This window comes from Pristis pectinata, chromosome 10, assembly GCF_009764475.1.
Source record: "Pristis pectinata isolate sPriPec2 chromosome 10, sPriPec2.1.pri, whole genome shotgun sequence".
NCBI lineage: Eukaryota > Metazoa > Chordata > Chondrichthyes > Rhinopristiformes > Pristidae > Pristis > Pristis pectinata.
Window position 1 is genome coordinate 34,207,786 of NC_067414.1, and position 72,089 is coordinate 34,279,874.

General features: G+C 38.3%; 1 protein-coding gene across 2 annotated transcripts; it reads right to left on the reverse strand.

Moving 5' to 3' along the window:
• Positions 1-8,948: 8,948 nt before the first annotated feature.
• On the reverse strand, positions 8,949-53,901 carry tfap2b (transcription factor AP-2 beta). 2 transcript variants are annotated; one of them, XM_052024984.1, is made up of 7 exons: positions 53,744-53,901; positions 48,772-49,221; positions 40,765-40,825; positions 23,613-23,829; positions 22,072-22,190; positions 18,510-18,651; positions 8,949-15,004 (listed from the first exon to the last, which is right to left on the reverse strand). In XM_052024984.1, the coding sequence occupies exons 1-7, from the start codon at positions 53,822-53,824 to the stop codon at positions 14,707-14,709; spliced, it is 1,368 nt and encodes a 455-aa protein (XP_051880944.1). In that variant the 5' UTR covers positions 53,825-53,901; the 3' UTR covers positions 8,949-14,706. The 2 variants fall into 2 exon arrangements, with proteins under 2 accessions (XP_051880944.1, XP_051880946.1); XM_052024986.1 differs by lacking the exon at positions 53,744-53,901 and adding an exon at positions 50,312-50,920 and having other exon boundaries at positions 8,950-15,004.
• Between the last annotated feature and the right edge of the window lie 18,188 nt (positions 53,902-72,089).

Here is a 72,089-nt window from a genome sequence, read left to right on the forward strand (position 1 = left end):
ATTTAATTCAGTAAATATCTGAATGAGAAGCTTGACCTCCTAAGAAAACAAATCTGAAAGGTGACATGATTTGAAATAAAAATTGAAAATTCTGGAAATAATCAGCAGGTCAAGCATCATCTATGGAGAAAGAAATAGAATTAACATTTCAGGCTGATATCCTTCCATCAGATGAATTGTTTCTGATTTTCAGTTACAAGAACAGTTCTGCATGGCTACAGTAATATTGAATTGTTTGATCTCCATTCTATTTGTGTCATAATTGGGGACTGAAGCAAATGAGTTTTGGAAGGGCGTTCACGAAAATAATGGCACAGTTTGAAAGATTAACTTCTATTGAAGTTAAAGTGGTGCACAGGATATTATCCCTACTGTCACCTCAACTGTATATAAAAATATGTTTTAAATCACTCCTCAACACTGCCTTCTGACTGAACCCAACATACTTTCTAAAGCTTGATATTGAAGAATGACGTTTTGGTACTGGAACTTTACTTGCATCCTCCCCTCACCTTACATTCCTCTTCTTTGAACTAACACAAAGGGTTAACTTAATTGCCCAAATTTTATGTTTTGGCATCAAAGTTCAGACTTGACATGAAGTGCCTGCACTTTGTAAAACTAATGATGGGGCAATAATTATTTTTGGACAATTGCTTCTGAACAATTATTGAGGCACTGATTGTGACTTTTCAAATGTGGAAAATCTCACATTGCTTGAGGTCTAAAAAAAACCCATGGTAAATTCTGTTTGAAGAAAAAGCAAGCTACAACAGCCAGAGGAACCTGAAACAAAAATACAAAAAATGTTCAAAACCCTCATCAACGGGGTTTACATATGTCAAGAGGACAAAGGCTGACGTATCTATGGTTCCAAATATCTAATCTTTTTCTGAATTAAGTTATCTTGATAGATTATACATGTTTTTGGCATTTTCACTTGTTTGATTTAATTATTTGTCACAATTAATTTCCAATACATTCAAATCTTAAATCCCACATTTTTATGTCAGGCTTAGAATAGTCACCAATTAAATTTAATAATGTTCTGTGATTTCAGACATTCCACCCACCAATAAGTTTTATTCATACCTTTAGGATATGAAACCATGCAGAATTAAACTTTCAAGCTGAGGCTTTTAGTCACTGTGCTTATGGGACAAAATCTATCGTGGAGAACTACTGTGCCAGAGATAGCTGATGATTACTAAATTGATCTTCAGCAATAAATTCTGAGTTTATTCTAAAAATGTAGCACACATGGAATGTTGATATACAGAACTAAAATGATGAGATACAGAATAGAATCATAATCATTTCCATGATTTAGCTAAAGAAGTAGATTTAGTTGGTGGAACCTTTCCTGATAAGGAAATGTTTAGATATCCAAATAAATCAAATACTTCAACAAGAAAAAAACACTACATACAGTAAGTTGATATTTAATCATAGATACTTAATCCATGGTGAACTAGTTGATCTTAGCTGAGAAGGCAATGGGAATAGCATAATTAGTTTCAGTAACCTAGGGATAGAGAGGGGGCAAAATGAAGGATTGTTCTGCTCCTGATAGCTATCCAATGACCTCTGTTAGGAATGTGTGTGCCTAGTGAGAACTGAATTGGCCTCAGCTGTGACCTTACTTCATTGTTGAAGAGCCTGTCTGAGTTCGCAGATGAAAAAAAATGACCACCAGTGTGGGGCCATAGGCCACTGGCGCTTTTGGAACTGCCCCAGTTAAACTGCAGTTTGCAGGGTTAAGAGGGGAGCAAAGTAGGAAACAAAACTATATGAATAAACCTTTGGAAAGTGAGTCATTAGGCCAGAATTCAGTGATATTTTATTGCTGGTAAACATTCCCACATATATTATTTTATCTTTAATGTATTCAGCAGTGCTATAATTTTCCCAATGCAGAAACCGCTAATACAATCGGCTGCTCAGATTGCACTAATGAAATATGTACTTCTACAGAGCAGAAATGAAATAGATATTGATGGAATTGGTAGCTATCAAAAAATGAAATATTTTGTGCACTCTCCAAAAGTATGTGTCTAGATTGTCTTAAATTTAGTTACTATTATTCTCACTAATTAGACAATTATACTCAAGAATAATTACTGGGAACAGCTGATGGTAAATAGGCATGTAGAGATGTAGCAATTTGCTTAAAGCATGTTGTTTAGACAAAGTGGGCTTTCCCTTCCTCTAATTCCAGATGTACAAGCGATGACCTCAGGGGTACCTCAGGGATCTGCACTGGGACCCTTACTCTTTGTGATTTTTATAAACGACCTGGATGAAGAAGTGGAGGGGTGGGTTAGTAAGTTTGTGGATGACATGAAGGTTGGGGGTGTTGTGGATAGTTTGGAGGGCTGTCAGAGGTTATAGAGGGACATAGATAGGATGCAAAGTTGGGCTGAGAAGTGGCAGATGCAGTTCAACCCAGATAAGTGTGAAGTGGTTCATTTTGGTAGGTCAAATATGTTGGCGGAATATAGTATTAATGGTAGGACTCTTGGCAGTGTGGAGGAGCAGAGGGATCTTGGGGTCTGAGTCCATAAGACGTTCAAAGCGGCTGCGCAGGTTGACTCTGTGGTTAAGAAGGCATATGGTGTATTGTCCTTCATCAATCGGGGAATTGAATTTAGGAGCCGAGAGGTATTGTTGCAGCTATATAGGTTCCTGGTCAGACCCCACTTGGAGTATTGTGCTCAGTTCTGGTCGCCTCACTACAGGAAAGATGTGGAAACCATAGAGAGGGTGCAGAGGAGATTTACAAGGATGCTGGCTGGAATGCGGAGCATGCCTTATGAAAGCAGGCTGAGGGAACTCGGCCTTTTCTCCTTGGAGAGATGGAGGATGAGGGGGGACCTGATAGAAGTGTTTAAGATGATGAGAGGTATTGATTGGGTAGATATTCAGAGGCTTTCCCCAGGGCTGAAATGGTGGCCACAAGAGGACATAGGTTTAAGGTGCTGGGGAGTAGGTATAGAGGAGATGTCAGGGGTAAGTTTTTTACTCAGAGAGTGGTGAGTGCGTGGAATGGGCTGCCGGAAACAGTGGTGGAGGTGGATACGATAGGGTCTTTCAAGAGACTGTTAGATAGGTACATGGAGCTGAATAAAATAGAGGGCTATGGGTAAGCCTAGTAATTTCTAAGATAGGGACATGTTTGGCACAGCTTTGTGGGCCAAAGGGCCTGAATTGTGCTGTAGTTTTTCTATGTTCTATGTTCTATGACAATGTCAGATGCTGAGATGAGATCAAATGCAAAAAATGAACTTCATTTACCAGGACTGTGGGATTTCACAACAATTCATATGCAATAGCTTTGAACATTTACATTGTGGTCAATAAGATGTGGCCAGATTTTAGTGACAGCCATAAATACCTCAAGGTACAACTTTAGCAACTTTGATGGCGTTGTGGGAATATGTTTCATTTGACTTAGGGTGGTAGCTGAGGGGCAGGTAGTGGGGGTGCCTCGATTAATATTTTAAAAGCAAAATGGGCAAATAGTTTTTTAAAAATTGCTATAATAACTGACATCTGGCTGCATTACAATTTTGTATTGTTCATATTTTATTCTATAAATGAATTATGAATATAACAATAATGAATAAAAGAAATTGCTGGAGCTTTTTGACAGTTTTTTCCCTTCACCATTTTATAAGGTTCCCTCCTCTTTTCCCAACACCATTGACTCCTTCCTTGGATATCATTCTCTTTGCAATGGCCATCTTCCAATGCCTCAATGTTACAGATTGCTGTGCATCGCCAAAGGAGTAGAATATGTGAAATCATAGCACTGGGAAGGAAGTTAATTTGGAAAATTATATTTAGTTTTAGGGTGTTCCACCTTAGCATATGATATATTTGTTTGAAAGGAAATCTAATTGTAACTCATTAGAATCCTTGGATGAAATGGCTGAGCTATGACAAGAAATTATACCAGCATAATGGCCCATGAAGATAATAAAGTTAAGGGTGGTCTGTTGAGATAATTGACAGGGGAGTTCTTCTAACCGGAGGATCTAGACCAATTAAAAATGTTGAGCAACATTTGATTGAGCACACCAACGGAAGGGAAAAATAGAGGGGTATTTAATGGTCAGGCGACACTTTCCATAGTTAGAGTTATCCCCATGAACTTTGAATTAGAAGTGACACTATAAAAATGAATCCAGAAACCATTCAATATAATGCCCTGTAAAACTAATGAAGCAGAATTAATCGAAGAGTTCAAAAGGGAGATAGATAGCAATTTTGTTGGTAAAGGCATGAGCAATAGGTTCCTGCTTTCCCTCTTTCATCTGTTATCTTTGCAATGAATATTACCAGGCAATTCTACTAAGCTTCATCATAGAAGTATATTTTTCATCCACAGGTGAATTTGGGTAGCTGACCATCAAGATAAACCAGATAGCTCTTCAACAGATCCAGCATAGAGTCATTTTGAATATTGAACAATTACAATCAAGCCCATAGATTCTGACTGGAAATTAGTCACCCTGGGGATAATCAACCAGCTACAAACCCTCACATTATCAGATGCCCTGCTTGGCTTTATGAGGAAGGTAGGTTGCTTGTGGGGTTAACTAGAAAATTGCTAACACCAGCAAGTTTTATGGAGATTAAAGGGATGGTCTTGTTGTTCTCAGGCTCAAAAAAATATTAAGTTACCTTTCAGAGTCAGTGACTGGAGCAATTTGTCAAAATTAGGAGAATTTTCTTTCTATATATGGAAACCAACGATTAACCAACATTCATTAAAAATAGGAACAGAACTAATCAATCAAGTATGCTCTGCCATTCAAAATGATCATTGCTAGTTCAACTTTCTTCAAGACCATTTCTAACTTCTCCCTATAACCCTTGATTCACTTGCTGATTAAAAATCTAAATATCTCAACCTTGAATGCACTCAAGGGTTCAGCCTCCACAGCTTTACAGAGCAAATTCCAAAAACCCACAACTTTTTGAGAGAAGAAATTCTTCCTCATCTCTTAAATAGGAAACCCCTTATTCTTAGCACAGCCTCTGATCCTAGGATCTCCCACTAGGTGAAACATCCTCTCACTATTTATACTGTCAAAACATCCTAAGCAACTTTTTTTAATAAGATCACCGCTCATTCTTAAACTCCTATGAGTTCAGACTAACTGTTCAACCTTCTCTACTTGGCATCATCCAAGTAAACCTTCTCTAAACTGTCTCTATTGATAATATATATTTCTTTCAAGTATGGAACCAAAACTGTTCACGGTATCCGATATATGGCTTCATTAGTGTCTTGTATGGTTGCAGTAAGAGTTCCATTTGTATCTACAGGAGGTGGTGCCTCAAGAAGGCAAAATCCATCATCAAAGATCCCCACCATCTGGGCTATGCCATCTTTTTGCATCTACCAGCAGGCAGGAGATACAGAAGCCTGAAGTCCCACACCACCAGGTTCAAGAACAGTTACTTACCTTCAACCATTCGGTTCTTGAACACCCAGCAAAGCCCTAATTACTACAGTTTAAGTGATATTGTGATCACTTTGATCACATTGCATTAAAATGGACTTTATTTATATTTGTTCTGATTGTGTTCTTTCTTGCAAAAATTGTGTATAGTTTATGCTTAATTTATGTTTTTCTTGTGAATGCTGTTTATATAATTCTATGTGCCTGTGATGCTACTGCAGATAAGTTTTTCATTGCATCTGTGCATACATGTACTTGGTACATATAACAATAAACTTGACTTTGACTTTATTACATTAGCCTTTCCAATTACTTGCTGCACTTGTGTGCTGTATTTGTGTTTCATTTACACAGACTCCCAAATCCCTTAACGTCACAGTTTTTTTCAGTCTTTCTCCATTGAAGTAATAATAATTCTTCCTTCCAAAGTAAACCATATTTTCCCATATTATACTCCATTTGCCAGCTTTTGCCCACAGATTTTACCTATCGATTTCTCTTTGTTAACTGTTTGTATCTTCCTCACAACTTCCTGCCCATCAACTTTTGTATCATTTGCAAATGTGGCTACAGTTCGTTCACTTCCTTCCTCTAAATCATTAATATATATGTAAGCAGCTACAATCAAAGCTGCCCCCACCCCTCCCCCGGTACCCTGCTGGTTACACACTGCCAACCTGAAAATGACCCTCTTATCCCGACTCATGGTCTCTTGCTGTTTTGTCAGGGCTCCATCTAGGCTAATCTATTATCGCCAATGCCATCTTGCAAAATAACTTTTGGTGTTGCACCTTGTCCAGTGCCTTTCCTATGCACGCTGACTGACACTTGCTCAAAGAACACTAATAAGTTTGTTAGACATTATTTCCCCTTCATGAAGCTGTCCTGATTCTGCTTGATTAGACTGTGATTTTCCAGGTGTACTGCTACTACTAACTTGTTAATTAATGCTGACATCTTTCCAACAATAGACAATAGTCGAAGTAGCCTATAGTTACTTATTTTTTGCCTCCTATCCTTTTTGATTAAGGGTATAACACTAACAGTTTTCCAGTCCTCCAGTATTTCTCCAGAATCAGAGGACATTTGAAAAATTACAACCCTTGCATCCACTGTCACTGTTGTCACTTCTTTTGTGATCCTAGAATACAAACCATCAGGTCCTGGGGACTTATCAGGCTTTAGCTCCATCAGTTTGCCAAATACTAAATCTCTGGTAGTAGTGGTGATATTTAATTCCTCCTCTGTTTTTTTTCCCCCCAGAATTAATGGAATGTTCATTGTATCCTCTACCATGAAGACTGATGCAAAATATCTGCTTAACTGCTCTGTTACTTCCTTGTACTGAATTTTGAATTTACCCCAATCTTTGAGCCTATCACTGACTTTTTCCCCGTTATGTTTTCTCTTTCAAATTAAGTCCCTCCTTCACTTCCTCATTTAGTCCTGGTTAGTTCATCATCCCCTTGGAAGTCCTCTTTGGAATATATTTTTGCTGGGAGTCATGAATTATTTCCTTAAATGTCTGATACTGCCTGTCTACCGTCTTATTGCTCATCTATTTGCCCAGCCCACTTTAGACAATTTTCTCTTCATTCCTTTGTAATTCCCCTTGTTTAAGTTTAACACAGTTGTTTCATACCCAAATTTTTCACTCTCAAGCTGAAAGCTAAATCCTATCATGCTGTGATCATTATTTCCTGGGGGATCTTTCAGTCTGAAATCATTTATTCTACCTGTCTTGTTACAGATTATCGGTTTCAAAATAGCCTATTCCCTGGTTTGGCTCTATAACATATTGCTCCAGGAAGCTATCACATATGCACAATGAATTCATTCTCCTTGCTACCATTTCCAAATTTATGAACCCAAGCACCCATTATTTCTTGATTTATATTCTTTCCTACAATGTGGTTACTGTTTGGGTCTATACACTACTCCTGCCATCATCTTCTCTCCCTTGCTACTTTTTACCTCCAACTAAATGGACAGTACATATGAGCATCAACCATCTCTCATGACTGTATTACTTAATCTCTTATTAGCAGGGCTACCCCACAATCATTTACTTCCCACCTGTCCTCCCTAAAGGTCAAATATCCCTGAATATTGAGCTCCCAACTTTGATTTCCTCATATCCATGTCACTGTAATAGATATTAGATCATTCCCTGTTTATCTCTTTTTGTGCTGTTCATTGGTTTTGTTTTGAATACTATTTGCTCTTTGATATAAAGATCTTCACTTAGTCTTTTCACCACCTTTCCTTGCATTAACCCTATCTGTTGAGCCTATTGTGTTGCTTTAGTCTATTTTCTTGTCAAAACCAGTAACTCTTAAGTTTCATTAACTTCCTACAATCATCCATTTTTAAAAGTAAAGCTGAGTGTTGCTTAGTCATTTCAGATCATGCTCATGCTAAACATTAGTGGTGCCTGCACCATATATCTTGGCCTTTGCTTTGTTTTTCAACAAACTACATGCATGCCATGGACTGATTTGGGACTAGGAAAAGCCGACTGATTAAAGGTCTTTTGTTTTCTCAAAAACTGAGTAGGCACACAGGAGTTGAAAATTAAAGTTAGCAGCAGTGGAAAAGAGGCAGCTGCTAAAAACTGGAAAACAAATGAAACTACAGATGCTGGAATCTGAAGCATAAACGGAAATGCTGGAAGAACTCAGCCAGTTAGGCAACATCTGTGGAAAGAGAAACCAGTTAACATTTCAGGTCAAGGCCCTGGATTTCTCTTTCCACAGATGCTGCTTATTGGTTGACTTCTGGCATATCTATTTTTGTGCCAAAAGCTGGGCTTGGTTAGTAACAAAGGGCCAATTTAGCACCACTCATTTTGCACCACTGCCAATGTTGAATTCTACCCTAACAACCTGAGAAGTTTTGATCATATTAGGATTTTTGTACTTTTTTATTTTTAAAACAAAATTAAATGTTTCTTATGTCCATTCTGTTGCACAACCATTCAAATGTTCATAATTGATGCTAATTGGTTTTATTTGTTCAGCCAGGATTTATGCCCACCATAGGTTAAATGGATAAAGTTCTTCCTTTAGTCATTGTTTAGAAGCTGGGCCCATTGCAACACAACCTCGAAGTATGAAAATGATAAGCATATTGCAAAATTGGTTACTGATCGCTAGTCTCACTCAGAGAGACCATAAATGGGTGCAGCGAAATGGAAAATTAATGGTGATCCTATTTGTTGATGGAAATGTGGTGCTACTCTTTCAAAGCTGGGCAAATGAAAATGGTATAGAATAAGTGAACAAAAGTGATCCTCTAGAATTGATAACCATGATCTCCATTTTTTAAGTATTTACCAGAAAAGATAAACTTGAAGAATCAAAGTCTCAGTATCTGAATAAAATTGATTCCATCTTTAACAACAAGTGTTTAACATTAATATGATTGCTTCTTTATTCTTAATATATAGTTATATATGCTAATATTTGGAGATATATAATATGATTCCAACTATATTTACAAGCTGGCTTTAAGAAATGTAAAATCTATTAACATAGGTAATGCTGAGAGTTTACACAATATACATGAACACCATATATTGTGGACCACAATATTTCTGCTTAAGTACAAATTTGATATTTTGGATGGTTTTCATTTCAACAGGTGGGTGAAGTACAAGGCTCTCCTATAAATTTTCTAGAGATGATGCATGCATTCAGCAATTGCATACCATACCTGTCCCTGTTGCAATTATAGTTATAGTACTTATTTCAATGGTCGACAAATAAGGAACAGAGGTGGTGATAAAAAATGACTTGACTCTTAGGAATGACTAGTTTGTTAGACAGGTTCAGGCCATAAAACAAAAGGTCAGAGCGAGCCTGAGCCCTTTAATTGAGTTAAATAGAGAAGCCATGCGTGCATTATCCTGCTCATACAGAGACCAAATAGAGACAAAGAAAAATCAGTTGGACAATAGCCAGGGAAAACTTTGGGGCCTACAGGACATAAGTTGGTACCAAAGCATTTCCCCTATCGGGAACCATGACTCAATAGACACCCATACTTTCTGATATGCGCTCCAAATGATCGAGATTCCTTGCTGAGACTACTTGCACAGCGTAATTTCAAGTATACCTTACTGAAATACCTTAAATTCTCCTGTTCTTACATTCGCTTGCTACTTTTTCAGCCAAATGTATCCGTCAATGCCCGACTTTTGATCGTAACGTTTAAAGTGTACAATACACCATCCCCAAAGTTGAAACATTTTGAACTCCACCAGGTTTGTTTTGGTAACATTTCTGAAACCTTTTCCTCATGCCATTGGAAATATCCCAGGGACAAATGCACACTAAAATATGATGGTTGCACTTTATTGCTTTACTGAAAGAGAGAGAAAAGAACAGTACATTTCGGAAGAAAGATTTATTATGTGTTCGTTTGTTTCTTGAAGACAGATTGGTTTTCATTCAAACAACCAGTAGGTGGACAGACCTAGTAACAAAATCTGTCTGAAAAGTGAAGCAGCATCACATTTAAACTGAATAAAATACAACAAAATCACAAGGTACTCAACTCTTTTTTTCTCTTAAAATGAGACCACAACTGGACAATAAACAAGTTCTACCCATCACCTTTACAATGTGTCTAGTGAACAGAGATCAGATAGTGGACTATCTAGCGTCAAGCATTTTCAACCCACTCACAGAGGTATGGAATCATAGATAAATACCCCACTACTGGCTCACCATATTTACAATCCCATTAAATTAACATTAAATAAATATATACAAACATGGACAATGATAACCCGCCCACCCCCTCCAAGCTGAATCCCAGTGGAGATCCAGAGGAACTAGTGTTCCAAGTTGTATATTTGTTTGGAAAGTGTTGTATAAAAAATCGGGTTACCTAACTACTGGAGTCAAAACGGTTTTATTTTGTAGCATGTGACAAGGATGGGAACAGATCAAAGTATACAACCTGCTCGTACGCAGTTTTGGCATATGGGGTTATGAGTTCGTGCTTATTTTTTTGACAAGGATGGATTCCTTTTCAACGGATAAGAAGATTGTGAGGATACAAGAGCGTTTGTCAATTTCAGTATTACTTTGCTATGCGGGTTTTTTTTTATTTTAAATGGATGAGATTACAATATGAATCGATTGAAAATAAAATGGGTGCACATTTCGAATTTGATATATTGATTGACACCGAAATACACAGGATTCTATATCTCGGCAATTATACTACCTATGGAAATGAAAACGTATAACAGACTTCCAGGGAAGAGTAGACAGACTTCAAATATTGATTGTATTTGTATTAGCAACACTTCCAGTAGATTGTCATTTGCTGATGGTAGATTTGCCAGTTGGTTTGCAAAACTTTATCATTAATGAAGAGCCACCATCCTTCCTGCATCAATATTTCATGACTTGCGGAAACATCGTTCTCTTCAGCCTAAAATGTTAGTCTCGGGTAATTATCAAGATCTTTTTTGGTTAATGGTTAGGTTTAGGATAGTGTCAAGTCACTGCACTGTTTACATCATGTTAAATGCTTTGTGGGAGTTCCCGGAAAAATAAAGTATTTAACATCCAGCTATGTTACTTAATGGCTCTACAGGAGCGCCCCAGCCACTCCCTCGGCTCCTGACCACTTCATATGTTTCGCCTTCAAAAATTCCTAGACACGTACGATTGCAAATTGAATTTTATAATTTGCATGGTTAAGCTGGGAGAACCGGGGAAGGAGGCTAACAAATGAGTTTTGATTTCCCTCAAAAACAAATTTACCTTTTCCATGCTGTGGACTTCCACGTTTCGTTACTTAGAGACTAGATCAAAGTTGCCATCAGGCGCATCTGGTTGAGCTACAGAAAATGTTCTTTTTGTCTAAATTGTCATCTGGTCATATCTTGGATGGGTGGGACGGGTGTGGTGGGGAGTGCAAGAAGTGTGTGTGTGTGTGTGTGTGTGTGTGTGTGTGTGTGTGTGTGTGTGTGTGTGTGTGTGTGTGTGTGTGTGTGTGTGTGTGTGTGTGGAAATTTAGATTCCACATGTTGGTTACATTTGGCTGGGTCAGCTCCAGTGCATAAAATGGGTGCAGTCATACTTAAATGTGAGCTTGATCTGGAATTTCCGTGCACTCTAAACATTGTGTCTGGTTAAGTAAAACATTTTAGATTTTCAAAATACCAAATCAGCACCGAGTTCAGAGAAACCAGAAATATATCATCAAAAGGGAATGAAACTCCAATCAAGTTACATGAAAAATCCGCAATACACAAGCATGGGTTGGAATGTTTTAACCTGTTTTTTTAAAAAAGCTTTCAATAATCAATTTCTGGCAATTTGAGACTGACCGACATTTGCCACTGTTATTCTTTTTTGTCAGTGGCAGTAGCAGCATAGTTGCCTTGAGTCAGTGAAAATAAAATAGGCAACAGGGGTACATTCTACAAATCAAACCTGTTCAACTGTTTAGTTTTAAACACGACAGAATTAAAAATAAATCAGCAGAATGCAATAACTCTTGCCTTTTTTATTCCCCCCGAGGGACCTTGATCTTATTCTACTGCTTAGAAATAAACATTCAAAACAAACAAGATCCGGGTGTATTCATCAGGACATTTTAGCATTTTTTTGTTGTAAATGAATGAGCAACTAAACGGTCAAACATTCCTTTCACACCTGTGTCCTCCCAGCATTCCAACTTTCTTGCTAATGTGTCTAATGAGTTTAGTCAGTTCTGGTGTGGGTTTGTTTTGTGTCGCCACGGGGAAAACACTCCATCCGCCACATACCACCTGTGGACTCACCGAGCAGCACAGGTTCGGCTTGTGATAACTCTTCCATTGAAAAGCATGGCCTGGGGCGAAAAAGTGGAAAACATATGAAAAGGAAGCTCTTTCTCAAAGGAGCATTGAATTCTATGTAACGTCTCAGTGATTTATTTTTTTTAAAAAAGTGGTTCATTTAAAAGGCCGTTATAAGTATATGAGAAGTAATAAGGAAATATTATGGTATGGACAACCACAGATACCCGACCGAAGAAAATGGTTTTCATGTTGAGCGCACGAGCAGTAAGAGCAACGACTCAATGGTGACAATAAGCAGTATCTGCTGTAGTTATAACCACCATATGGTCTAAATTGTTGAATCTCACAATAATGCATTCAGTTTCTAAATTGATAATTATCGCAATTGTCTATGCACAACAAACGTGCCCAGCTAGAATATCAGAACTGCAAACTGGGATCAAAGAAGGACAGCTAGGTTCCCTATAATGTGTATCAGTCGGTTGCTTCATTAACTGTGGGGAACCTGATGTCTTCACTGCAGTCGCAATCGTTCCTCCTCCTCACCAACGCACAAGCACATGCATGCATACCAGCACACCACAATAACGTTGCTCTCCTTGAATAGTTTGATTTGTTTAAAAAATCTTCGAAGGGTGGGAGAAGTGATTGTGGCGAGGTTTCAATAAATTAAAATAGATGGGAAGAAATTTGAAATGTGTTCACACGGATAAATATCTCCCAGTCGTGAGCACAGAGTTCCATATACCTTCATGGAGCACAGACAACAAACACAGTGTAAGAAACAAGATTTGATTTTAGAGAAAAAAAACGCCGCCCCTTTAGTTTGGAGAATCCCGGAAGCTCCAGACAACCCAGCTGCAAGAATTTGTATGTTATTCTCAATGCATGGCTTACAGGTCAGTGTGTCTTCCAACCTGCAAGAATCCATCTACTCCTTTAAACATGATCCTCATATATTTTGCAATGTGCAGGCTGTTAATCTGAGCGAAAATGTGAAATGGGCCATAATTTTAATGTTTGACTACAAATGCTTTACTGATGCTTCTGTGTGATCTTGAAGTTTTATATTTATTAAGAAAAAAACTATCATATATTTTCAGGGGATATATTTAAGGATTGCACATTACGAAGAGAGTATTTTCTGATTTGCAAATATTTTAATATCTGTTTTTTTTTCCTAACTGATGACAGAAAAAAGCTATTCTGGTCGCTTCGTACTCTGAATCTTCCTCGTGACCTAGACTTAGTTTACAGTATGTAGCCCTGATTGCTGTTGAAAACTCACATCTATAACTAAACGCTATCCGCCGCCCAATGGGTAACTGGGTGAAGTGATCAGTGAGTTTTGGTATGTTCATTGGCGAACCTTGTCTAAACTCAAAAGAAACAAATTGCCCAATAGTTGAGGTCAAAAGTGCCCTTGGTTTGAGTAGAGATCATGCTCACTCGCCTAAGCTTAAAGTTGCATGATCCTAGTCCTTTCAGAGATAAAGTCAGTTTGTAAAAAAGATACATCACAAGCAAGACCCAACAAAATGCCAATGGGTTTTCAAGGGCAGTTACCTGGGGATTTATTCGGCAGTTAGATAACTGCTGCCAAATGCTAAACAGTATTGAGAAGGCCAGTCAAATTTGCTGATGTTTCAGAAAGTACCAAAAATTAAAATGAAGGCGCCATATTAGGGGAACACTGTCCATTTCTATTATCTCATGTTTCCTTCTCATTGATCTCCGTTAGATTCCAAGTGGACTCTTTGAAATAAACTTGCTTTCCGGCTGACTATACTCCTTTCGCAGTGTTCCCCTTGTACTTGATCTGACAACTGCAATCCAAGGTGAATAATTATCTACATAGGGCTCCGTTTGGATTCGTGTCGTATGGAAGGTTATGGTCAGTCATGCCGCAGACTGCAAGGTTGTGTTTGGAGTTAGAATGAGCACGTACATGTCATTATTGTCACTGTATGTTGGAATCTGTGTGCAAATCATTAGATCATGAGCTCTATATTAAAGCTAATGTATCCAAATCGGGTGGGGGAGGGGTGGGATACTATTAAGCTTTCATGTTACCTGATAGTCATTTTCTTTTTGGTGGAATGTTTCCATCCTCACAACATGCAGAACTGTGCACAGAAATCAGATCTGGAATGAGCGTGGACCAAAGAATTTTGATAATAAAAAAATCAATTTGCAGTCACCCAGGTGGATCTTGAAATCACCTGCCATTCTGACATAAAATGGAAGTTAAAGTGTTGCAAAATTGGAAAAATACCAATAAAAATGCTCTTGAAGCCTTGCATCCAGGTCCATATTGGTTGCAAACAGTTGACCCAGTGTTGCTCCTTTATGTGTGCGTTGTTGTTTCCAAGTCAATAGAAGATTTTTTATATAAAGCTACAGAAAATAAAAAGTTTGGAGGAGTGTTTCTCATTTCCTGTTCTTTTCCTCCTTGTCTCCAGTTTTGGTGCCCGCCTCCCCTCCAGATGTGTGTCTATTTGGGTTGTTGTTTAAGAACATCTTGTCCAGTCCCTTTAATGCTTCCGTCAGGTAGTTCTGGACAGCTGTGAGAGCAGCACAAATGGCAGGAGAGCCAAAACCATGCGTAATGAGGCTAAAGTGAGTCAAACAGCTCTGGATGCCTGGGTCTAGTATCGGGTTGGGCCTGGTGTTCCCCAAAGGACTCCTATCCTGTGCCAGCAGATCTGTGAATTCTTTGCAAAGTTGCCTGGGGGTTAAGAAAATAAGACAATGAATGTTGCCGTCAGATAACACAAATCAGATGTATGGAATGGCACATTATCCGGTTGCTATGGAAATTGGTTTAACCCCCTCAACCCGCACATCGTGATTACCGAAAAGCTGACTGCATAGCATTGAGTTCCAATCTATCCGAATTTCTATTTAAGATTTCCTTTGCTTATAATAGAACTACAATAGTGAAATAATTCCGGATGTTTTTAATGGAATCTCATATGTTCTCAATTCCCATAATGACCCACGGATGTGAGTCTTTCTTTAATTTTCTAAAGAATGAATGAAGCAGCGCAAAACCTAAATATAGATTAATCTCATCGTGAAAGAATTCTGTTAAAAGCAGCATGGGTTCACGAAGGTGAAAGAGTTAAGGTTAGGTTACATGTTTAGTGGGCTAATTTTTCAACCAATAACACATGTGAGGGTTAGCAGAATATTTTGTTCCTTGAGAGAGAAAAAAAATCCACCTTAGAGATATGCTAAATCAGAAATAATTAAAAATTACGCGGCCATTAAAATAAAAGTAAATAGAACATATTGTAAACAGCAAATAGAAGTGAGAACATGAAATCCCTGGGGGAGTTAATACCTAAGATTTACATTCAAGAGGTATCGGCCATTACACTTAGGAACTTCATCCAAAACCCGAAAATGTTGAGGCGTTTGGTTCATTTTCAGATCATTCCTTGCAAGGAACGAGGCTACCCGCATGTTATATACTTTGTCCTTTGTTTTCTGATTTTTTTGGGGGGGTGAGGGTGGGGGATATCTTATGTATGTAACGAGGGGGTCGTGGCGCACTAGATCAACACGCTGATAGCTTACTTTCAGTGGTTTCTTTTGACTTCAGAAAGATGACAGTTTCTCCTGTAAACTTGTCAGAATTTGGTTTCCCAGATTAGAGTAAGGGTGCGGGTGAGGGGTTGGAGGATATGGTGGGGTTACCTTCAGTAGCGGGTCTACCACTCCTCCACGAAAGTTCGATAACGATTTGGGGTATTGTTTATAAACGTTGTATGGAGTTTGATTGACATTTCCACGAAGTTATAGTGAATGAATGAAAATGTCTTCTCCCTTGTCCTTCCAGACCAGCGGAAGTTCACCCCCCACCCCGCACCCCGCCTCCCCTCTAAGGAGGCACTTCCACTGTAAATTGGCTCTGAAAGTAGTGAAGCTAAAGGTTAAGGTACAAATCTCGTCCGACGAGGAGGAAAATAGCAAAAGTGTCAGCAACGGCAACAACTTGTACAACAGCAACTGGCCTTTAACACGAGCATAACTAAGAAGTTGACATAGAGCCACACATTTTGATATTATCACAAGTGGCCAAACTCTTGATCAAAGGGATGGAATTAAGGAGTGTCATTACGAAGACACGGTATTAGGGAAGTAATTCCAGAACTTAGAGGCGCAACATCAGTGGTGGGGCCTTTTTTCCCCTTCTACTTTGAGGATGACAAGAGCCCAGAACTTGTAGTTCCAGTCAAAGATTACAAATTATTTCCCGTGTGGCTGGAATCTGTAGTACAACGTTGTACTTCACCTATAGCTACTGGATAATTGCAACGTAATGGTGCTATACCTGACCTGGAAATAATTAATATTCAGACTGAGTGTCGAAGTGGAAATGTATCCCGTTTCTCAGCGGTACCCTCCATCATTTTGATAAACGCACAACTTCGCTGAAACATTTTTTCTTACAGAAAATAACCGAATTGTAAGTTCAACAATAAACAAAAACGCAAAGGTCGGAAGATCGAGAAGCCTCAGCAAAATGCCGATCAACAAACATCCAGTTGGAAGCTGGGTTAACAATTTACCGAGTCTTCTTGTTTTCGGAATGGCCGACATAGTGCCAAGGTTTTCATTTTCCACCAATTCAGTTTTCTATCTAATCGTGGTTTCATGCTAGAGTCATTAACTGTAGCATTGTAGTGACAGATCAGGCTTTCTTTGTTAAATATGAACTTAATTTTACAAGTGATCTGAGGGCAAGAGAAATGAGAGTGATTATAGATTTCTAGGGATCAACACCATCGGCATATTTTATCCATTGCCACGATGAATTCGATTTTCTCTGAAAGAATTTTCTGGGCCGAGTATAGCAATGCAGTTAAACAACCATGAAATATGTGTATCTAAATAATGCGTTTAATCAAAAATCTAATTTTAATAGTCAATAAGAGAAAGGTTTAAGGAACATAACCGAAAATATTTTTCATCATCATTATCAGAATCATTAATAGTTAGATGTCTATGGGGTTGGCCCAAGTCTTTTGTTATGCAGCCAAACAAATCACGACTTTATATTTGAGCCCCCGGTGAAGAAGGTTCTAAAATGTCGTTTTGTGCATATTCCTTTGAACTTCTTGGCAAACCCAAATGACAAGAACAAAAGGCTCACTTCTATAGAAATAGTAGCTCCTGAAAACGGAAGACTATTTAGCTGTGCGAAGTATACGGTGAACAGAATTAGAGAAACAATCAGATGCGGTAAATAGTGGCCACTTCTGCATTCAGGAATAATGAAACGTGCTTTCAAAATGCATCTTTGCTTCGTTTTTACGCAATCGCATCTATTGGAGTTGCTTTTTTCTCGCTCTATATCTATTTTCTCCGCGTGTGTGGTAGCACGCATAATAGAGACGCATAGGAAATTGCTATGGGAACATTCTAAACGCCTGTATTCATCGCCCTTGTATTTTTTTCTATGCAAAGTAGGAAACGTCCACCGTGAAGGATTAATGGCAGGGAAGTCAAGCGCTTCTTGTCTTCAAAGAAAAAGAATCGCCTGCAAGCAATTAAACTTCTGAGATTGTAATATCTTCTGACCCGGCGGAAAGAAACAATTAAATTCAAATCACGTCTAGCGAACATCTGGACAAATTTCAGCAAATGATTTTTCAGCCTTTTTTTAATCTTTGGTGGGAATTGGGAGGATTTTCTTCAATAATATTAAAGTCAGATACAGACGCATATTTTAAAGTCGGCGCTGCGTCTTCGCCAGATCTGGTTGAAAATGTTTGAGTTGATTACAAGTTTGGATACTTCCTACTTTAAATGATCATCTGAAAAAAATAAGTTCTTAAGCTTGGAATGCCTAGTTAAATCAAAATATGACTTGATTATTTAAATTAGTTTCACTCGCCTTTTTGAATACAAAGAAAGATTTTATAAAGACTTCGTGGACTCAATCAATGACAATATTTAAACGACAGCTTATGTAATGCACTCATTTATCTGTCGACTGTAACTATATGGTAATACGTTGTTTGAAAGGATCGAAAATCACAGTTTCTGAAGCCTTCAATCAGGCAAAGATCATGTTATGCTGATCCAATTTAAAACATGCCACCTAATTTCAAATATTACTTCATATTCATCTTATCATTATAAAAAATCTAAAATATTAACAGGTATTTATTTTTTTTCCCTGCCACCTTCAAGGGGCATGTAGGAGTAAGTTAATGACTCACTTTGTGGCCAGTATCATGTTCTTTCTGGAGTGCAGCTCGCTGGGGTCTGTGTGCTGCCTGTTCAGGTAGTCTGCTGCAGCCTTGGCAGGGAATTCCGTCTCACAGATATACCCAAAATCCCGGGCTAAATGCACGGCCTCGCCTGGAAGACAAGACCAAATTCTTAATTGATTGTTTGCGAGTTTGTGTGCAATTTCTAACACTATGTATATCAATATCGACATTCATATTCGCCAGAGAGATAAAGTAAAGCCAAAAATGCAGAGCGGGACTAAACCAGTATTTCAGTGGTATTTACTAGTTCTTTCTCGGTAACATTTCGAAACAATGTGTCGTCATTCTGCCTCTGGTTGTCTGTTCATAGTGGTCTGGGAGTGTCTGGTATTCAATGTACAAACCTTGCACCAGCTCCCAATATTTTCTAATGCACCCCCTTTGAGAATTCAAGAGCGATTCCATATGGGGAATCAGGCTGGATTCTAGACTTTAACGCGCTGTTCATAAGATAAACTCTGACATCCACTGCAACGCTCAAATGATGTATAAATTTTAAGTAATCCCCCTTGGCGACTATGGGAAAGAAGAAAGGCATTGTGGGGAGAAAAAAAGTTATTTGACTCATTGCATACTATGAACATTCTTCCAAATTATAAAGTTGCAGTGTTACATAGATTATTCAAAGAAGTAATGATAAGTCATGGCGGTTAAGGAGTTCGTTATTTACTTCGGGTGTGGATTTAACTTCTTCATTTGAGTAATCTAAATAAAATGCCTATTTATTGTAAAGCGATTGCTTGTTATAAAGGGACAGACAATGAAATACTTATCTCTAATGTGAGTGGACGAGAGAGAAAATAGATGAGACTGGACATTTTGAATGCGAAGCCAGCATATGCACAGACTCAATTGCTTATATATGAAGACGAACATTCCCAGACTTTGAATCGATTTTTATCTTACACTTTGCATATAAAGACAGAGCCCAGGACCACATATGAATGCTGGCTGTCAAGAAAAAAGTGACCAATAGCTACTGAGTAGCCAAAAAAACTTGTAAGAATGTACAACATTAAATATAAACATTAAAATTAATTGGCGACATCACAAAATATCAGCTATTATTGCCTTTTGACCTGCATGTACTGGATTTAGTTATTAGGTAGGATATGAGTACTAGATGGGATATAACATGCGTTCCAAAATATTACGATAGATTGGCTTGTGTATCATGACGGTTGAGTTTAAAGTCCTTGCTGTAAATAATGTAAATAAAATGTTCAGTGGAATGTATATTGTAAGAAAAAATGACTGTTATAAATACATTTATTCTTGAGAAAATAAATATTGTAAGTAGTTTCTATCAGGGTGTTATTCGTCATAATAACAAACTGCAAAAGTTTAAAGTGAGCATTTACAATTAATCTGCAAAGCCTCATGGTTGTCAGGGAAATCAAGAGAATGATTGTGATACACCTTAATTATCTGCCATAGAATGTATAAGGTGCATATCATATGAACGTGCGTCTGTGTGAATGTCTCGAGCAAGGTGCGTTAACCTAAGTATTTATACTATATTGCTCATATAAAGTGCTGGTGAATTGCTCACTAAATTCTATTACCATTTAATGACATAAATTAGTATTTTCGTGTAAACTACTTTATCAAAAGTAATTAAATGCTGCAAATTGTATTCAATAACCTGTAATACAACAAGCCAAATACTTTTATACTGAGCAATAATGAAAACACTGTCTTATGCAAACATTGCGGATCAACTAGGAACAGCCAAAAAGGCTAAATTCTCGCAAGAACAATTAGGTTTGCTGAAAACCGGCATGTATTCTCCGACTCACCATATACATATATGTATGGAGAGAGTGAAAAAGAAACGGAGATTTTAAAATACAGTTTAAATAGCATAAAGCAGCTAGAAAATACCTATTCCCTATATAGCTATTGTGAGTGTGTATGTGTGTTTATTGAGAACACCCTGCAGGGAGTTCCATGCCATCAACCTTCCCGCCTGATGCTGATGTTTCAGAGAGCAGCGAAAGCTGGGTAACACTACAAAGCCAAGCTCTGGGGGGATTCAAGTAGATAATGCTTCATCCCTCCAGCACTGAATCTTTTCAAAGTGCTTTGCAGGCGATAGCTTAGACACTGCACATGAAATTAACATTAGCATTAAAGAATTCAACCAGATACTGTACTGCTAATGATCAATCTAATTATTTTCTGTATTTTTAAACAATTTACCATTAATAAGAGTGTTACCATAAAAATATAAAATTCATGAAGGGCAACTTCACAACTTCTATTACAACTTCCCAATAAATGGCATTAGGAGATCTGGAGTTACTAAGCACACTAAAATTAGATAATTATCATGGTGACCCGTGTAAGAAAGATAATTGTTTATAGATATAGGGATAAGTGATGGATGGGTGAAAGAGACAAAGAGAGCAGTGAACAGGAAATAAAAAGGTGAATATATATTGATGTCCCACATAACTGCGTGACTAATGATCGAGCCAATTTACCTTTCAACAATATCACGGACAATTTCAGTTTATTAATGAAGGATACATATAATCTGCTAAACTGTATTTGTTTAAGAAACAACATAAAATCTGTTCCAACAACAAGATGTTTCGTAGGTTCGACGAAAATTCAACCGCTTACAATATTAGAAATGAAATGTGTGCACAACCGTCCACGTACAAGTAAATTCTAGTTATTCTATTGAACATGTTTTTGGCATCATGCCATTTAAAATGTATTTTAAAATCTCTCTCTTTTCATTTTCTCCATACATGTACTTTATTTGCAGGCTGTGTACAATAGACGTCTGCCTGTCTCTGATGCAGATAGAGAGTGATTATGAATCGAAGTAACAGGTACACAAATAAAACAGCTTCTTGACTGTGCACAGAAACAGATGCAGATCAGTGGATATGTGTGTGTGTGTGTGTGTGTGTGTGTGTGTGTGTGTGTGTGTGTGAGAGAGAGAGAGATTGAGTGTGAGAGAGAGAGAGAGAGAGAGAGTGACCGTCCGCGCGTGCTTATTTGGTAACTAACTTAATGAAAATGTTGTTACATATGAAAATGTGAATATAATTATAAATTATTCATGAAGGTTAGCCAAGAGTCCTTACGGCTATGGGATAAATGCATTTATAATATTTAGTATTATTATTTATGCACAAAGTACATTGGTGCTTTAATTACACAATTAATGTCATTTCACTTGAAAGTTCAAAGAAAATGGCGAATGTTCGTGAAAGTAGAATCATTTTGACAGTGTGGTCAGCAATTTTTCAGATGCTTCAACCATAATGAACGGCCACACAGACAAGCACAACGGAACAGAATGTAATGGCATTGGATCCCGTCAATGTGATAGATGTCGAAAATATCATATAAACAGTTGACAAATAGACCCCCTGTCGTCATTTCCTTCTTCGTACCACGGTTAAACAAAGTTTTGAAGGTGTTAAACGTATTGAGATAATTATGTATTTAAAGTATCAATACAATCAGAAAATCGTTCCCAAATCTTTACCTTCTACTAGTGAGGTTAGTAAAGTGACGTTCGCAGCTTTACGTCTGCCTGCGGGTAAATTTAATCCGATCTTCTCAAGCTTTTCTCTTAACGACCTTCCACCATTTTTTGACTTGGCTCTGAAACCAATACACGTAACATTTTTAAACTGCAACACATCTAGTACCCATATATAGGGGAGGGTCGGAGGATGGGGATAGAGCTTATTAAAAATATCTATATAAGATATTTTATATAAAATAGGGGACAAATGCAACAATATGAGGGCATATTGTTCCTTATTCTATATGAACATGTCTTATCTTTCCACAAGGTTCCAACGGAACTTTATTAAAATGTTTATGTTATGTATTAAAGATGAAACCGTGCCATTGCATTCATATGAGTTAGATGCATATGAACCCGAAAGTACCACTGTAATCGAGGAGTCAAGTCCCAAGGTACACGAAACCAAAGAATTGTGACATCATCCTATTACAGACTAACATAAACCATCATCTGGACAGGGCACAAATTTATGCCCCGATATTTATAATTCTGGAAAAGACTGATTCTTGTTGAACTCGAGACAGGCCAGAACGTGAAATTGCATTAGCTGGAGAAGGATAGTTGAAAGTGAAAGCCCACTATCCCCTCCACAGACACCAGTCCAACAGTGGCAGCTGGAATAAAACTGCAGCCCAAGGGTGTATTCTCCGGCTACTTTTGCATTCAATCACCCACTGACCCAGAGATGCGAAGGTGGAAATGTCATGGAGTGAGATTCTGGAGAACACTAAAGCCTGGCGGTATAAAATCAGTTCTACCAGATAGTCTCATAATGCTTTCTTCTGGGTCCTTGTCACTTCAACAACATAAAACTGATTTCATAAATACCCTCGCGAATTCATTGCATTTTCTTAGAATGGAATTCCATTATTGCTCCAGAACGTGAAACTGCAGCCTACATTCTCCCGAAGTAAACAATAGAGGGCGGGCGGCGAGGAGGGGTGGTGGCGGTTATCTCCATCCTTCTTAATATGGCGCCGAGGCCGTTATTACATGATGACATTAAAAACTGGGTATGGGGAGTCGACCTGCTTTCGACCACATGTATAAATATTTAGTGACGAGCTCCAGCGGTCGATGCAGTTGTGAGTACTACTCAGGTCTGCGGCTGAGAACGCAATCTATGCGGACCAGTTGTGATAAAACTATGAGCCAATAGGCATGCAAGAATGCAGTTGCCATGCATTCTTGTCTGCCCACTGGCTTCTATGTTTGCGTTTTAATGGTTATTAATATGTTCCGAATTCCCGCGAGACAAACTCACAGAAGGATGGATATAGAAATATTAATTGAAATATTGCACTGTGGAGAAACAATCTGTGAGATTCGCTCATGGCTGTAGCTGTAGATGAATGGATGGATGGACAACTGTTGGGGGGTATAGTTAATGACGCACAATGCACTTTGTGCTTTAGTAATAATCATACTTTATGATTCAATAGTTTCAATATTGCTCTATTTTGAAAGATCCGTTTCCTACGTTTGGGACCTACCTTCTCAGCACTCCCCCCAACAATGACGCGTTCAGGCATTCTGGTGGGGACAGGCGCCTTTGGACTTCTCCCACCGTCACCTTGTACTTGGATGTAGAACTAAGAAGGGACAAGCGTCCTGGCACCGAGCAGAATACCTCGTTATGGTTGGCAATTCCGCCAAGTAGATTGTCTTTGTTCATCATCAAGGATGTGATATTCTTCTGAGGAAGTGGGACTGAAAGGAAAGGACATAATGACAAAAGTCAGTGCTGCATTACCCTAGGTGCAGGTATTATTCGCTGCTGAACGCAAGCGTGGTTGAAGCTCACGCCAAAGGACACCATCACATCATCACGTCAGGACCGGCTCCACTGGAACATTTTTTATTCAGCGAACAGATATATTGTACTACTTGGGCACTGTACAGAAAAGCAATGACAGTCGCTTTAAATGGTGAAGGAGCTGTGTCGGTAATAAATCCGAATGCTGAAAAGTTATTTAGCTATGCATCGTGGAAAGATAGCGCCCTCATCTTTAAAAATAAAAGGGCACTTGTTTTGAAGTGGTATCCACCAGCTTCTAATCTAATGTCAGGGTCGCAACTTATTAACTTCTAATTCATTTAGAAGGGGAAAAAACACTTGAAAAACCATGTAAATTTTAAATGAAACCTCGTAAATAAGAACACATTTCCAGGTTGGGAAATAAAATCTGGTCAACCAATAAATAAATTCAAAGCAAAGTAAATGAAAGTCTGCACTATGGTTTAAAATTCTTCGTAGAGAGTGAGTTAGTCAATGTTCTGCTGCTTCCTGGACTGAAATGGACTGCAAAGGAAGTAAGAGCGAGTTCATGTTATGGGAGGCACTTTAATAATAAATCAAAATTCTATAAAATTATTTGTGTTTTGTGCAATAATTCTTGGCATCATAAAAATAAAAGCTCACGTTTTGGTTAACATAATTGTTTCTACATCCGGTTCCTTGTTATTGGTTTATCAATGTTAAATAGAACTGAAACAGGCCCAAATGATTGGTTGAACAGGGAAAAAAATAAAAGGATTATCCAATGTTTGAAAAGCATTATTAATGGTAGCTGCGTTGATGGAAATTTTGACATATGGTGATATTCCACGTGTATTGTTTTCATAATTTGGGAACTATCCAAATTAGAACAAAACAAAGGAGAAAACCCTGATGACCTTAACATTGTTTTAAGTCACCTAGGTAGTTGCGCCTGCTGCTGTTGTGCAATGAGAAGCTAACACCAGCCCACGAGCTAATGGGTAAAATCTAAAGAATTACAAGTCTCAAGATCACATTCCAGGCTGCAGAAGTACGTACTCAGGGACGCACTGAAGCTTGGTGCAGCCAGTGAAAAGGCTTCGTGAGGAAGGACTGCAATCTAAGGTGAAGCCCTGTGTAAAAGCCTCTCAAGCAGCTGAAGTTTGTATCGACCAAGGAAGCCACATGAGTGGAAAAGGTGCTTTCTACACAGAAGGTGCTGACACTACAAATGTATATAATCGATAACACCTATGAATATAAAGAAAGCCATGCTGTTTCTGTATTTCATATATGTATTTTATGGAATACGTTTACAACCAAAAAATCTGAAGAAGATAGTTGGACTTCTGCTGCCTTAAAACACCAGTCAGTCCTCGAGATAAGTGGTTACTGATCAACAATAAATATAGGTCAAGAATTCGCAATCCATATTAATGGAAATACGGCATATCCTAGTTTGACTTTATTCACCACATTAAAAATGTTTTTTTTCCATGGTTTCAATTGGTTCTTATTTCATTTTGCAGATGTATCAAATTAATTTTGTATTTGCCGTTCTGCAATCTAAGTGATGCGTAAAACCTCGATTTTCCAATTTGAGAAAGTGCACCCTTTTGTCCAAAATATGTTTACATTGGAAATTTGCGGCTTAAATTATTTAATCAGCAGACAGTGAAAACATAAAAGACAGTGCCAGCTGTGGTCATAGACTTCCACAGTACTTCTTGATTGATTTAAAGAAATCCCTGCCATTCAAATGATTCAAGTAATCACGATTAGTTTCGGTGTTAGTTGTCCATTTCTCGCTCTCTCCCTTATAGTTTTAAGGATATGCCTTGTGAGGTTGGATTGAAGAGTTATTACATCCCAGCATGTAATACTCAGCTTCAAGGGAAACGTCATGGTGATGTCATAGTAATTCAGCTTGTCCACGTTGTGAGGTTCAATAGGACCTTACTAAGCATTTCCCTACAAGTGATAGGGATCATGTATTGAGAACATACTATAGAATTAGATTGTTTAGAATAAAATGTTTCAGAAATAATGATTTTAATTACTGATCTAACTTCCATCTTGATATTTACTCCACAAGCTGTTTCCCACGATTGAGCAAAATGTTTCAAACTGAGAACTGAATTTATAACAGTGAAGCTACACTGTTTTGATATTTAGCTATAACTATGCTTTATTTCTCAATTAACATAAGGCAAACTGTGCTAAGAATTTTCCGACAAATCCATTGTTCCCACGCTCGGGCCACGTATCTATTTCCACCTAAGGTGAAGTATTTTTTGTTGCTGGTGAGTTCTACCCTTCCAGACAGATCAGTAAGCGTTTTGATGAAACCCAGCTGGTCTGGAACGCCACGTCTGTTTCCAAATAATGTTGAATTGTGGTTTGTGAACCAGAAATGGTGCTGCTAATGCAGTTAACGCAATTAATAATCCCTCAGTTCAAATTAAATCAATTGGCTTTTGCTTCTTCTCGTTTGAGACCAATCCTGCTGCCCGTGTTTGTATATATAGTGTCGAAGTGATCAAAGTTTATTACGTGAGCTGACAAGGAAACACACGAATTCCTTTTCAGCTATTTGCTAATTGCTACTTGTAATTGAAGGGCCAGGTATCTCGACAATTTTGAAATTTTAGGCAGGATAACGAATTATCTACGACTGCCTTTTTGGTGTGAGTTAATACTATGGTTGATCCATATTAAAATACTTCCAACGAACTGTCCAGTTTATAGATATTTATTGTTAAATCGCACTCATTACCATTCGATTACGGTATTACATTGATGTATGGGCACACATCCACTCACTTGCCAAAGGTCGCCATTATGAATTCACTTTCACCCATCCTCCTCCCTCGCAACATGAAAAGCGGGATAAACATCTTGTCAGTGAACCTCGGCACAGGAAATCGGCCTAGTTAAATACTAGTTGCTTGTTTTTTTGTGGGGCAAAATACAGGAAAACTATTAATGAGAGAAAGGTTCTTATCGTTAAAAAAGTGTAAATTATATGACCTTTTTTGGCAACTGGTAAAAAAGATTCAAAAGTCCCAAAGCATTTATTATTTTATCCAATTTTTATGCTCCAAAACTTAATATCATAAATTCCATCATGAATTTTCCAAACCAACACACGTTTGGCTGCGATGTGTTTAAAATCAACATAAAACAGAAATACTAGTGAATATGAGTATTCTAGTGAAGGCTGATTCTACTGGATATGCAGACATTCCTGAATCTGTCAGATGTTTTCCATGCATGTTAAAACTAAATGCAACGCACAGCCACTGTAATTTAAGATCACTGCAGTCATTTTAACAGATAACCTACTAAAGCTAACATTTTAATTTTACGTTTTACATATATGCTTGATAGCTTTAGTGTTCCCAGTAGGTTATACTGGTATTAAAAGGGAGAAGAATTGCCCACAGTCAACAATTTGGTGCAGGTTCTGACAAATATAAGGCTGAGGGCTTTAAGGGGAAGTTAGCTCCGTATAATATTCTTAAAATGAGCCATAGGACAATCTGCGGAAATAAATATTCATAAATTGGGTGGTAAATATCTCCACATCAGGTATGAATAAGGAACTACAACACCAGTAATCTGTTCATCTCCCTGATTCCTTATTTATTATAATTTTTAAGAAGGAATGGCAAATATTAAACCAATAAACATATAGGTACATACACTGTCATTTTATAAATACCCTCGCCTAATGATTAACATACTGAAATGAATCATAAACCACTATTGCACTGGTTCGGTTAAGTGCTTTCAATCATATTTATTAGACTTGTAATATCACTTTGCTAATTTAGTTTTATAATATCTCTAAGGCACATTGTCACGTTAATTTCTCTTACAGATCATCAATATGGAAAATAATACTTGCTTCATTTGTTAATAATTATGAACAGATTGTGCTTTGAAACGTAATTCGACAACAAACTTGATAGCGTTCAAACGACTAGAAGAAATCGCAAACCAATGGACCATGACCAAAACGCAGCTTGAAGCCTTCAGTTCTTTACGTGTTCAGAATGTTCAGCTTGCACTCCTTCAATGTGATTTCGTAATGCAATGTGTAAATATGTTGCAATTGTATATGCAATCGTTATAGAGTTAATGTAATAATAATAATAACCACGAATGACTGAACACTTAATGCAGCAAAGGCGCGAATTTAACCCGCACATTTCTAACAGCAAACAACACAATATACAGTGACGTTCGCTTCTATTCAATAGCAATCCTGATTCAGACATATCACGATTTATCTACCCTCAAGTATATCTGGAGTTGGCCTTGTCGACTCAAGATATATTGGGATTACACAGATCATGTGGATGTCCAGGAATGGACAAGTGTATATTTCTACTGATGTAGCTCGAAGTGTTTACTAAAGTAACATAGATAAAAGTTTTAAGGGAATGGTCTTCTGAATTTTGATTGGAAACGCAATGCACATTAGTATGCAATAATTCGACGTGTGATACAATATTTTGCATTAGATACACATTTATCCCCATAACCTTTAGACCAAGTACAAAACTATACAAGCATTTCAGTCTTTGTAAAATTCTCGTTCGGCATGAAACGTTCACCTAGATAATCAAATATAAACGTTTTTAACAACTATTTTTGTAAGCACTGCATACCCTCGTTTTCCATCGATTTTAATCGATTAAAATCGTACAACTTTCCCATTATCCCTTTATTGATTGTTCATTGGTCAGACCCGGCAAATCATATTTACCTCCATCTGTCAATCTGTATTAGTGAAAAAAAACATATTTTAAACACCTTCCATTATCTCCACATTGAAATCAAGAGTGTGTTTTAATGTTAGCTGTAATGTCTCTGCCCAGACAGAAGCCACGGTCCCTGAGTACTATATTAATAGCTCAACAGGGGCTAATACGGAAAATTAGACTTAAACGAGCTCTAGAGATCCCTAAATGAAAGCGTCATTTATCACGCTGGCTACTTTAACTCTCCTCGTTTGCTCTCTCTTCTGGGACCAACTCATTTCCTGTTAAGTAAATTACCTTAAAAAGTGCCAGGCAGCTATTCCCACACAAAATACGGCACAATGACTCTTGACCATCTCGTTAACCCCACTTTGGAAACGGAGCCATTCTATATTTTACAATTAAGTATTAGCTGCACCCTGTTCTCGGTTGGCTAGCACTTTATTTAATTCCAAAACAATGAAGTCACATATATTTTCCTTCAACGAAATCTCCCTGATTTCAAACACGTGTAATCCGTCGTCACAAAGGTTCAAAATGGGAACAATATTTGTATAACAAATAGTAAATATTAAGTAAACTAATGGGTGCAATTAATTTCCAATGTGCGCTTATTTAAAATGCATCTCCGCGTGTTAAAGGATCACAATAACGATGACGGTGACATTCCATTTCTAATATTGTTTCTCTAACTATTATTATTTTATAACAATATTATCTAATATTGACTAACATTTACAAAACATTTACTGTTTACTTTATAGGGACAGATTAACACCCCAAATAAAATGTTACATTTTGCCAATATTATCAATAATTACTCTTTTTTTTCAATTAGTTGCTGGGTTATTGCCTGTTCTATTTTTATCTAAAAAATATTTGGTTTAGATAATCGATACCCATTATGCAATCTGCTATGGGGGTGAACTATTATTCATTTCCAAATGTTTGAGAGTACATGACTGATTTTGGAATCAAATTAACAGTTATTAATATAAAATAGCTATGTGTTTCTTCTTGAAGTCAAAATACAGTTGGATCATTTTCTACTCCACAGGCACAGTCTTCCTGATAACCAAACACGTTGGATTTCCCATACAAGTAAAAGTTCCCATGAAGCCACAGAACACCCCATGCAACATTAAAGATGATCACCATTAATGTAATGCCACCCACAGAATGGGAATCATGCAGCCATGCTGAATATGTAAAGGTTCTACTCTTTCCCTACAAACGTACACATACATAAGCAAAACAGCTGTTGTGTATATAACTATTAACATGACTGCAGCTACAATAGAATGAAAATTTGACCCTTAACAACTAAAAGTAAAAAAGATGTATATTCCAACCATGTTTAAAATGAATAGCCATGAAAATTAACTGAACAAATATGGGAAAGAGAAACAAACAATTCAGTCATTATAAGTGCTTTATTGTACATGTTGATGCATATGGACATATAGTGTCTGTTAGTATGTGTGGTGCCCATAAATAAGCATCTGAACCCTCATATTGTGAGGCAACATGCTCTATAACACTATTGCAACTTTTGCCCATTTCCAACAATAGTTCTAGCTAAGATGTTGTATTCTCTTCAAGTTGTAAAAATTGCGGAGGGTCACAGTTTATACATTTTCGCAGTACTTCGACTACATGTCCTGGCTTTTCCAAAAATTTAATTCACAACCTCTACTGAGCATTCAACTGAACTAACTAGTTAGCAGTGGATTGGAGAATGACTTTATGTGCAGTGAAAACATTTATTGTTTACTTTATAGGGACAGATCAAGACCCCAAATAAAATGTTACATTTTGTCAGCTAAACATAAGAAAACACATTATTTGTTCCAAACCTTTAAAATTATTATAGATTGATGGTGGTAATGAGACAAGTTGCTATTTTTCAACTATTATAGGCCTCGCTTGTTCTACCCTCACAACTAAAACTTAGTGTGTTGTGGCAAAATGTGTGACATTAACCATGGACTATTGGTGAATCAACAACATAATTTTGAAATTCTCAACCTTGTTGTCAAATTCATGTTTATTCAGCACCTTCATGTTCTCTGTAATCTTCTCCAACCTCATGAAGTTCTGCAATATCTGTACTCTTCCTATTCTGGTCTCTTGATGATCCACAAATTTAATTGCTTCTGGATTTCGTCTGGGCCTTCAGCTGCTAAAGCCCTTAGTTTTGTGAATCGCTCCCTGTATTTTAAGTCTCCCAAACTCTCCCGTTTTTTTACGTCACTCTTTAAAATGTACTCATGAGATGAGGTTTGATCTTCTGACTTCATACCTCCTGATATTTTTGGTGATATTTTCTAGTTACAGTCTTCAGAAGTACTGAGACATTTTGTTACATTGAAGACATCATATAGATACATGATATTGCTGTTACAGAGCATTATAAACACTGACAGTGTCGCCCTTCACATGAGAATGGCTTTTGTGAGAATAATAAAAAAATTAATCACTTTGAGTCCATTCTCCATAGCTTCTTACCTTGCTGTGCTTTGACTATTTATCCATTTTCTTCCTTAAAATATATAATGGCCTCTGTCTCAAAGACTTTCAAAGACAGAACATTTCATGTTCTATGCATCTTCTGTATATAAAAAAATACCATAAGATCTCCTTTCAGAGCCTTATTGACCACTTCTACTGATGAGTTCTTATTAACGGTTCCCTATCAGAAGAATCCATCTTTCCTATTCACTCAATAAATTCATTCAAATTTTTTTTTCATCTTTCCCTAATCCAGTGAAAATAAGTCAGTTTGAAAAAGTCTCAAGAGGCCCGATTGCCTACTGCAACTTTGAAAGAATATTATTGGAATGAAGAAGTGGTGTAGATGTACATTTGCATTGTTTGTATAAGATTTTTGCTGAGCTTCTAATGAACCACTCGAAAAAGATTAACCACTTGAAAAAGATTACCGCATGCCCCATTCCAATTCTCCAATATTTTGATTCCCTTGATGAAAGTAGTTACCCATCCCAAGCATAAATATGGGGAAACCAGTATAAACACATTTTATATTTTTTGTGCCATTTCCACAGTGGAAAGGGGAAACTACACATTGTATTCCACTGTGACAAAATAAATGTTTTCACAAATTTATCATTGCTTCTTTATTCTGTATCACGTGCCCTTTTTGATAAAGCATAACATTATATTGAGGTTCTTCTGGTTTATATATCTATACTGGCAGTTACAGAGGATCATGTATGAGAAATCATAAATTGTTTTCTCTTCTTTTAACTAACTACATGCATTTGTTTCTTGTTTGTCCTCTCATTATGTAGTACTTCATATGTATTTATTTTAAATTTCTTCTGACATCTGTCTGCCATTCTGTTCAACATCTGTCTGCTTTTCTTATCAACTATCTTTGTTTCCTCTGCCAAATCTCCTACTTATGTGTTGTCAGCAACCTCTGAATTAAACAGTGGGCCTTACCCTATTTTACTGGTGAAAGTAAATGCACTGAAGGCAAGTTATGGGATTAATCTTCAGCTCATCTCACAGCCATCCAACCAGATATTGTGTGAGTACCACATTTAGGCATTAAGGGCACTTGCCAAAAACAGATCACTAGTATTTTGCATTTGCTAATGTTGAGCACCCATTTCAGAGGCTTCCTGGATAATTTGGCTTCCCTAGGTAGATCAGCTGCAATCCCTGTTTTGTTAAATCTCTACTGGCATAGACAAAGCCTAGCAGGTGAAGCAGGTGAAATTTTCCTTCAAGTCTGAAAAAAGACTGGGAGTCTGGGGTGTGGACATACTGAAAGAGACTGAAGTGTCAAAGAATAGGGTGCATCTAGAGATGATGCTGGCTTGTCTTTGGATGTCCAGCAGAAACAAGAAAGCCTCTACTGATGAGATAATGGGACTGAATTTGCCTAATGTCAAGGAACACACACAAACTACCTGAGGAGGTGTGACCTGAACAACATAAAGAGAGAAATAATCAAGAGTATTTATGTGGAGAGTATCAGGGACTAGGAAATAAATTAAAGAAAAGAACTTCAAATATCACAGTTTCAACAAGGATTGCAGGAATGGATTGGGAGCAGTATTGGGTCTGGAAGGACCAGTATGGGGAGGGTACCAGTAGGCACAGAGTCCTTGCGGAAAAGATAACTAAGATGGTCAAGAGGACAAAACCTGTAAATGGGTGGCAGGGGAAGAGAAAGCATAGATGTAAGTATTAGAAATAATAATAGTTCTAAAGCTAATAAAAGAAAGTACGCTGCTTATCAGAAATTATAACTTAATCATTAAAGTTAAAGGAAAATCTAAATGACGTAAAGTAAGTAAACCAGGAGAAATAAATAAAAAAATCTGAGCAAAGTATTAGACCAGGAGGATAAGTCAAGGATTGTGGTCCAAGTAAGTGCTTGTTATACCAACATATGGAATATCAGCATTGCCCTGAATGAATTAGAGTGCAAATTTAATTCAGAGTCCATGACAACCCAGTTATTACTGAGATATAGGTGCAAGATGGTCAGGACTAATTATACCAGAATTTGAAGTTTATGGGGGAGTTAGAGAAAATGATGGTGGGAAAGATTTAAGCTTTACAGTTAAGAATGAAGGCACTTTGTGATGAAAGATGATGTATCAAGTGGTAAACGGGAAATGGAAATGTTATGGGTAGAATTAAGGAAGTGAAAAGAGTGAGTTGTGTGTAGACTCCCTGTCAGCAGACGCAAAGTTTAGAATATGGGGAATAGACAGACATGTAGCAAAATCAAAGTGGTTTTAATGGTTGATTTTTATTTCCATCGAGATTGAGATCAGCAAATCCCAACTAAATTAGTTAAATGCAATGTAACAATGTTATAGATAAAAAAAATAGACTGAGAATAGATGAAAAATGTTGTGTGTCTGGATTACAGTATGTGGAGATGGGCAAGACCATCAGTGGGAATATGCTGGAGTAGGCAGGTCTATCATAAATTTCTTTGCTCATATCAGAAATTTACTGACTTTTTTCAAAGCATTCAGAGCCATTTTCAATAACAAAGTGTCCAAAGATGAACCTTGAAAATAAATTGTAAAGGGTATCAAAATTAATACATGTTTTTACAATTATATTAGGGAAAATTGGTAGACAGGACCAAATTGGGCCACTTGAAAATTAGTAACAATGATATTGTTGTTGAAAACTTGGAAATAATTGGTACTGAATAGTTATTTTGTGTGAGCATTTATAATAGAAACAGAGGATAAAATTTTAGACATCCTATGGAAACTGATACTAATACAAAAGCAAGATACTTCAGATGTTATAAATGTGGAATAGAAACAGAAAACATTGGAAATATTCCACAGGACAGGCAGCATCTGTAGAGAGAATCTTATGAACAGAGTTCAGATTTCCATAGTTTTTTAACACTTAACATCTCAGGTTCTGATAAAAGGTCATTGACCTGAAGAAATAACTTTGTTTCTCTCTCTGGTGATTTTGCCTGCCCTGCTTTACAGCATTTTGTGTTTTCATTAAAGTAATTTTAAACCAGGGATGGGACTTGCCAAAATTATTTTAACTAAAGTAAGATTAGTGAATAAAATAATGACAATAAAAAGAGGTCTCGATGATTTCCATCCCAGGGATTCAAAAGGACTAGTTGATTATATTGAGGATGCTGTGGCTATAATCTTCCACAGTTTTCATGATCTGGCATCTTTTCCTGTGCATTGGAAAAATTTGAATCCCACTTATTATTAAAGATGATGGAGAAAGAACAGGGAATTATAGATCAGTTAAAAAAATTATTTTGTTAAATCCATAATTAAGGATGAAGTGAATGAACACCTTGAAAATTTTAAGCCAGCCTGAATTTGTAGATGGTAGGTCATGCCTGATGAATCTGATTAAAATTTTAAAATGGCAGCTAAAGTAGTGGCTAAGGGAGTTCCAACAAGTCTTATTTATGTTTGTTTCCAGAAGGCATTTGATAAAGTACCTAAAAACAGACTGTCAACCAAAGATGAAACACTTGAAATTGATGCAAATGTTTGACCTCGCCCAGAAATTGCCTGTGCTCTCGGAGGCAGAGAGTTGTGATAGCAGGACAGGTTTCTAATTTGCAGTATGTAACTAGTGCTGTTATTTGGGCTCTACATTGGGGCCTCAAGGACAGGTTGTATTTATGAACAATATAGCTGATAAGATAGAAAGCCATATATCCAAGCTGTCCAATGACATAAAGATGAGTAGCATTGTGAATGGTGAATATGAAAGCATTAGGTGAAAGGATAAGATTTTGGCAAATGCATTTCAAGTTAAACAAATGTGAAGTTATCCACTTTGGACCTAAAAAAGGTGTAACAGTCTCTTATAAATAGTGAAAATCTAAAAATAATAGGATGCCCAAAGGCACTTGGATCTATATATATTGATAAAAAGACAAATGCAATCCTGATCTTTACATCAAGAAACCTGTAGAATACAAAGGCCAGGTATACAAAGGGGTAGGCTGTGGCTGTACAAAGCTTTAGTTAGAGAACACCTAAAGAATTGTGAACAGCTCTGTGCAGCATGCATAAAGAAGAAAATATTAGCTTTAGAGAGAATGCAGCATAGATTTACGAGTTATACCTGAACTCCAAGGTTATAATTATAAAGAAAGCTTAGAAAATCTAGGTTTGCATTCTCTGGAATGTAGAAATTTAAGAAGTGATCTGATCAGTTTCAAGTTGTCTATTGAAACTGATGGAGTGCTTAGAGCAAAACTCATTCCACTGCCTGGCTAGTCTCAGACTAGGAAACATTTTCTAAAAATTATAGCCAGCTCTCATCGGAGTGAAGTTAGGAAATACCTCTGCATGCAGAAGGTGGTAAAATGTTAAAATTCTCTTCAGTAAATAAAATAGATGCTAGGTCTTCTGTTAATTACATATCTAAAATGGATAGATTTATGTTAACTAAAGGTGATAAGTAATGTGGGCATAGACAATTCTGTCATCCTTCATCCATACTCTCATTGAATACTGAAAAGGACTTGAGGTGCTAAATGACCTATTCTTTTTCCTCAGTCATTTTGACCAAGTTCTTCTTTCATGTGAAAAATGCATTACCAGCTTTGCACCTAAAGACAGGCACAGCCCTATATTTTCCCCATATCCATGATTAATGCCTTTTTGTATATTGAGAATAAAAGGAGAGTATCCATGCCCTCTGCAGTACACCAGTTTCAACTTGGCTCTAGTATTTTCCTACCTCTTTTTCTCCTGTCAATCAGTTTCTAGCTATCTTTCCACTTTCTCTTTTACCACTGTTTTTTTTCCATTCAATGAGCCTCTTCTATGAAAATGGAATGCCTTCCAAAAGTCCAGACCTGCAGAGGAGATTTAACCAGGATGTTGCTTGAAATGGAGCATTTCAGTTATGAGGAGAGACTGGAGAGGCTAGGTCTGTTTTCCCTAGAGCAGAGAAGGTTAAGCAGGGAACATGGTTGAGATTTATACAGTAGGGGAGGCTGCAGGAAACTTTTCCACATGTCAGAGATAAGGAGGGCATAGATTCAGGGTGGGGGATAAATGGTTTAAAAGGGATCTGAGGGAAAAGGCTTTTTGATACCTGGAATACATTGGAGTGCCTAGAGGAGCATTTGAATCACCTAGGCATAGAAGGCTGTGGGCCAAGTACTAGAAGATGGGATAATACTGATGATCCCCACGAGTTGGTGTGGATGAGAATGGCCTGTTTCCATGCTATATGATTCTATGGCTCTATGATTCTATTTGCTTTATCTATCTAGCCTCCATCAAAATAATTGTCAAGCACAACTTGCCTTCCACAGGTTGGTGTGATTGTCTCTCATTGGCCCCAGCTGACTAATTTTATCTCACTGATTTGTTCTTAGAGCAGAACTTCCAACTATTGTAGCAAATGGCATAAGATAGGTGGTGGTGTTGCAGCCACCTAATATATACCCTGCCTAATGGGTAGGGTTTATGACAGCCAGTTGTTCTGCTGCTCAGTCCAGTGATGTAATTTAGACATTGCTTTGAAAGCTCATGACCAAATTCATAGCTGCATGCCATCTGTTCCCAGAGGTTAATAACTTTGAGTTTGGTTCATATTCTAAGAGCATTCCCCTCTTTATCAATTTCTCTATATCTGCCTCCAATGCACCTATATTAGCATAACCTCTATTATTTGTAGAGAATGATTCAAAATATTCTTTACTATTTCCAATCGGCCTTTATTTTCCCGGGTGGACTTCTAAGTGCTATATTTTTCAAGAACATTAAAATAATTTTCTATTTATATTTATGCCATTTCTTAGTATTTCAACATTGTTTTCATCTTCTCCAATTGTCATCTCACTTCGTCCCACTCTACTTTCTATATCCATTGCCATTGTTAGCTTTCACTTTTGAGGTTCAAATTAAGGCTTTCGGGGTTCGTACGAGGACGCGGAATCTTGCTCTCTCTCTCTCTCTCTCTCTCTCTCTCTGTGCGTGTCTCTGTCTCTCCCTGTCTCTGTCTGTCTCTGTCTCTCTTTCTCTGTGAACACCCTTTAATGACTTGATCGTGTTCTAACCAATTAAACGATCCTTGCCGCTGTGACAAATCATGCAGACCCATTCTCTAATTCTGGGTTTCGGTGAAGACATAGTAATATCGAATTTAGAACGAGGATTCCAGTTACTCGCGTTCCCTGCCCAATCGGCTTCACAGAACTTTTACCTTATCTGCTAAACTAAAACCGGACCTGGTACATTTAAGGATAGCCCCAGCAAGCAGAGGATTTAACTCGTTCTTGTTGATCGGAAGGTGCACATTTCTACCCAGATTATTTCCGGAAATGTTAATAACATGATCAAGCAGAACCTGGGTAAGACTAACTGGAGGCACCATAGGGAAACTATGTTTACCCAAATACCCATCATCTTAATGTTATCCAAGCTTGAAATATAAACTATTTAATACTATATCATGTGTAAATCTTGAATTACAAGCAACCAATATATTTATCTTTTTGTCCCCTTGTCTTTACAGGATTACAGGGTTACGGAAGCTGAGCTGTCTAGGCAGCTTTTTTTATTACAGGCACAGACACGATGGGCCGAGTGGACTCCTCCCGCTTCCTAAGCTTCTGTGTTTCCACCTTAGAATTTCTACGACTCTATCGTGTGAATGTATCTTTACCGGTGAAGCTATTTTTACCTCAAATATGTTGCTTTGCCAATGTTTAGTTAACACTTACTATTAACTCCGAATGGGGAAGGCACTAATGACCTCCAGAAACAGAAGGAAGAAAGTGCCCATATAAATATTTACTCACGGAGAGAACAACTTACTTCTTAGCGCGCGGCAGATTGAAATGATCTGAAACTACATTGTGAAATAACGCCATTTCAGCGTATTTCATCGTCATGCCAGGGGACTTTTAGAAGTCGTCACAAAATGGGTTATGCCTTCCCAAAATTTAGAACATTTTCACGAATACTCTTTTATCCAGGAGGTAGATTTTAAAGTGTAATGTTTGCGAAGATTGTACTGCAGTGAACTTTATTGCATGTTGCAATGACTTTGTTCACTCCACGCTATAATAACCTGGCGGTCTTTATCTCCCAGCTAGCTCATCTTCCTCCCAATGTTTAAAAGCAACTTCATTGGCGAATGAAGTCGATTTGCCCTTGTTGTAATTTTGTTTTAAAAAGCGATTTTTGGTTAAGGACATTGTTTTTAAAGAAAACGGTTACAAAACGTGTCAAGGGGGGAAATTATTTGACTGGTAATGACCTGTACTTCCAAAGAAAGTTAATGGTACAAGGAAAGATAACTCTGGAAGAACTTAGTAGCAGTAATAACTCGCAGCTGTCGTTGTGTCGTTACTTATCTGCATCAGTTATGTTGAGGTACAGATCGCCATTTCTTTTTTGAAAAATTAGAGTCAGACTTTAGGCTGGAAGAGACGCATTAGATAAATCTTTTAAAAAATCTACTTTGGCGCTTGGCCATTGTAATCAAAGCTGTTCGAAAAGTATTCTTGCTATAAAGGGAATGAATTTACTTTTTTTCTGTGATTCTAAACTCTGCCACTGAAGCGTTTATCTAGAATTATCGGTCAGTTTTAATCCAAAATCACCAAGTTGCTTTCAAAAACATTTTTAGTCTTGAGTGGGAAGAGGTTGCAGAATCAGTGGTCAGTCACGGTTTTAAAATTTGGCATCTTCTTTGAACACTTGCAATAAGTGTTTGCCTGAATATCGCCCGCAAAAATGCGTTCAATCACAACAAATTCTAGCTAAGAGGAAATTGCAGTTTTGAAAAGAGTACACGCAGCCGGAGCGGATATGGTGTCTCTTTATATTCACCTGGTGACGTGACAACTGGGAACATGCAGTTTCTGTCCCTCATGGCTGTGTGTGTGCGTGTGTGTGCATGTGTGTTTTTAACCTACTGACGGAGATTGGAGCAGGCTGATCGGTCAGACGTGGAGAAAATAGAAAGTTGGCCTGTACATGGTTCACGGAGCTTGCATTGAGATAGCAAGGTGCAGAGAATGTCAGAACAATCACAACACATTAGCACAGGTTACCACACACAGACCCCGAGACAAAAATCAAAACGGGAGGGGCGAGCAAACGGAAGCACGACTCTGTTGGTAACATTGTGCAGAAAATCAGCCTGGCGTAACTCAAGCGATTCAAACACAAGTATGGGAAACAAATTAGAACAGAACTTAAACTCCGGCGTGAATGCAACCAAGAAAAAGCTATGCCCCAGTAACCTCATACACAAAAAAAACCTGCCGGCAGAGAAAAAATACAATACTGAGATCATGATACCATCAAAGAAGGCATAGCAAACCACTCATAGACAGAACTTTGACAGCAGAATGAAACAAAGCAGATAACCATCATACCGTGCCCAGTCTCTCCTCAAATACAGCCAGCATAGCATAACACAATGAGCAGCCCCAATTAAACGTTACATCGAGACAAGTTGATGCTTTCGAGCCAAATGGGAACATCATTCTTTTGGTTACAATACTGTGAAAAGTTGTAGCAGCAAAGTCATCTGCAGTATTGTCGTGTCAGGGTTAGACATATGACCGAATGAAGTTCTTCCCTTAAATAGACCAATGTTACCACATGCGATAAAGTGGCAAATACAATTTTAAGCATCAGCTTTTCCATTACATCACCAATAAATGAAACAAGTACTTTTGGATGTCCAGCCAATATCATGTTTCATTCAATTTTAATTCAAAACCTGCGTGTATTTTTTCGATTCATCTGAAAAGATTTGTTATAGCCACCCGGATGTTCAACTAATCTTAATTTCAGAAAAAAATCAGCAACGGATAATTACTGATGGAAACTAAGATAATCTTGATTAATGAATGTCCACCCGTCGTCCCCCGGCTACCAATTCCTCTAATTTGCAATGCTCTTCTTCCTTCCATCTAACCTTCCATCGATCCAACCGTCCAGCCGCCAATTCATCCATCAGCCAATCTAACCTTTTGTTTGTACATTTCACTCCTGAACTGAGGTTCATTTGTAATTTGAAACTTTTATTGGGAATAATTTCAACACAAATATTTCAAGTCGTTGTTTTATTTTTGTAAATGAACTACAAAATTCCTAACCAAAGTGTATTATTATATCCATAAACTGCTAAGTGCTGGTTCACCAGGAAATGTTTCTCAAACATTTAGAAAAGTCTCATCGGCTGCCGTATTGTAATTCCTTCCGTGCAAGGGCTAGACACAAACACGTCAGTGCATTGTGCTCTATTACCCTAAAGCAAGAATCTACAATTTATGGTCGTGCTACCCCGCCCTCCGTTCCCTAGATCCAGAAAAAATATTTGAACTGATATTATATGTACTAAATAAAGAAAGTCGGCATTTTGTTGCCAGACCAAGGTATTTTTTTTCAATGAACATAGGTACAATTAGCCAACCTAATAAATAGTACTGCTGCGATGTTTCTGAAATCAATGAATTTAATAGACAATGTCGATATAAGGTTAAACACATATAGCAAAGAAGGTTCATTTTACATGGCTAGTGGAATACAAAATATTGACTAAGCAACTTAACTATGCATTTTAATTCGTTTTTATATTCCATACCCTTTTTAATGACGGATTGGTCCAATAAACTCATGCCAGTGGTACCCGTGTCATCCAAAGCCTGTTAATATATAAAAAAAAGGTCATATCACTATTCAAATTGACTTGATATTAAACAGTCATGTATATAAATCAAGCTCAACCGAAATCGACTATCTGTTATTTCCATTTATATTACCTGTTTGAGGGTTTATTATTCTAAGAAGAAATTACCAGAGGAAATCAAATTCGCCAAAATTACATATTATCAGAAAATAAGCTGCCTAACATCTGGGACCCAAGCGCTTTTGTGTTATCGCGGAGAACACACAGAACAAACGCATGAACAAAAGCATATATTTGTTTAAAATGTACAGTTATGTAATCGAATTTAACATTTTTTCCTGGTGGCACATTTATCCAGTTATATGTAATTGCGTAAATATGTATGTAATAACACATATATATTTCACGCATTATACAATAATGCATATGTTCATGATACATGCTTGCTATAATAGCGCATGATATATTTGTGAGTATCTCCGTTTATATAATTATGTAATAGCATCATTAATAAACACACTGTCATTTTTCCAACGCAAATGTTACTAACTAAACGAGTAACCAATTAAAATGTTAATTCAACATTGAAGTAAATATATGATAGGAGATGTATGATATTTTGGGTTTTTCTCAACAGGAACATAAATTACTGCAACATTTGTTAGACAATGAACCCTGAGTAGATCATGTTGAGAAAAGCACTCGTACCCTTGTTTTGAATTAGTTTCTGCAGAAATTCACTCATCTAGAGACTAGAGTTTGGAAATTACTTTATGCTATATTGACCCATTTAGAACAAGGCAGAACAGAATCTTGCCACATCTTTAATTAAATCGTGATCGTGCAACTGCTAAAGCTTATTATGTGTTCTTGTGTTCAGATGCGTGTGATAATCTGACCCTTAGCGTCAGACGGTTAATACCATACGACACGCACGATTATTTCTTAAATGATTAGCTTTGTTTCTGTTTTAGTTATTTACATCTACATTGGTTAAACAAAATAAGTAATATGTAACCCTCCGAGCATTTAACTCTTGTAGGTGCTTCAAATAATCATAGATGCGTCATATAATTGATTTTATCCAAAGTTTTACACGAATTGGAATTTTGGAATGTATCCCAGTTTTGCTGTGGAGAAAAGGCACGCTTCATCTCCAAAGATTGTCTCTACTAACAGAAACCCAGGTTGATAATCTCCATCATCTACCATAATCAAAAGAAAACAAACACCATTCACAAGAGTTTAAGAACTTCGGAAGGAGATTTAGTTCCTCCCGAAAGATTTGAGATATTTTAAGAAAGTACTGCTTTGTCGTTATACTAATCTTTCAAACTTCCTGCAAGGATTTTGTTTTACTCACTATTTCTTTAATAGTACACCTTATTATACCATTTTAAAAATGTTTGTGTTGTGATCATGATTGGTTTAGGATTTCTAATATCTAATCTGCAAAAATAACTAGAAACAATATTTTACAATGTTACATATAGACATTATTTGTTTTCCAGCATACATTTTAAACCCAGTGCACAGCAGTTATTATTACATACTTGGCGGAAACAACATTAACACAGCGGGGCGATATCCACGTGTCCTCCAGACACGTGCTTTTGTCTTTCATAGACAATAGGCAATGGGGTGGTAGCATATAAACTGAAAAGAAGTATCACGGAATCGAATTCAAAGTAGCGTGAGTCACTAACGTTGGCGTTCTGTAGATTGAAAAGTGAATTATCATGCATGCATTCAATCAGTAATATTTTTATCACTTAAGATGCGCGTGTTTCCTTCGGGCAATAATTTTGGAAAAAATATTTTGAGATGAGCTTTAGAGTAAACCACTTCAGCAAAATGTTCAGAAGAAGTTTGTGTAGCTAATGAGAAAGGTCTACTTTGATTTTCTATCTAATTATCACCGCCTGCTGGGTTTTTGTAGAGGATATTCACGCAGCATGTTGGCAGTTAATAGTCACAGAGAGTATCATAAAGATTTAATTAGAAATGCATGCGGAAATGAGGGAAAAACAACTCACACTTTTAATTACCAGACTCTTTGCTTTAAAGGGATGCGAACAGCGGGATTTTTAACAAATTGCGAAAGGAAACGCGTGCACGTTTACAAACAGTTTACTGAACGTATCCCCCTTGCACTTCGCCTAATTTTTATTGTTTGCTTTCCTTTTTACGTCGTGCCTGCAGTGGCGCCCCCTCTATATTTCAAATTACTCGCTTTCAAATTAAAAGAACTGGGCCTGAATCCTTGAAGTCGAAGCGGCCGATTTCCTAGGTGGCGTATTGATATCTTATGTGTACAATTAGCCAGGCTCTGATGTATGTTCGATTTCGAAACAAGGTCGTTAAGAACCACTTGGTGGGTGTGGCAGGTGGGGGGGAAGAAGTATCTCAATGATTACCCTACATTGCTTCTCGCACGGCATATACCAGCGATTTCACACATTTAAATGGAGATTTAACATCTCTGTTCTGAAACTTAGGGCATTTGTCTATAGTTGGCCTTCCATGTGGCGAAAAGTTATTTATTGGTATAAGTCCACAGGTGACTTGAAAGGAGAGTCACTTGTTAAAAACAGAACTATGTGTCATATTTTAACTGGCTATTGTAATGCAAACGAACAGCAGCGCAGATAAAAGGTTTGGCAATGTTTACCAGCCTGGATTACATCCCGGCAGATAGAATCTACACTACGCGAGTGTCACGGGAGTCACACTTTCCGCGCCAACATGCTCTGAAGTGATGTATCTATGTGATTTTAGACCACAGAGGATTGTAATATCCATTAATCGCCATAGCGAGAAATCTCCTAGAAACGCGCACTATTATTTTAATGTCACTGTTCGGTCGATATGGCTGGTGGACGTGTAAAAAGTGGGACAAGGAAATGATTCAAGGAACTGTCTCAGACCAGCGGGAGACAATGAGATCCCGTTCGCTTGCATCGCTCAATGAAAGAAATTTTAACATATCAACATCATTTCCACGGCAAGAACTTCTTATTTGGTTAAAGTTCATTTCCCTTTGCTCTTATTAAAAGGCTGGCGCTCACCATTAAGATTATCATTGAGCTTATCTGTGGATGTTATCCTTCTGGTAATTTTTAAATCGAAATAATAATTATATTCTTCCTTTTTAATATTACATTCAATTGGTGCTTGATAAAAAACACTAATCTATTCCAATATAAGTCTTATATTATAAGAAAAAGTATGATGATCGAAAAAGACCCTCTGCTAAATTAGAAAGGACTTGATTATAAGGCCGAAATGCATCGTTAGGGATCATCGTAAATGAACCAAGTAAACATCAATCACTTTACTCCCGTTCCTCCTCCTGGGTAAAAATCTATTCGCCGAATTATGATTAATTCTGACAGACTTTAGTGTTGTTTTCATTTTCAATTAACTAAATAATCCAAAGTTTGAAGTAGCACAAGTATTTGGGATAAAATCGTTGTAACCTAAGTATCTTAACTCTGTCAACAAATGCTGACACCCTTCATCTTTAATCTTCAATCCAATTTTTAATTTACAAAATACCGACGTTTGCATATTTGAGTTTTACGGAGGAGGCTATATTTCGTCATTTTTTTTTTCTTGGCATCGTTCCCCCTCAAGTAGTGACGAAAATCAAACCAGCCAATGGATTCGGTCAAAAAAAGCCAAACAACTGAGGAGCCTGCAAAACTTTCCTGAAGACTCAAGGGTTAGAGGGCCGCTCAGTGTTTGCTCCATGTTTATCTTTATTATTTTAATCACGCCATGATAATGGAAAATATACTTCTGATGTTATTCAGTAACCCAGATAAACTCTGTCATATAAACACCTGGGCCCAGTCTGGGCCTTTGAGGATGGCCAAGGTGCAGGTTGTTACTATTCTCTTGCCCAACGTCCTGGTTTTTTTTCTTTACTGAATGGAGACATGAGAAATGCAGCGAAATAATGAGACATTGTATTCTATTTAAGCCCCAGTTTTTCGCATTTCATGCAGATAGGAATCGGTCAAATAGATTGCATCTTCTTGGGGGATATGTGTGTGTGTGTTGGGGGCGTGGGCAGTGGGGGTGAATGGGTAATGGCGAATCTGTGGTGTAGTGGGGGAGGGGTGTTGGCTGGAAGAATGTTATACCCCAGACAGGTAAATTGTTTACCAGTGAATATATTTTTTACATCTGAGTTCAGAATGCATACAATGAAACAAAAGGCTCAAGCGTTCAACTGTTCATGGAAAGGCTCGAGACCGTCACGAAAACGTGCTTTCATTTCAGAAGCCACAATAGTCAGTAATCTCATCGGATTTCCCAATTCTATTGTTCCAATTTTACATTTTAAGGCAAAATAGTGTTTAGATTAATCAAGTGCAAACTATTTAAGGAAAACATTCAAATTAAACATCATGTCTCTATTTCTAATGCACCAGATGAAGATATTTACTATAATCATTTAAATGCGATCGATTGTATTAGTCGCAATGTGTTAATAAATACCCTCTCGCTATGCTGCGAAACGTTCAATATGACTTGCGTATTATTAATATTTTAAATGACATTAGCTCGGATTTACGATGCGTCGTCAAATATTATTAAAGTGAAATCTAAATCGAAATGAATGGACCAATTAGAGGTACGATTAATTTATTGTGCCAAAATAAACATATTTTTAAAGAAATCTCATTTTGCTGCATATATTCGTAAATGCTTTCATTTTAATTTGTCAAAATCGACAAAATAGTTCAGGGGAAAATTCCAGGACGGTGGCGTGAACTGTGCAAACATCCTTTGATATTTTAGCTTTAGATTTCTCTTTTTCAGTAGATGTCTACACATAAAAAAGTATACGCTTAAACAATGCAAAGCTTCCTAATAAGAGGCATTCCTGGCGCTATCATCTGCACTATGGTATTATACTGACATTATCCACAATTCGCTCCTATAATTACCCACTATATCCCCGTTGTATTTGGAGCGATTCAGGTAATGGTAAATATCGAACGGTACTCCAAAGTACACTGCGTTTTCCGTGGAATCCCTCTGTTCTTTCTTGTTTCGTAATATTGTGACCAAAATACGAACCGTGTCTCAATTGAATGAAAAAGATCGAATCTCATAGTTGGTAGTTTTAAGAGACAATTAGGTAGAACATCTAAAGTCTCGTAAATAAAAAGAAGTGCTTTGCTCTTTTCATGTTTATTATCCATTTTTGCTAACTTTTTATCTGTTAAGTTTAAAAACTGAGTGACTAAGTAATGCTCCACTATCTAGAGTTAATGTTTCAAGCTGGCGTGTAAGTTATTAGAGTTAGTTCCTTATGGCGGTTGGACTGTTCAGGTAATTGTCTGTTATATATTCATTTTGAAACAATTCTGAACTATAGAACAAGTATTTAATTCAACTGAACACATAAAATGTGAACTGCCATTCTATTCACACTGGCTACAATCATATGGGTCGTTTCTGGAATAACGAATGCAATTTTACTGCAAATATATGTTTAAGAGATGAATCGACTTTGGCACCATTACTAGTGCTCTGAAGCTCACTGCGTATACAACAGAATATGATCTTAGATTCAAAAAGAATCACATTAAAATGTTGATGACAGATACGTGTACATGCATCATTGTGGCACTATCCGATTAAATTTATGACTGACGCCATTCGTCTTGGGTGAAATCGCAAAACAATATGGTAAGTATAGAAAGGGTACTGAGACATTAATGTGGTCCCATCTTGTTCGCATAATTTTAAATTTGCAAAAATAATTATAGCTATGAAAAAATACGCGAGATCACAATAATAGTGAATAAGTAAATGCATGGTGAAATGATAGTCATTCTGTGGTTAAAGTGTCTAGCTCTAAGCCTGGTCGCAGTTATGTAGTCCCCCCGCTGAAAAGCGTAGTCGAACACGCGTACAGAACATTTCACGGAGAAGACAGCAATACAATAAGTGATCTTTGTAGCTATCAATAAATCTACATCATCGCCTCATTTGTTCAGACGGTAGCAGCTACCAAGTGAATGAGCTATGGAAGGACAGATGTCCAGAACGACCTGAAATTTGTCCCCTGTGAACATTTGGAAGCGATAATATTCTTTTTGCATAAATCAGCGCAGCATTCAGTATAGTTCATTTTGCCACTTCATCTCTTAAAAATTACTCACAGAAAATAGAAATAACATTCTAAATGCCAGGTACAAGATTGTAGTAATGACTGTCGCCAATTGTAGAGTTAAGTACTTGGTAAAATAATGTTTTCAAATTTCGATCATTTACAATTTAATAAATTGAAATAAAATTATCTTCCTTGAAAAGAAAAGTAGACTTATTTACTGAATTACCCTGGAATCGCATGTGTCCAAAATTCAGATCTGGAAGGATTAATCGAATGGCCAAGCCACTAAAGCAACAAACAGGCTATGACCTAATATGAGAGTGATCCAAGACCAAACATCCAAGCCAATTCAAAGATCCATACAATGCTATTACGATTGTTGTAAACTATGTCTTTGGTCAACAGATACGATCCACAAAGGTGTTTAAACTTGCACTTACTAATTGCAAATTAATAATTCAATGTGCACAGCTTTCCTTAGTGTTAAACTAGCCTGAATGATACGAGACTCTATACAGACAATCGTTGTAGAGAAAGCAGTATTGCAGACCATAGCGGCCATATTTGCTTAAGGGGTTGTACTTTTCCCCCCAAACTATGTTTTGCTTTGAAATGTGTTTCTTTAAGTGAATTAAGAAAAAAAAAACTATCTCCAATTGTTTCTACAGTAATGGTATGTTTCAATCCAGGTACGTCAATAACATCTGTATTAATCCCCAATGTTTGGTAACCATTCTCACACAAATAGACAATCCACTGAGCAAGTACGGCACAGTAACAGGACTCTGTAATTAATAAGCAACTCTTCATGGAATATGTACTGGTTTTCAGGGGCATCAAATTAGTAATTTTCTAACTGTTACCTTATATACCCTTCATAATTTCCAAACTCCACACATGTGCACACATATAGAGTATTGCCAACGATGTAACATCTATTTAATCAAAAACATCTAACTGTTACAACAACCAGGCAGTGTCGTTCCCTGAATGCCGCCCCTAATTACTATTAAACTCGAGGAAGTCCACTCGTTCTTACTTTGTGTGGCCAGTGTACGCCCCCTTCTTTCCACACCCCACCTCCCATTATAGGTATGGCACAAGTTTTGAAGTTTTCTAATTTCACACAGACTCTAAATCTGCATCCGATCTCATCTCATCTAATTGTACAACTACAATTTTATTACATTTATTTATCTATGAAATCGATTCACTGAAATAAATTGAGATAAGAATTCAAATGGATTAGATGCTCTAAATCGTTTCACGCACATCAGAAAATAGTGTTATGAAGCACCATCATTCATTATCCAATATGATTTCCTCTCTGGGGGGCAGTTTTGATAAGCGATTTTGTGGCCGACAGTATTTATTTAACAGAATCAGGTTTTGTACTAATAGTAGAAGATACGTATGCTCTGAAGTATAGATTGGCAAACGATAGCTGATAACTTACACCTCATACTAGGCTAAATGGGCCGCTTTCCCACAGGACCGAGACTTAGGCAGTATTGAAAATCCTGATGACAGAAAGTTGTACCAATGAATCTTTTGTTTGATTAAAAAGACTCATAAAGTTTATAGGTTGACCCATTGTTAGAGTGTTTGTACCTAAACACGATATAAGTTAATATATTGGAACTCTGATTCTTCCTGCTAATATTTGGAATGTTGCAAATCAAAGATGACAAAATATTTGACTTACTGCTGTAATATCAAATTACAACTATCACATTACTATCGAGATAAATGATGTGCAACTTTGCAATGGAAGCGACATTAAAAGCTGCATTTTAATTAGAATTTTTTTTCAATATGGGTAGACTCACCTGAATGTCTTCCATTCCTTGGTGGCTGATACTATGCAGAGATAGACTATCTCCCATCCCCGAATCCAGTCCATGAGCAGAGTGGACAAGCACGTCTGGCCGCCGCACGCCGGGATAATCCCGGCGAGGGTCCAGCCCTGTGATCTGGGGCAGAACCCGGGGCTGGTGTAGAAGGCTGGGCTCGGCACCCACGTCCTGCCGCTGCCTTTGCTGCCAGGGATGCTGCTGAGGTTGGTGTAGGGCGTTCAGGGAGTAGGGGTCGTTGACGTGTGTATAAGGATCCTGGCTCTGGTGATATGGAAGAGGTTGGTAAGGAGGAGGGAAATAAGGTGGTTGGAAGTCCGACGTTGGGGTGTGAGAAAGCGGCGGAGCGGTTGAATAGTGTCCCTGGGAGACCGACCCGAGTTGGGACAGCCTCGAACTGTGGCTGTTAACTCCATCGTGTCGGTCCTGCAAAGAAGAAATGGCAAGGCTTAGTTCAAATATTGTTTAATGGGATGCATTTATAATGCATTCTCTATTCACGAAAACAAACAAAACTCGGTGTAAAAGGGAGCAATATATGATGCTACAGAGAAAAAAGCCCTTAAATATTGTCTAATTATTTAAGAAAGGATATATAACAAAAACAATATTAACAAAATAGGCAATGTTGCAGAGTCAAAACAGAAGAAGGCGCACGCAAAAGCATTGAAATATTAAAAGTAGTGACAGCAATAAACGTAAACTGCAACATGGGGGAGAAAATCTAGAAGCACTAACAGGCTCTCAAGTAGCTGCTGAATTTTAGATCTCCAATTTTAGGTACCCCTTCTTATGTTCAACTGGAATTGTATATTTAACATAAGAAAACTGGGTCTGATGGGGCTCATCATATCTTCGTAAACATCAGATCCAAACAATCTTTAAATATAAATATGATAAAGTCATGCGTTGCGGCGACGCATCTGTTGGTAACCCATACAGGGGTTAATGGAGGGGAGGAGGGGGTGAAGGGGCTTTATAATACATCTTTAAACGTTATATTACAACTAATATGTAATAATTTGAAATAGGAGTTAGTCGCACCCCCAATACACAAACACACACACACACGCACGCACACACACACACACACACACACACGTTCCACATGTAAGTTCAGACAGGAATAAAATCGAAAGCACGGGTGGATTTTAACACGCATAAAATGTTAACAAGAACGTAAAATTCAGGCGTTGTCGGAAGGAAATGAGAAATTACGAAAATCAATGAAGGCGAATAATGCAACTGTATTGGGAAAGATCATAACAGAAACAAACAGCCAGCGTTCGAAGTCGAATGTCAAGTAAACTTAATAACATATTTAACTAAAACTGAACCTCAAATCGCCAAAAGCTATGGAGCGCAGTTGAAAGTTTTAGCCAAGTGACGCGTCCATCTAAACCCGATTAGATAACAATACAAACAACAGAGAAAGAGTCTGCAATTATGGACTAAATTACAAAGCCACCGGCGTTTGGGGCGAAATGGGATTGTATCGAGCACTGATCCAACTCACCATAGCTGTGTAAGTGTGGACTAACATCTGTAGCAAATCTGATCACAGACCATCAACCAGAAGAGCAGCAAGACTGCAGGAAGAGACGCCCGATTGCCTGAAGTATCTCCAACACTATATCCATCAAAATTGCTCAAAAAAGGACAAATGCTGTAGATTTTTTAACTCCAGCTTCACAACCAGTGTTCCCCTCTCCAAGGCAAGATGCTGACTGTTCACACCCCTCTCTGCCACTCTACGCCGCCTCATAATAATTGATATTCATGACTATTAATATTACACGAATACTTAAAGGAAGAATGGTGGCAAATCGAGCGTGAAGCAGCCAGCCAGCGCTCCCTTACTATTGTAAATGACGTTCATTCAGACGAGAATTACTAGATGTAATCAGACAAGGGGTGGAGGGTGGGGGGGGGGGGGGTGGGAGGGTGTGGTGGTGGTGGGTGTTACTGGTAACACCGTGGCCAGACTTTTGGGAAAAGAAAAGTTTTGTCGAAATCTAGCCAAACAACTAAAGGATAGTAATCAAGTAGTCCAGTCGGATCAGCGAATGGGCTGTCTTAAAGAAACAGAACCCTCGACTTAGCTTTACTCCGTTTAAAACTCTGGGTGCCCAGCGTCCTCTTTAACATAGCCCAACCTTTCGGGGCGGTTGCACGTAAATGCATTCTATAGCCATTCACCATCCAAATATTAAGATTTTTTTTCACACAGTTCCATAAAGAACTAACAAGCAACAGTGCAATTTTACAACGCCCTGGTTACGTAACTTTTGTCGGAAGAATTTCGCTATCAGCATCGATGGAAGCAGAAACAATACTGTGCTTCACAGCTTTAAAGCAGCGGATATTATGGGCTTAATGTGGAGGGACACGCAAACTGGATAATGTTGTTATCCTCATAAAAAAAGTCACTAGTTAAAGTCAACTGTGTTAAAAGCAATGCATAATATTAGGGAATACCAGTCCTGATAAGATCGAATCCACCTTGTCCCTTTGGCAACGTGAAGTTGATCTTACCAGAGATTCACTTAAATAAACAACCTCTCGCATCTTGGATATTTTACAAGACCTGTCACGTGATACTGCCAAGAAAATTAAAGAGTGAAACAAATAGGTTAAACGAAAACAATCTTTTCGTAGGTTGACAGACTATAAAGATTGTGATAATAAAGATTATTGCCTGCCTCCGATCTTTATAATAGAGTACGTTTCTAGGTATAAAATAAACTGCATGGAATTTGGAAGACTCAAAGCCAATGTGTGAGTGGGAGACGCCAGACATTTTGCAAATTGCTTTTGGAAGAATCTACCGCCAAAAGCTTTCTTTGTTAGCATAGCCCATGGTCGAAGGCGTTGCAAATCTAGTCCTCACGGTCCCTTACGTTATCTCACTTATTTTTTAATAAAGTCCTCCTTTCCTGCCGCCAGCTGTAAAACATTTACAAGGGTTTCTGTAAAGACCCTTGAAGTTTACAGAGCTGATGCAAGCCAGAGGGGCTAGTTTGGTTTTTTTTGTGTGGGGGGCGTGATGCTGTGCGCTACTTGTTCCGGGTTATTGTCGAACCCGTTGGACTGGCTTGTCCGCTCATTCGGTTTAAAAACTCAACCCCTTCTTTTGACATCAGTTGCCTCGACTCGTCCCAGCAAAGCCAGCGTGTTCTGATAACAACCGTAAAAAGTACGAAATGTTCCACAGATAGCGGGTCTAATATGTCTGGGACATTTTTTAGTGAACCCCGTGTGCGCCCAATGCACCGGTGTTCACTGACTGACCACCGGCATTTTGCATTTCGGACAAATGACTAAGTTTTACTTTGAATTTTAACTTGGAGTTTACCATTTTCGAACAATCAGAGTCCAGGGCAGATTCTACATTTCAACTGAATTAAGGGAAATAATTTGATGGTGTATCTTTGCCAGCACGAAAAGCTAGGTCAAAGATAAATTGTTATTTAAATGAATTAAATTATTGCTGATGATAAAAGTATACCGTGTTAGTTTATATTCAAGGCTAAGCTGCTTAAACGCATTTGGCAATCTAATTACGTATGAATCATTAAACAGTTTCGACATTTTAACTATATGGCATTAAACAAATCAGGAAACATGGTCTAATCCGCACATACCCTTGATAATTAAAACGATTGGATATAAAATTACATATTAGCCAACGGTCTTTTGGATACTTGCTTAAAAGAAACCACGAAAATAAAACAGATCCGTGTCCACGACAGATTTAAAATAAATTTGAGCTTCAATGATTCTGCACAGCTCTGAACAGAAGTTGACACTGTTTTTCCAATAATGGGTGAAGTGGGGAATAAGCGATAAAGTTAAATTGACTTATGATTTCTTGTATTGTAATTCTGAAGCAAATGTTTTGGATTTTGCCAGCTTTCGGTTGATAATTAGCCTGACGAGTGCCTTGAGAGCGGAGACATTTGTGGCTCTATAGAGGGCGGCTACCCGCCGGGCCGTTCTAAAGGGTCTGAAAGCAGAACGTTGGCAGCAATTCATCAGCCAGTATAAGCCATTTTCTGGGCTCTTTATATATTGTTATCCTATTCATTTATTTCAACAGACCACTCCGGGAACATATTATAAAACCTTTTTTCAAACGCGTGCTATTTGCCTTAACTTTTAGTCAGTGCAATCTCTTTATAAAACCAATGACCCTTTTCCGTTTGTCTCTCACAATGGCAATTTTTGGACTGTTGAGTTCTAAGCAGAACTGACAATATTTATCTCCAGGCTCCGTTCTTTTCACGTTTACGCCCGCTCTGCTGTACACATATCGCTTTTCTCTAATTCTTTCCACAAATTAAAGCATGCCAATGCGAAAAAGTGCGAACTACAACTTTTTTTAAACATTAACTGGCTTCTAGAATTACTCGCTTACTGAATGTGACCTCTCGCAATTCCTAGCCTGACACCGTCTCACTTCATCGGCTGTGGGCACCAGCACTCAACACATACGACCTCCGAAGCTGTATCTAAAAATATACTTTATAATTTGGAAGCAATTACATTATAATAACGGCTCGACACCGGAAGATAACCATCATTTTCAAGTTGCCTTTCCAGTAGCAATCTAGACGCGCAAAACTAAGTCGGTGTATATAAAATCGCCACCTTAACGAAATCGCACCAAAAAAAAGCTTCAATCGTCCATTCACAGACAGGACCCAACGTCATCAATATGTTTTCTCCAATATTTTGTATGATGTGAACATACAGAAATTATCTTGGTAACAGAGGTGAATCTGACATTTCCGAGAGTCAAAAATCTGACGACGTTAATGATAAATGCTTCATATCGTGAATGCAGAAAATTGCCAGGCTTCTGTTCGAACAATCAAGAAAGACAAGACTCTAAAACTCGATTAATTTGCTCTACTATAAAACACAAATGGTTTCCGTGTTTGCTCACCTCGTAGATGTCCTCGTATTTGACATTTTCCACAAGTTTCCAGAGCATGTTTGCAGTCTGGTCTTTAGAAGATGAGTGCATTCATGTGAAGAGCAGCTGTCTGCTTTCTCTCTCTCTCTCTCTCTCTCCCTCGCTCGCTCGCTCGCTCCTTCTTCCCTCTCCCTCTCTCTCCCCCTTTCCTCCCTCTCCACTGATGGACAACTGGGGGAAACGAAGCTCAATCCGACGTGAATCGCTGTAGCCTTCTGTATGGCGATACTGCTGCCTCTGCACCACACAGGCACATTTATTAACTCAACAGTAACATTCAAAGTTCAGCTCTAATCCTAAATAATAAACTATAGACAAGGGATTTACTTGTAATGAAAATCCCATCAATGCGGTGGATTTAAAGTCCTGTAACTGTCTATATATGGTGTAAAATGTAAAATCTGTCTGTCTGCTGGTTTAGTTTTCTATCTATTTATATGTCTACCTTTCTGAAACATTTAGAGATAGAATATATGCGTGCACAGTGCAATAGAAGGGCACACCTCCGCCTGCCTCTCCATCAATCTATCTCTCCCATTGGATGCACACCATCTCACTAAAACTTACAATTGGAGTATATTGAATGATTTAGTTCTTTCCATTCGACCCAATTGTTTCTTAGTTTGGTAGAATGTACCACCAAAGAAAATTAAATATTACTATTTAAAACATAAAGATATACCGGTAACAGCATTCGTGCATTAGATGAGTTCAATCAATTGTGTGACTTTACATTCTTGACTTTTAGAACTATTCCCTGTCTATCAATAATTTTGTTACTTAATGAATACATAAATAGATTGTCCAAGTAGGTAACAGATTTGTCTCACCCCCCCCCCCCCCACCCCCTCCTTTCAGCACACTTCGATTACAGCTTAGAGTCAAATGTCCGTGCTGCTAACGACCTGGAATGAGATGGTTTTTCAAAGGTGCTTTTATCAAACATCCAATTCATGCTGGATTGAGAATGAACAGTCCTTGTAGTTTTTAATAGGTGTAGTCACCGACAGTGGTTTCTGAAAAGACAAACATGCAAACACACCATCCTGTAAGATTGCGTTTTATGTTTGCAATTGTCGAGGAGAAGATAACAATATAATGGGAATTAATATTGTCTTTTTCTATGTTTCCTCTATATCCAGGTTGAAATCAACTTTCTGAAACTTTAATGTCGCATGAGTTGTATTCTCAAATGTCACCATTTTATATGATAATACTGTCGCTTTTTTTTAATGTTTATTGCTGACCACAAAATAACATTAAATAAAAGTTCAATGGAGCAATTATACTGCAAATTATTTTGCTTCTTTCTGCACAGAACAAATACAAGGTAAACACAGCCTCCTACGCAGTAATACATTCTTTTCCCGAGATACGCATCATACATAGGAGGATGTCTGGATAAATATGGAAGAATAATAAACAGATGGCCACGAGTAGATAGAAAATGTGCGTAAAACTACGCAATAAGTAAATTTTAACTGCACACCATACAAAGTTGTTATGGTCTTTCGTTTAGACGACTATAAATAGAAATAAATCGATTGATAATATGTTGACAGTTTGGGACGGGAAATATAGATAGGTGGATGCGTGTGTGGATATCCAGATAGATGGATTGTTATAGTCTGTTTATTCTAAACGAAAAAAAATAAGTTTCACGCGCGACAATTTTAGAAAGAAATTGCAATTGCCAAAGCTAATTCGCAAGTCAAAAAATGTATCGAAACTCAATTTGATTGATTGGTCATGGCTGGTTTGCGATCATTTAATGATGATATGATTTTACTGGAAACGGAGAGGGTGTGCGAGGCCTGGGGTTATGCCTGATTCCGCCGCTCCATCAATAAACCCAACAGCTGTTTCTATCAGCTGATCTTTTCTCACAAAAGAGCGTTTAAATCGAATTGCACGTTATTATGGAAGTAACCAAGCTATTGCCTGCATCAATAATGCCAATAACAGGTATGTTTCCTTGTAACGACGGATATCGAATATACCGAAACAAGGTAATTCTAACTCCAGATCGTGCCTGAAAGAAATTTAACAAAGACCAAGGCATCAGAGGTGTCTGCTTTTTAAAATATAAATTAATACAACTCTGATGCTAATGTGTTATTTATGATTAAAATTACAAACTGTATTAAAAGTTAAAAATAGTTTATAGATATATAACTCGCAATGGATATGAATGATATGTTAATTTCCTAATTATTGGTATGGGTTGTACTGGTCAGTCCAATTGCTCAACTAAACTGGTGTATTTTTCAAATTCCAATTTGTATTTAAGCTAAATAATTTCCTAAGGAATCTTCTCCATTATGCAGCTTAGTATTATCCCTCCTCTCCTTTCTGAGCTCCTTGTAATTATGAAACACTTCTAATACTGTAGCAGAATAAAAGAGAAACTTTGTTAGCGTAACTTTCGCGCAATCAAACGATGAAGCATGATGGAAAAAGCTTGAAGGGCTTCAGATTTTGAAATGATCTGACGCTGTGGACCATTATATATTATATGTAGTTGTTCTGCCCTCTGTCGGATATTAGATGTAAATGCATCACCTGGGCAAAACTATTCTGTGTTCATTGCGCAGTGAAAGAACATTTCACTACCCCTCACCCCCTTGGGCCAATAAATAAAACTGTTAGAAATACCAGTTTGAATATAACTTGATATTTTACCACTTCAAACGCCATTCTTAGTGGGAGGATTGGGCCTCTCACCTTAACATGTTCCATTTACTCTGTGGAAATATTGACTTGTTTCAGCGCGCTTCTAATTTGTGTTTAAACAGATGACTAAATTGTTTCAGCTGATAATATTAACAAGAGGTTAACATAATTAGCCTCCGTACATAGAGGGATAAACACTCAGCGATACCAATAAGGATATTTCGTGGATTTGAGTAAACATTGAATTGTAAGAATGTGGCATTAATCTGGACACTGGTCGTATTTCGAATGCATGATATCACAACTGACCAAATAAGCAAACAAGTTATTATTAAAGTTTGATATCCCGTGTCTACGAATGTTTTAATCAATCTTGCGGAAGTAAACTCGGATCATTGATGTACTCTTATGAATATCGCGCCTCAAGAAATCTGGTCTGGAAAAATGCTTGTAGTCTAACTGGAGGATCCTATCGTCTAATAGGTTGGATGAAACTTGCCGTTTACAGGTGTCCATTACAAAATTTAGGAAAGAAAATACTTAAACATAAGTACAATATTTACAATTGCATTATTTTGATGACCCCTGTTATTAATACAACTACGTGCTAAACTTTCTTTTCCTCTAAACATTTAAAAGATAATGTAAATAGTCAAAATAGCCACCTGGTGCGATTGTCCTGAATTATATTATCTTCCCACTATCGTTCCCAGTTGTGATGTATGACTAACACCTTCTTATTTCATCAATTGTCATTTGAGTTTTGCAACCCTATTTAGTTGGATTTGTATTTTGCATCTGCGTTTACAATTAAATTGCATTTTCTCGCGGCACTAGATAAACTAAAACTTTGACCAGGATAAAGAGTTAATACACATATTTATTCACAATAGTGCCATCGCGTGGAGCCTGTGGAGAAACACAAGACGAAAGCTTATCCGCGTTTCTGCGCATTTTATATGTGGCTCTGAATCTCACTAAAAACTCAGCGAAGTGATTAGTTTTAGCATAATCGACAAGAAAAATAAAGCTGCACCTTTACTTCCGTCTGGTACAGTTGTAAATTGCATTGCTACAAAGTGAATTCAGCTGGAGAATGATACACAACACAAACCAGCGCCAGTTTAGCATTGAGGCAATTCAAAGCCAATAAAACGTTTGCAGTCCCACATTATTTTAGTTTTACGCTTGCCCCTACTGCAATGTGATCAGTGGAAATCAAACCTTTATGGTTAATGTTTAATCATGAAGTTTCGAAAGAGCCAAGAAAATCAACAACAACTGCATTTATGCAGCATCTTTAACATAAAAAAAAACAAGGAATTCTCCAGCACACAAAGTGCTGGAGGAAATCAGTAGGTCAGGCAGCCTCTATGGAGGGAAATGAACAGACAGCGTTTCGGGCAGAGATCCTTCATCAGGTCCCGGCCCGAAACATCGACTGTCCATTCCCCCCCCCATAGATGATCCCTGGCCTGCTGAGTTCCTCCAGCATTTTGTGTGCGTTGGTCCAGATTTCCAGCATCTGCAGAATCTCTTGCGTCTCCATTCAACGGGGGTGGGTGGAGGGTTGGGGGTGGCGGTTCACAAAATGAAACGATTTACTGATAGCCTAAATGTATCACAACATTAAGGAGAGCCATTTAAAGAAAAATCCAGAAACCTCAGAGAGTGGTTTCAGGAAACATTCCTGAAGTGGGATCTCTGACGGCTTGAAGAAAAAGGAGGATGCAATCTGATGATCAGAGGGAGTGAACTATGGTGATTAGAGGTCAACCAGGGGATTTAACAAAAGGCAGATAATTATATTTTTGGAATGAATTGGGAAATTGAGAGCCAAATAGCACCATGAAGAAGAGATGGATAAATATGACAAGTTACATGACAGGAAAGGCAGCAGAGTTTAGGTAATATTATGGAATTGAGCAGGTGGATATGAGCCTGGAGAGCAGTAGGGTAGTTGAGCTTAGAGGACATAAACAATGACAATGTTGCAGCGATAAAGAAGTTGATGAGGGATCGGTGGAGAACAACTTGTAGTAGGATTAACACAAGAAAACGCTGGAGAAACTCAGTGGGTCAGGCAGCATCTGTGGAGGGAAATGGATGGTTGACATTTCAGGTCAAGACCCTTCGTCCTGACTGGAAGGAAAGAGGGGAGATAGCCAATAGAAAGAGGTGGAGGGAAGGGGTGGAGTAAGAGCTGGTGAGAGATAGGTGGATCCAGGTTGGGGGGAGGGGGTGATAGGAAGATGAGGGCGGGAATGATGTCAGAAGCTGGGAGGTGATAGGTGGAAGGGCTGAAGATGATAGAATCTGACAGGAGAGGATGGCGAGGTATGGAATAAAAGGAGGGAGTGGGGTGGGGAACTGGTGGGAGAACTGTGTGGGGTGATGGACAGACGATAAGGTGATGGAGGCCAGTTGGATCAGGAGGAGAGAGAAAAAAAGAAAAATAGGGGAAAAGGGACAGAGGGGGTGCAGTTACCTGAAGTTTGCGAATTCAATGTTCATGCATCAGGTTGGAGACTGCCCAGACAGAATAAGAGGTGTTGAGCTGTAGTGGGAATAGCTATTTTTCCAACGAAGAGCAATGAGTGGAAACTAATTTTACAGACAGCCCGGTTCAATTTGAGACAGTAAGACAGTGTACAATGAGAGTCATTGGTGAGGGTATGAATTTTACAGAAGGTGCTGAAGGTGACTCCAGTCTTCCTAATGTGTTGTTGCAAGAAGTTATGAAACAGTGATGATTCCTTAGTAGGGCAAACAACCTGCCTTGGTGGAGGGAACAGAGAAGTTATAGACAATCAGACCGATGTGTCAACAACATAAACATAGAACTTGACCTCATGTTTATGAGTGATGGTATCAAGGAGCTGTAAGGAGATGAAGGGGAATGGAGCCAAGCAGAAATATTTTATTATTCTTAGCAGGGTAAGAAGAGATGCCATTTATAGAGACAGTTTGGCAACAATTGCATCGCTAATATTGGAGCTAAACTGATCAGCTGGTTGCTCCTCAATATATTTACATGTGGAAACAGGCAATGTTAAAAGTTTAGGTTATTTGAGTCCAACATTGGACAAGTCCTGAAAGTCATTATGTTCATGGTAGCCCATGTGAAGGAGCCACCACAACTGAACATATTGCTTAATCTTCTTTTCACTGAGCTACCTGTCACTCATATGCCTATTGATGATGTTATGGTAAGAGTGACTGTCACGTAATTATAGTAAAAACAAGTATATCATCTCCACAATGACAAATTCCTCTATCGTTTACCATGCTTCTATTGTAATTTTCAGCTTCTAATTCTTCATCTGTATATTACTCTGCAATGATATTGCCTTTCATTATTTATTCATTTTTTGGCATTTGGGTATCACAGGCGAGGCCAGCATTTATTACCCATCACTATTTTCCCTTGAGAAGAAAGAGGTGAGTTGCAGCCTTGTATTGCTGCAGTCCTTCAAAGGAAAATCCTTCCACGGTATTATTGGGTAAGGAGTTCTAAGATTTAGATCCAGTAATGATAATGGTAGGGCAATATATTTACAGGTCAGAGTTGTGAGTAGTGTGGAGGAGTACCTGCAGGTAGCGGTGTGTCTCTGCAGCTGCTGCCTTTGTCCTTCTTGGTGTAGTGGTCAGAGGTTCTATTGGTGCTGTCAGTGTGGCCAAAGCATGTGACTGCTGTGCATTTTGTAGATGGTACAGCCACTGTGCACCAGTGGCATAGGGAATGAACAAATGATGCAGTGGATGAGGTACCAGTCAAGTTTTGTTTTGGATATTGTTAAGCTTCTTGAGAGTCATTGGTGTTGTACTCATTTAGGCAAGTGGAGAGAATTCTGTTACACTCCTGACCTGTGCCTTGTAAATGGTGGAAAAGCTTTGAAGTGTCAGGAGGTGAGTCATTCTCATCAGAATATCCAAACTCTGACCTGCTCTTGTTGCCACAGTATGTATCTGGCTGGTGCAGTTGAATTTCTGGTCCATGATAACCCCAAGGATGTTGGTGGGGAAGATTCAGTGATGGTAACGGCATTGGATGTCAAGGATAGCGGTGTTAGGCTCTCTTTTGTTGGAGATGGTCATTGACTGACACCTTGTCAGCAAAAATGTTACTTGCCAATTATCAGCCTATGGCTGAGTGTCTTCCAGGTCTTGCTGCATGTAGGAATGGGCTGCTTCATTTGCTGAAGAGCTGCAAGTGGAGCTGAAAACTGTGCATTTATCAACAAACATTCTTATTTCTGATCTCATGATTGAAAGAAGGTTACTGATGAAGCAGCTGAAGATGGTTGGGTCTTGGACACTACCCAAAGGAATTCCTGGATTGATGTCCTGAGGCTGGGATGATTGACCTCTGACAAAGAACAATCCTCTTCCTTTGTGTGAGGTGTGACTCTGACCACTGGAGGGCTTTCTACTTGATGTCTGTTGACTGCAATTTTACCAGGGCTCCTTGATGGCACTCTTGGTGAAATGTAGCCTTATTATCAAGGACAGTCAGTCTCCACTCATCCCCATGTTTGGACCAATGCTGTGATTAGGTCTGTAGCTAATTGATCCAGGTGAAACCCAAACCAGGCATTAGTGAATAGGGTATTGGTGATTAAGTACAACTGATAACACTATCAATGACATTTCCATTACTTTACTGATGATTGTATGCATGATATTTGTTTTCCAGAAAGTGCTCATGGATGAAATTTTACTTCTTTCTCCACTTGCAGCCAGCAGTGCCTTGATTTAAGAAAGGATCATAATGTTCAAATCCCTCACCAGCAGCTGTCATCTGGACCTTGATTTCCCCTAACACAAAGAACCAAGGAAATAAGAGCCACAAGACAAGTGTTGGTCAATGAGTCATTCAAGATCCAGGCTAGTAGACATTGTTTTCCACTACATAAACAGAGAAATTTGTAAGATTTCATTACTAAAATAGTTGATAGCCATTGAATATGTCTAATTATGTGAACCATACTGACATTATGTCAACTCTGGACATTATTATCAATTCATATCAAAGACTTTGACTGACATTGAGTCACTATGAGAAATGAATTTTTAGTGTTTAACATGAGTTTTATTCCATTGAAGATAGTTCAGGCTCAAATAGCCAAATGACCTATTTCTGCTCTTATTTTTTATGTTTCTGTGATGTTAAATATTAGATCATGATTTTATTGTTCCCATTTCCTTGATGTTTAAGCAAGAAGAAACTAATTCATAAGCTGCTGATTGATTCATTGAGTAAAGGCAAATGTAACTTGGACTAGTTGATGTGAGTCAGTTAAAGAAAATCAATGTTAGACTGACGAACTGAAAATCAAAAACTACAGATGCTGGAGATCTGAAATAAAACAGAAAATGCTTGAAATACTCAGCATCTGAGGAAGGAGAAATAGGGTTACCATTTCAGGTCGAAGATCCTTCACCAGAACTGGAAAAATGAGAAAGCAAGTTAGTTTTAAGTTGCAGAGATGGTGGGGGTAGGGACGGATGAAGAATAGACAGGAAAAAAGGATTATCTCTGATAAATTGAGGTCTGGATTGTGAAGTGATTCCATTTATTCATGAACCTGACTGGTTGGCAGTTTAACAAGGACAATTAGAGAGAAAGAGAGAGAGAGAGAGAGAGAGAGAGAGAGAGAGAGAGAGAGAATGAACAAAGGGAGAGGTAAAACTTGTGAAATGCAGGTCAGAGCTATTGCTGAAACCAAAAGGAGAATGTTAGAAATGACGAGCAAATCAGGCAGTGTCTGTGGGGAGAGAAAAATTGAGTTTTTATTTCAGATGGCTAACCTAAGAGCAGATCTGGTCAGTTCTGATGCAAGTAGTAATTGGTAATTAGTTTATTATTGTCACATGTACCGAGATACAGTGAAAAACCGTGCATGCCATCCATACAGATCATTTCAAGACATAGGTACATCGAGGTAGTACAAAGGGAAAAGCAATAACAGAATACAAAATATAGAGTTATAGTGACATTTACAGAGAAAGTGAAGCACAGGTAGACAATAAGGTGTAAGGGCCATGACAAGGTAGATTGTGAGATCGAGTTTGTCTTTATCATACAAGATGTTCGTTTAAGAGTCTTATAACTGCAGGATAGAAGCTGTCCCTGAGCCTAGTGGTGCATGTTTTCAAGCTTTTGTATCTTCTGCCCAATGGGAAGAGGGAGGAGAGAAAATGACCAGGGCGGTTGGTGGGGGGGGGGGGCGGTGGGGAGAGGGCTGTTTGATTATCTTGTCTGCTTTCCCAAGGCAGCAGGAAGTGTAGACAGAGTCCATGGAGGGGAGGCTGGTTTTCATGATGGACTGAGCTGTGTCCACAACTCTGCAATTTCTTGCTGTCTTGGGCAGAACAATTGCCACACCAAGCTGTGATGCATCCGGATAGGTTTCTTTCACCATAGATGCTTTCTATGTGCATCTCTAAAAACTGGTGAGGGTCAACAGGGACATGACAAATTTCCTTAGCCTTCTGAGGAAGTAGAGGCGCTAGTGAGCTTTCTTGGACCTGCTTTCATGGTTGGACGAGGACAAGCTCTTTGTGATATTTATGCCTAGGAACTTGAAGCCCTCAGTCATCTCCACCCCAGCCCCACTGATACTTAGAGGGGCTTGTACTCCAGCCCATTACTGGTCAATGACCAGCTTATTTGTTTTGCTGACAGTGAGGGGAAAGTTGTTGTCTTGACACCATGCCACTAGATTATTGGTCTCGGTCTCATCAATATTTGAGATCCAGCCCACTATGGTGGTGTCATCTGCAAACTTGTAGATGGAATTAGAGCAGAATCTGTCCACACAGTCGTGAGTGCATAGGGAATAGAGTAAGGTGCTGCGGATACAGCCTTACGAGTCACCAATGTTGAGGCTAATTGTGGTAGAGGTGTTGCTGCTGACTGCAGTTTGTTGGTCATGAAGTCAAGGATCCAGTTGCAGAGTGAGGTGCTGAGTCCTAGTCCGAGGAGTTTGGAGATGATACACAAGAAATTCTGCAGATGCTGGAATCTGGAGCAATACAGAAAAAGTGTTGGAGGAACTCAGCAGGTAAGGCAGCATCTATGGAGGGAAATAAACAGTCGACGTTTCAGGCCAAGATCCTTCATTAGGACTGGAAAGGAAGAGGGCAGAAGCCAGAATAAGAAGGTGGGGGGAGGGGGAGGAGCACACGCAGGCAGGTAACAGAGTCCAGGTGATATGCGAGTCCAGGTGAGGGGGGAAGATAGGTGGATAGGGGAGGGAGGAAGATGTAATAAGCTGTGAGATGATAGGTAGAAGAGGCAAAAGGCTGAAGAAGAAGGAATCTGGTAGGAGAGGGCAGTGGACCAATGGAATAAAGGATGGGAGAGGGGAGGAGAGGAGTGGGCAGGTCATCAAGGTGGGGGGAGCCACAGGAATAAGGGAAGACAAAGGAGTGGGGGGGAAGAAAAAGAAGGGGTGTGGTTATCAGGTTAGAGAAATCGATGTTGAGGCCATCAGGTTGGAGACTCCCAAGCGGAATATGAGGTGTTGTTCCTCCAACCTGCGTCTGGCCTCAACATGGCAGTAGAGGAGGCCATGGATAGACATGTCAGTATGGGAGTGGGATGAGGAATTGAAATGGCCGGCTACCAGGAGGACTGGCTATTGCAGCGGATGGAGTGAAAGTGCTCGACGAAGCAGTCACCCAAACTGCATCGGGTCTCACCGATGTACAGGAGGCTACACCGGAGCACCGGATGCAATAAATGACACCCTCGGACTCACAGATGAAGCACTGCCTCACCTGGAAGGATTGTCTGGGACCCTGAATGGTGGTGAGGGCGGAGGTGTAGGGACAGGTGTAGCACTTGGTGTGGTTGCAGGCATAAGTGCCAGGGGAGTTATCAGTGGGGAGGGACAAATGGACAAGGGAGTTGCGGAGAGAGCGGTCCCTGCAGAAAGCAGAGAGAGGGGGGTGAGGGAACCATGTGCCTGGTGGTAGGATCCCGTTGGAGGCGGCGCAAGTTGTGGAGAATGATATGTTGGATGCGGATGCTTGTGGGGTGGTAGGTGAGGACAAGGAGAACCCTGTCCTTGTTATGTCGGTGGGGGGAGAGGGTGAGGGCAGACATGTGGGAAGTGGAGGAGATATGGGTAAGGGCAGCATTGATGGTGATGGAATTATGGTATTGAAGGTGGAGCTGTAGTCAGTAAATAGGAGTCTGATGCAGGCGTCTTTGTTGTCTGGATGCCCCAGAGATGAGCATAGGGCCAGGGAGGTAGTGTCTGCCATGGACTGTTTCGGCGTTAGCCAAATTGTAGTGGGTCGAGGTTGTCTGGAGTTGATGTGTGCCATGACCAGCCTCTCAAAGCACTTCACCAGGCAGTAGTCATTAACGCATTTTTCTTTGGATGATAGTGGTCTTCTTAAAGCAGTTGGGAACCTCAGACTGGAGTAGGGAGAGGTCTGAAAATGCTTCCACCAGCTGATCCGCGCAGGATCTGAGGACACAGCCGGGGACTCCATCCGGGCCAGAACCTTTCTGCTGGTTCCATAGAACCATAGAACCATAGAACCATAGAACCATACAGCACAAAACAGGCCCTTCGGCCCACCATGTTGTGCCGACCATCAAACTACCCTCACACTATCTAACCCTTTCCTCCCGCATATCCCTCTATCTCACATTCCTCCATATGCCTATCCAACAAACTCTTGAACCTGTCCAATGTATCTGCCTCCACCGCCACCCCAGGCAGTGCATTCCATGCACCAACCACTCTCTGGGTGAAAAACCTCCCCCTGACATCTCCCCTGTCACTCCCAGGAAGACTGATCTGACGCCTGTAATGGTGACTGTGGGTACAGGTGCACCAGAGGCTGTCAGGGCAGGTGTTGTTGTTTTATTGCCCAAAACGTGCATAGAATGCATTGAGCTCATCGGGGAGGGATGCATTATTGTCAGCAATGCTGCCCAACTTCATTTTTTAGCCCGTTATAGCATGAAAGCCTTGGGACTCTGTTTTGGACTGATATTGTGTCTTGGCATCTCTGATAGTTTTACAAAGGTCATATCTCAATTCCCTGTACAGGTCAGGGTCACCCGATTTGAATGCCACAGACCTAGACTTCTGTAGGGGGTGGATCTGTCTGCTCATCAATTAGAAAAGCAAGTTATATAAAACTATTGAATTTGAAAATGAGTCCCAAAGGATGCAATGTGCCCTGAAGGAAGATGAAGTTCTGTTCTTCGAGCTTATGTGAGGCTTCACTGGTACGGTGCAGGGTGGGGTCACAAACAAATAGGTCAGAGTGGATGAAAACTCCTTTGACAGTGCTTTGATGCGGAGATAAAAGTGAAATGATCAAGGAATCATTATGTCCTTTTATTTTTGGTAATATATTCTGCAAGGTTTATGGGTTTATCAAATATGATATTTCTTTTACCGTGATTTCAGCTTTTTGTATTGTGAAAGTACTTCACAAGCGACTTATACCATGCCAGCCAACTTGACACTGTGAAGAAATGTATTGCTATATGGCCAGACCGATTTAGTTTGTGGTGTCAGAATGCAATTCAAATCTTCATGCTTGGCAAAGAATTATGCCAGAATATGTGGGTGAATATTATACTGTATCCAGATATGGACTTTAGCTCGAAGTTTCAAGTAAATTTAAAAAGAAGTCTCTGTAAACTCAATAGTAGTGACACTGGGTTATGCGTACATAAGTTAAAGTTTCATCCATGAGGTACCATCGTCACAGTGAAATTGTTTCATGCACTTCTGAAATATTATTTGTTATTTTCTCTCAGACAGGGCAAAACTTGGAATGGTGTTTCTGGTTGCCATTTTGATAAAACATGAACTAGCTTGTGGGAAATACTGGTAGATGCCCTTGGAGTGCAGCATCACAATTCTTTATGGATCAGGAGAGCATTGCATGGGTTTTTATTGGAAAATACCAGGAGAGCCTGTGGCTATGGTTGACTTATTTAGTCAAGGGGGCTCTGGTGAATTTCAGTTGTAGCATGGCAGCAGTTCCCCAGGATCAGGCTCGGAAGGATAATCTGATCTCATTTTCTTTGTCTTCACCAACAACAAAGTCTCAAAGCAGTTGAAATTTGTGGCACATAAAACATGTGCCAAACAAATCTCCTTTATGGTTTGGTCCTTCAAGGCATGCAACAGAAGGGCTTCCTGTACTCCATGTGCAGAATGCAGGACCATGTTGTGAAGTGGTACTTTGGAAAATAGTGACAATCAACTGAAGGAAGTGAAGGCTCTTTGCCCACCTTGATGTCTCCCTATACACCATGGAGATGGAGTCAGCTGCACATCTACACTCATTCTTATCAGCATAATACAATATTTAATAACCCTATGATGATCCATAAAATAATTATCCATATCTTGGTTATTCATCTTTACTGGTTGCTAAGCTTTCAGCAAAAATCAGGTCATAATCAAAATATAGAAAAGATTTCTCATAGCAGTATATATAGCTGCTGGAGCATGAGCTTTCACTTACTCCAAATATTACAGAATTGGGCTCATTTGTATACCCTATGCAGTTTACCTACTGGGGCTCCTTAGTGGAAATGAAGACAAGCACCACCCTCATTTTCCTCTCCATTAAAATGAGTGAATACTAAATGAAGGGGAATGTACATTCCAGTTTTCAATATATGCTCTCAGCCAGTTATGATTTGCACTGGCAGGGTTAATGTATATAATATTTACTCAGGAAGTGCCTCATTTACAAAAAAAATCCTTCCACATTTTCAAAGACTAATTTCGTATAAATTAATCGTAAACTTGGAAGGAGAAGCACACTGTCAAATAGAACCCTGCGAATATGTGGCCAATTTGACTTTTTATTTAATGAAGTAAGGAGGATTCCTTGACTTAGCTTTATTCTAAAATGAAATACCTTGAGCCATGCTTCCACTACTTTAATGCCAGTGTTAGCTTTGTATACGCAGAGTTAAAATTATATCAACCAGGGAGGCACAGTGGCACAACTAATGGTATTGTTGCCTCAAAGCTCTGGTGACCTGGGTTCAATCCTAACCACTGGTGTTATCTTTGTGAAGTCTGAATGTTCTCCCTATGACTGTGTGGATTTCCTCCATGTGCTCTGACATCCCAAAGACAATTTGCCACTGTAAATTTTCCAAATTATGTCAGTGAATAGTAGAATCTGGGAAAAGTTCATGGAAATGTGGGGACAATAAAATGGGATCAGTGTCAGATTAGTGTAAATGGCTGCTTGATGGTCGATATAGATTCGGTAGGTTGAAGGATCTTTTTTCCACGCTGTATAATTCTACAACTCTATGAAATTGTAAACAGTTGTCAAAACACCACATAGTTATTTCTGAGTTGTCATTTGATATTTTCACACAGGTCAGAAAGAAGCACCTGAAGAAGTTGAATACTCTCATAAGAAACAATGGACTTTCAGTTTACTGCTAGTCAACAATAATAATTATGCAATTAAAATTCCAAGGTATCATCAATACTTATCAAAGAATATTAATGGGGCTCCAGTTACTTGCAAGGCTGAGAGATGTAGATGTAAAAGTGAGTAGACCATTTAACTCAGGCTATGAGTGTTGACTTCGGCATTATATGTTTAAAACTGATAAACCTCAATTGAGATCATAGAATAGAATACCTATTCTTCCATCCTGCAGATGCCCAGGTAAATAAACATATCGAAACAGAGTTAGATTAATGTTGGATAAGTAATTAGTTAGAATCATGATTTTGTTTTATGTACCTGGGTAAGTCTCGTTATAATATTATTTTGGACTTAAGCTTTACTGGTGATTTGGGAATCATCTTTCACATTTCCACCCATTTGTGATTGGATTCCGGACAGAATAATTCCAGTTTATTTCCAGAGCTCTTTTTGGGTGGAAGTTGAATAGTACATAGATACGGTGACCCCCATTCTTATTTCTGTGTTAAGGTTAATTTATATAGAGTGTAGGACACCCACTGACAATAGACTTCCCATTGGGATTTTACCTATTAATAGGTGGGAAATTAAGCAGCGCTACAGGGAAATTGCCTTCAGCCTGACTATTTTTGTCCTTGTGCAAACATCATTAAGCTTTTATAAATTGCAGGATTGTCTTTATCAAGTTGGCCTGCCACAGACTGCTGCAGGTGAAGGTTACAGAAAATGTTAAAGCAAGTAAGCCAGAGGAAAATGCTCTTCTTTTGGATTGATAAATGCCTGGTTTCAAGATAAACACCTCACAGTGTCTAGCAGTAGTGGACAATAAATATGAATCGTGACTGAACCATTTAATGTTCCCTCTAAAAAATTTAATGAGATCATCATGCCTGCCAAGATAGAAGACCTCAGTATGACCATGGATGAATGCAATGGATTTATGGATATTTCTTATATAGTCTTACAATATTTGCAGTCCTCTGCTTGAATGACTGCATGCAGTAGAGTATATTTAATATGATTTTTTATAAAAGGATTTTTTGTCCCTTTGCAATTGCAGATTAATCTTTTCTCTTACTGTATCATATATGATGAACATTCAGAAATGCAAGTAGGGAGGCAGATGGTGGAGGTGGAACTATGATAAACACAATACATGTAGTTTTTCATCAATATGAACTGCCATTTAAACTTTCTTAAGTACTTCCTTTATCTCATTGATACAATTGATTTTAATCAAGTACACTAATAATTAAATATCAACTTATGTCTTTATGTGTTGTGTGGGGGCCATAAGCAAACTTTTTTTTAATCTGACCACTTAGTGTCAATAGTGATGTACCTTACACTGCGATATCTTGGCACATGTTATGGATGGCAAAAAATGAAAGCAGTAAACATTGTGTAATCTCAGTAAAGAGAAAGTACCTGCTGATGAAATTGTGCTAAGTACTGTTAACTGGATGGTCTATCATCAGAATCACTCATCATTGTAAATAACAACATAAATATTATGTTGACTGCTTTGAACAAAACTCTCTGAGGCAGAAATTTGTCCTGGGTGGCATGACAAAATTGGTACTAATGCCCAATCTGGTGCTAATGCCTGTTATGTCCCACTTTACTTCTAATTCTTCATCAATATTGAATACAATGGATGACTGTTCAAATATTACCATTTGGTGCTGCCATCCCAGGCCAACTTTCAAACCAATGTCAAGTGCTTGGTGAACATTTGTACGACAAACGTGTCAGAGATATTAAATTGTGATCCTTTACAGTGCAAATATTGGGATATCAGAACTTCCTGGGTAAGAAGCTACAATCAAGGAATTGGAGGAATATGAAAGGGAATTATGGATATACTTGATTTTACAATACCCCATGGCACTAGTTCATAAAATACACTTATTTAACATGGCTGTCCAAACATAATTAAATTTAAAATCCTGCACACATCCTTTCAGGTCTTTCTTTAACAATCTTTTTGTTAAAGATTCCATGTTACTATTTCAAAGAAGTAGAATATTTATCCTTGTCAGAAAAAGAACTGTGGGTCAGGCAGCATCTGTGGAACAGAGTTAATATTTCAGGTGGATGACCTTTCATCAGGACTAGTTATCCTGGGTGTTCTGATCAATATTTATCTCTCACCCTCTTAAGTTAAACAAATTTTCCGGTCACCATCACATTGCTGCTTGTGAGAATATATAAAGTACTAATTGCTGCTGCATTTCCTGCAATACAACAGTGACTGCATGTCAAAAGTACTTCACTGACTGTAAAACATTTTGGGACACAATAAAAGAGGCATGAAAGGCACCATATAAGTCTAACACTTGCTTCTTTTTCCTCCCATCAAAAAGCTTCTCCACGTTGCTAGCCATGACTGATCTCTTACAATTGGATCTACCAGAAAAGTTGAACAAGGATTTGAAACTGAATTGCAATAAATATCAATGATTGCATTTTCAATAAAAAAAAGCACATGATTATAAGCAATGTTTTGAAAAGATGAGTGTCAATTTAATTGATATATTTATTTCTTGAGCAACAAAATATTCATATAGTTCAATAAATATTCTCTATTTATTTAATAATCCACAAGAGAATTAGAAAGCTTCACAAAAAATCTCTCATGCATTTAACACTTGTTTAATGAACAGCTAAGTTTCATTTCACAATGTTAGGACACTGATCTGGAATTGCTGGAAATTTTGAAACTACATGTCCAGCTAATAATGTGATAGTTTCTCAATCTCAAGATTGAAGTGTTGGAGATTACTTTGAGGAATTCAAACAATTTCAAACATTATGGAGGATGAATGCAGCTCTGTGTTTAATCATATGCAAGTAATGGAAGATGCAAATGTGTACTAGATTTCTGACTGAAAATGAGAATTGGGTATATAATGTAGAATAATTTTGGTTCACAATTGCATTTGATTTCTTGCTCCTTAAGAAAACAAAAGCAAACTCTGTTGATCAGGATTCACTTTGACTTCCTTTGAAAATTATCTCTTCTTTCACAGTTGTTACAAGCACTGTGGACAAACCATTTAGACGAACAGTATGGATTGTGGAAAATATTAAAGTGCATGTGCACCAGAGTTGAAGGGTGTAACCAGAGCTAGACAAAGTTTCTTTTTAGTCTCTAATAGAAACTGCACTGATTTAGATATCTGTCAACATACTGTGGATGGCAGACAATGTCATACTTTACCTGCCTGTGTCTTTGCAATGAAAAATAGAGGCTACAATTTAAATCTTCTAGCTGATCAGTTTCCAATTGGAAATTTGGACCAGACAGTGGTATTTCTGGGGGCATGCTCAACCTTTAAAAAAAGATCACCTTTCTGTTGGTACTTAATGCAGAAGATATGTCAAATAATTGCTTTAAAGATCAATAGGGATAAAAGAGTCCATTAAAACATTGAAAGCCTGCAGGTCATAGTAGAGATTCAGCAAAGGCTGGTATCTCTTTCTGGCCCTATACTACAAACTCCATTCCATTTATACTGCTTCTGTGCTCAGTTTTTGCCATGAAGGTGCAATTTAACTTCCTCCAGTCGAAAGAAAGTTGATCCTTTCTTCGAATACTTCAACATATGGAAGACATATGAGTAAGGGACAGGATGGGGGGAGGGGGGAAGGAGAAGAGGTGATGGATACAGGCTGCTCCAACCATCATTGTACATTAAGAACATATGTGTATGGACATTTTATACAATATACACCTGTTTCACATGTTCGTCCGAACACAGTTAAATTTACATTCTTACACATATCCTTGAGAGATTTTTCTTTAATAATCTTTTTGCTGTAATTTGCACTGCTATTATTAAGTAATTACTTGTCTTATTTACAGTGTCTATCCAGATGATTTCTCAATGTTTATATCATATGTTCAAAATATTTAACATTCACTTATGTTCCCATTCAACTCATCGTTCCACCTGTGAGATATCCAGTGTTCTCATGGTCATCTTGGCTATACCAACCAACTGACACCCTTATGTTGCTTTATGGTATTTCCAACCTGTGGAGTCTGGACAAACTTGACTAGCAAAGGACGTAAGAAACAGTACAGTTCCATTTTGGATATTATATAAGCCTTGTAATGTAGATTATTTTGACTCTCATATTTTAGAGCCTGAGTGAGGCCCAAGTCGTTATATTTTATACTGAGAGGTTA

Coding starts and splice junctions, on each gene's coding strand:
- tfap2b (XM_052024984.1), bottom strand. CDS start 53,824: ATGCACTCATCTTCTAAAGACCAGACTGCAAACATGCTCTGGAAACTT. Junction 49,222..53,743: donor AATACGAGGACATCTACGAG/GTGAGCAAACAC, acceptor TCTTCTTTGCAG/GACCGACACGATGGAGTTAA. Junction 23,830..40,764: donor CCAATCCGTCATTAAAAAGG/GTATGGAATATA, acceptor CTTTCCTTTCAG/TCCCACTTCCTCAGAAGAAT.